Raw genomic sequence first — 72,089 nt, forward strand, 5'->3', positions numbered from 1 at the left:
TCACGGATGTGTGCATGGATGTGTTACAAGAAGTTTAGGCCTACATGCTGGAGTGTCCCAATACTTTTGTCCTAATATAACTAAGCAAATAAAACTAAAGGGATGTTTTTTAAAGATCATGTGCAAAATATAATGAATAGAAAGGAAGTTTTCTTGTGAGGGACAAGTTTGGACACGCCCATATTTATGACTTTATGTATTATTTATGCAGGAACTGGAATCTTGACTGTGTGACCGACGTCATGGATTCACTGAAGTGCTCGTCAGCAAGACCACAATCCCAAGCAGACTTCCAAGTCAACCAAAGCTTAGTTAAGGAATCTGGTCCGGAAAGTCTCCAGATTTAAACCCCTTAGAAAGTCTGGGGTGGGATTTAAACGGCTGGAGTACAAAACAAATACCCCCCCCCTTCCAGTTCTCCTTCAGAGGCTCTGAAGACCCCACAAAAATGAATGCACGCACATTGCCAATGTGACAACACTGGGCTTGCAGGCCAACAGACAGCAGGCTTCTAAAACACACTGGCTCCTGGATGAGGCCGTTAGCTGGCGTGCTAACACTGCAGTAGCGATGTTGGACAAGGCTGCTAACTGGAAGCTTTTGCATGAGAAGAATGGGCAAGACTTCCATGGGAGGTGCCAGAAGCTTGTCGGCCCCGAAATAGTTTATTAGGGGTTATCAAGGCAAGAGGATGCTCCACCAAGGCTGAATCATAATACACATGGACATTTAGTAAGATAACCTGGAACCTGGAGAGTAATGACACCCAACCCAGTTGCATACACTATAAGGACAAAAGTATTTGGACACCTTCTCATTCCTTGCTTGGCTATATTAAAAAAGAGTGTATCCTGCTTTTGTTGGAGTTACTGTCTCTACTGTCCAGGGAAGAGGTCTTTCTATTAGATTTTGGAGGAGCATTGCTGTGAGGATTTGGTTGTATTCAACGACAAAGAGCATCAGTGAGGTCAGGATGTTGGATGATCACCACCCACCTCATCATCCCCAACTCCCCAACTCATCCCAAAAGTATTGGATGAGGCACCATCCCATCCATCATTCTAGAGAACACAGTAGTTCCACTGCTCCACAGCTCAATGCTGGGGGGCTTCATACCCCTCTAGCCCACACCTGGCATTAGCTGGCATGGTGCCAATAGGTTCAAGTTTATCTGCTCCAGAGAGTCCTATTCTATTGGCAGTATTTCTGCCCTACAGGGACTAGACAAGCCGTGTGTGTGTGCATTTGCACATCAGTGTCAGCAATGGGTGCAACTTAAAGTAGCTGTATGCTTTCATAAGAAGGGGTGTCCACAAACATTTGGACATGTAGTGTAGTTCTTTGTAATAGAGTTTATTGAGTGAGAATGTGCAGTTCATTAAACACAGGGCATCTGTTTACCCACTCAGCAATTAACAGTACGGCTCCCTCTGTGAAGGAAACCAAATAGACAAATTAGATCTTGTGGGTGAAAACTGGGCACCAGGCTCTCACTCCAAGCGCCAGACCTGGAGCAGACTGGGAGCCTGAATGGTGGGCATGTGGCGAGCAGGCGGGCGTCCCTGTAAACCACGTAATCTGGAGCTGCTGTGACTGACCATGTCCCAACGGTCCACCTGCTGATGTTCGACTTATGCAAATCTTCCATTCCTTGATCAGTTCGCCTCAGTGCGAATGTATGGGTCTGTGAAACACACACACACACACACACACACACACACACAAACATATCTGCACTATGTTCTGTTTGGAGGTTCCCTGTAGTGAGTTAATTTAACACTTACCCCGTTTAGATATTCTAAAAACAGAGGAAAGGGAGAGACCAGGATACAGAAGTGTGTGTGTGTGTGTAATCTCATTAGCCTGGCTGACGTTGAGGTAAGGTTGGATTCAAATCCACACGTGAGCAAGAGCCCAGACATGCTAAATACCAACACAGGATGAGAGAGAGAGAGAGAGAGAGAGAGAGAGAGAGAGAGAGAGAGAGAGAGAGAGAGGACAGACAACACCCCCCCCATCAAACCCCTGTAAACATATAATGTAAAAATATCATTGTAGATTATTTGTTATAATAAATTATTAATATATAAAAAGTACAATCAAGATGCACTGTGTAAAACATTTAGTAAAATATGTAATAAATGAAACTTATGTATCTGTTTATTTATCTATTTATTTATATTTAGCCGTCCATTATATATACAGTGGATATAAAAAGTCTACACACCCCTGTTCAAATGCCATGTTTTTGTGATGTAAAAAAATGACAGCAAGACAAATAATTTCACAACTTTTTCCACCTTTAATGTGACCTATAACCTTTACAGTGCAATAGAAAAACAAACAGAAATCTTTACAGCGGAAAAATATAAAATTAAAACTTAAAATAACCTGGTTGCATAAATATGCACACCCTTAAACTAATACTTTGTTGCAGCACCTTCGGCTTTTATTACAGCACTCAGTCTTTTTGGGTAGGAGCCCATCAGCGTGGCACATCTTGATGTGGCAATATTTGCCCACTCTTCTTTGCAAAACCGCTCCAAATCCGACAGATTGCGAGGGCATCTCCTGTGCACAGCCCTCTTCAGATCACCCCACAGATGTTCGATGGGATTCAGGTCTGGACTCTGGCTGGGCCATTCCAAAGCCTTAATCTTATTCCAGTGAAGCCTTTCTTTTGTTGATTTAGATGTGTGCTTTGGGTCATTGTCGTGCTGAAAGATGAAGTTCCTCTTCATCTTCAGCTTTCTAACAGAAGGCTGGAGGTTTTGTGCCAACACTGACTGGTATTTGGAACTGTTCATAATTCCGTCCACCCTGACTAAGGCCCCAGTTCCAGCTGAAGAAAAACAGCCCCAAAGAATGATGCTGCCACCACCATGCTTCACTGTAGGTATGATGTTCTTTTGGTGATGAGCAGTGTTGTTTCTGCACCAAATATACCTTTTAAAATTATGTCCAAAAAGTTCAACCTTGGTTTCATCAGACCATAACACATTTTCCCACATGTGTTTGGAAGATTTCGGATGTCTTTTTTGCAAAATTAAGCCGGGCTTGGATGTTTTGCCACCCTACCCCATAGCCCAGACATATGAAGAAGACAGGAGATTGTTGTCACATGTACAGCACAGCCAGTACTTGCCAGAAATTCTTGCAGCTCCTTCAGTGTTGCTGCTGGCCTCCTGACAGCCTCCCTGACCAGTTTTCTTCTTGTCTTATCATCAAATTTGGACGGACATCCTGTTCTTGGTAATGTCACTGTTGTGCCATGTGTTCTCCACTTGATGATGACAGTCTTTACGGTGTTCCATGGTATATTTAATGACTTGGAAATTCTTTTGTAGCCTTCACCTGACTGATATCTTTGAATAATGGGACCCCTCTGATGCGCTGGCAGCTCTTTGCGGACCATGGCTTGTGCTGGAAGATGTGGCTACAAAAAAGACTAGAGCCTAAAGCCTACTAGAACAGCTGAACTTTATTTGGGGTTGATCAGAGGCACTTTAATTGGTGACAGGTGTGTGCTGACTCCAATTAAACATGAGTTAGAATGTAATTGGTTAAATCTGAACACAGCCACACCCCCAGTTATAAAAGGGTGTGCACACTTATGCACATTATCTCAGTTGTTTATTTTTACTTCACCTTCCTGAAAGATTTCTGTTTGTTTTTTAATTGCATTGTAAAGGTTATAGGTCACATTAAAGGTAGAAAAAGTTGTGAAATTATTTGTCTTGCTGTCATTTTTTACATTACAAAAACCTGGGAACAGGGGTGTGTAGACTTATATATATTTATATATATATATATATATATATATATATATGTATATAATAAAAAACTATTACAATTGTATTATTATTATTATTATTATTATTATTATTGTTGTTGTTGTTGTTGTTGTTGTTGTTGTTGTTGTGTTTCTGTATTTCCATAGACATAGACTGCCCTAGACCCCTCAGACTAGCACTCGGGAGGCTGTGGTCCAGCTTCTCCTGTTTTCTTTGGGTCTTGTGTTTGGGATCACTGTAGATCCTGCAGAACGGTGAAGCTCCTCCCAGGCTTTATTTCTGAAGCAGACTGTGTAGCAGTATCTCCCTGTACTTTGCTCCATCCAGTAATTCCTCAGTTTTAACACGATGGCCAGTCCTCATTGTGAGTGGTAGACAGTTGGCAGTGGTAGATTTGGGGCTAACTGTGCGCTGAGGTTTGGTCTCATCTGACCCCAAATCTCTCTGACTCTCTGCTTGTCTGTCTTGCCCCCTCTCTCTCTCTCTCTCTCTGCTTGTCCCTTTCTCTCTGCTTATGTCTCTTTCTCTCTGTTTGTCTCTCTCGCCCCCTTTCTCTCTGCTTGTCTCTCTCTCTCTGCTTGTCTCTCTTGCCCTCTCTCTCTCTGTTTGTCCCCCTTTGTCTCTGCTTGTCTCGCTTCCCCTTCTCTCTCTCTGCTTGTCCCTTTCTCTCTACTTATGCTTCTTTTTCTCAGTTTGCCTCTCTCGCCCCCCATTTTGCTTATGTCTCTCTCTCTGCTTATGTTTCTCTGCTTATGTGCTTATGTCTCTCTCTCTGCTTGTCTCTCTTGCCATATCTCTCTCTGCTTGTCCCCCTTTGTCTCTGCTTGTCTCTCTTGCCCCCTCTCTCTGCTTGTCCCCCTTTGTCTCTGCTTGTCTCTCTTGCCCCCTCTCTCTTCTTATCTCTGCTTATGTCTCTTTCTCTCTGTTTGTCTCTCTTGCCCTCTCTCTCTCTGCTTGTCTCTCTCTCTCGCTGCTTGTGTCCCTCTCTCTGCTTGTCTTTGTCTCTGCTTGTCTTGCTTGCCCTCTCTCTCTCTGCTTGTCTCTCTCCATGCTAGCCTCTGTGTCTTTCTCTCTGCTTGTGTCCCTCTCTCTGCTTGTCTTTGTCTCTGCTTGTCTCTCTATCTCCCTCTCTCTCTTTCTGTTCCTCTGTACGTGTGTGTGTGTAAGTTCCACTCTACCTCTCATCCTGTCTTAAAAGGACAGCTGAGCAGCCTTGTGGAGGTATGTGTGTGTGTGTGTGTGTGTGTGTGTTTGTGTGTTTGGCAGATTGACAAGATGGGGCACCTGTGGCCCTTCCCTTTAACTCCAGTCCACAGAGCATTCCAGAGAGGACAGCCCGGCATCCGTGTGTGTGATTATGTGGTGTGTGTGTGTGTGTGTGTGTGTGTGTGTGTGTGTGTGTGTGTTTGTGTGTGTGTGTGTGTGAGAGAGAGACAGCCGGAGTGTGTGTAAGGGACAGAACACATTCGGCCTGCTAATGTAATCAGACGCATTCACACGCCTGCATGACGTCCGTGTGTTCCAGTATGTGAGCATGTTGTTGTTGTTGTTGTTTACTGTTTATGAACAGCAGACGACAGAGAGAGTGATTTCAGTTCAGTAAGTCTGTATTAGAGACATGAGCCCTAACACTATAAACATGATCATAATTCATATTTTGATGCCAAGATGCCATATCAGAAGACATAGAGTTTAATGTAAAGTCACAGGTCATTCATACTGTCCATACATTCAACCTAAGCAGTTAATCTGAATTTCTATGATACATATTTGTATCATTCATTTATAAATTATATATGTAGCTATCATATATATCATTTTTTTATGTGTGTGTGTGTGGGGGGGGGGTTATTACATGTTGTACAAATACTGGCTTTTGATACAACAAAATATTGATATGACCATTCAAATATTGAATGGGATTATGAAATATATATTTTTCCTTTCATTTTTTATTTTATTTTTATAGAAAACACAGCTTGTTAATTAATTAATTAATTAATTAATTAATTAATTAAGTTACTTTTTCAGGAAAGCCCTGCACTTTTATTGTATTTATTAATTCATTTATTAATTTGCTCCTCACCACCCCCCCCTCTCTTTGGAGGATTTTATTTATTTTTTAAATAATAATCAAAATGTATTATTGGTGGTATACATTTCTTTTAGTAAATGCACTCGGCGTACAGAGGGAGGACATATATTATACATATATGTATACATACATATAATAACAACAACAACAAAGAATAATAACAATAACAATAATAAAAAGGGGTATCACATGACCTGACAGTTTTCACCTGTTGCTGCTATTCACATAGGAATTGTGATGAGCTACCCAGGTTTGAGTGCGGGGAGGTGGGGGGTCGTATAATTCTAATGGGACGTCTTGTGACATAGGAAGAAGAGCCAAATCTGAAAGCTATGTTGAATGCACTGCTTTCTCTCCTGAGCAGCCCACAAAAAACAGCAGGCTTGTCTGATTTCATGGTTTGCAGGTCGGTAGGTGCTCCAGATACTCAGGTTTGTGGGCAAGCGCTGAAAACTGTAGAGAAAACTGGAGTGGTTTTATTACATGCTGTTGTGAATTAAATACAATAAAAATGTCCGATTTGGCAGCTTTAAGAGTGACTGTTTGTCACCGAGTGAGAAATGATGACCACTCTTAAATGATGATCATTAATGGATTCTAAGGTTCAGCTGGTTTTATTCTGCAGGGCTTCATTTCATTACATCTACAGAACTTTCCACTGCTCCCTCTGCTCTCCATTAGGACCCATTCATTTTTAATGGACATTCTCCCTGTCCGGCTGTCAATTATTCACACTGCGATGTGTCAGTGTGTCTGCGGTTGTGTGGATGTGTGTGTGTGTGTGTGTGTGTGTGTGTGTGTGTGTGTGTGTGTGTGTGTGTGTGTGTGTGTGACGTGAAATGAAGGTGAATAATAAATAATTCTGTGGGCTATCAGATATCAGGGGTTTTATCCTGCGTTTTTCATCCCAAACAAAGGACAGTTACATAATGAACCAGTGTCTGACCTCTCTCTCTCTCTCTCTCTCTCTCTCTCTCTCTCTCCCTCTCTCTCTCTCTCTCTCTCTCTCTCTGTGTCTGTCCTCTCTCTCTCTCACTCTCTCTCTTTCACTCTCTCTCTCTCTATTTCTTTCTTTCACTCTCTCTCTCCACCTTTTACTGCCCTATCTCTCGCTGCCTTATCTTACTCTAACCTCTACCCCCCCTCTCTCTACCATATATCTATCTCTCTCTCTCTCTCTCTCTCTCTCTCTCTCTCTCTCTGTCCTCTCTCTCTTTTTCTGCCCTGTCTCTCTTCCCTATCTCACTCTTGCCTCTATCCTCTCCCTCTCTCTACCCTGTCTCCCTCTCTCTCCCACGCTCTCTATTTCTTTCTCTCACTCTCTCTCCACCTTTTACTGCTCTATCTCTCTCTGCCTTATCTTACTCTAACCTCTATTTCTCTGCCCCCTTTCTCTCTCTGCCTCTCTCTCTACCATATATCTATCTCTCTTTGTGTCTCTTCCTATCTCTCTCTCTCTCTTTCTGCATCCCCTTTCTCTCTCTCTCACTCTCTATCTCTGCCTCTCTCACCCTCTCTACCTAATCCTTCACTGCCTATCCTCTTCTTTCTCTCTTTCTGCCTTCCTCTCTTTCTGCCTACTCTCTCTCTCTCTCTCTCTCTCTCTCTCTCTCTTTCTCGCCCTCACCCTCCCCCTGCCCCCCTCAAGGGACAAAGTACTGGCTACCACTGATGACGCACATGGGGCTTTTCTGCAGACAGTTTTCAACAAACATATTTTGTGTTTGTGTGAGTGAGAGAGTGAGAGAGAGAGAGAGAGAGAGAGAGAGAGAGAATGCATGTTTGTGTATGAGAGTAAGGTAGACACCCTACCCGCCCCAGTGTAAGAGGACACACTCTTTCTCCTGTAATTTTTCAGGTCTTTTGTGTGTGTGTGTGTGTGTGTGTGTGTGTGTGTGAAAGAAGGTACAGGTGTGAACTGTTCTCTATCTGCACACACAGTGTAAAGGCTGAGCTGCAGCACCACCTCATTATCTGATATGAAGTCTGTCACATCCTGAGTCTCAGTTTGGGCTCTGTATTCTTGCACCCTGGCCTAATAACAGTGTGTGAGTGTTCCCAGTGTCGCGTCACAAAGCTTTCAGGATGTCTTCACTGTAAACATCAAAGTCAGAACGTAAACAACTGGCCAGCAACGAGTTTCCTTCATCACACTCTTCAAAAGAAAAGCCTCCTCAGTGACTCCTCGGCTGAATGAACTTGAACTGGTACAGAATCTTTTCCAGTCGGCCACCAACATCGACAGACGCTGTAAATTCGGTTGAATGTAGGTCATGATAAAAAAAAGCGTTGCAGAAATCTGCTGTGATGTAAAATACCAACATTCAGTTATTTAGAGGCGTCTTCTAAACTTCACAACGTTAACCTTTTCTCAGTGTGACATTCATATTACACACTGAAATATTGTTGTGTTAGGTTGTGGTGTTAAGTAGTCAGAATTCAATGTCTGTCTAATGTTAGAGCTTGATCTCAACCCAATGTTGGTTTTTGACGGAGATGTGATTTGTATTTCCAACCAGAAATCATCACCTGTTCAATGTTTAAGCTTGATCTTAACCTTTTTATCATATTTTAACTAAAAATAACCATCTACCCAACATCAAATTTCTAAAGTCAAATTGCTGGGTTATGTTATGTGGAGATTCTTTAAACTTTGTTAAGGTCCTCACAAGCAGACGCCTTATTGACAATTTGCTTAAGGGTCCTACAATGCCAAACTGTTTATCTCAGCAGAGCTGAACAATAAGAGTTCAGTACACAGAGGTGACAAACCATGAACCTCAAACACTCTCAAAAGAACATCCTCCATAACCAAAACAGGACTGGAAAACAGGCCGATTCCTAAATCCCAAAACTGTTACATCACAGTCTTAACTCATTTTATTGATGACCCCATATACAGGGTTGGCCATTTATATGGATACACCTAAATAAAACGGGAATGGTTGGTAATATTAACTTCCAGTTTGTGGCACATTAGTATATGGGAGGGGGAAAACTTTTTAAGATGGGTGGTGACCATGGCAGCCATTTTGAAGTTTTTTTGGATCCAACTTTAGTTTTTTCAATGGGATCATGTGACACATCAAACCTATTAAGAATTTCACAAGAAAAACAACAGTGTGCTTGGTTTTAACATAACTTTATTCTTTCATGAGTTATTTACAAGCTTCTCTTTGTTTACAGCCATTGACATGTCACAGAGGTTAACACATGAGGAGCGGATAGAAATTGTGTTGATGTCTGGTGAACGCAGTACCCGGGTCATTGCAGCAGATTTCTACGAGACCACCCATCTCCCATGCTACAGTTAGCAAAGTGCTTGCCAAGTTTCGTGAAACTGGTTCAGTGTTGGATTTGATTGTTGTACAAATTTAAACGTTTAAACTGTACATTAGACTGAAGGTGAATTACCTTGCATTCTTTTAATGGTTATGTCCTTCATTCCTTAATTGACTATTACTAATCTGCCCATATAACTGACTTAGCCAGCACAGAGTCACACTCAGTGGTATAGAAACTGGTAACTTGCTCTTACAGCCTGCAACACTGGCCTACAGCATGGGAGCCAGCCATTACAAATATAACTGTGCACCTATGAGAAGGTAGCGTGTGGGGTATGACTACACATTGAAGGTGAGTGAGTGGGCAAAGACACTGCCAGTAAGAACATTGTACATAGCAGTGGTCTCCAGTGGCTTATTTTCACTACATTTACTACAGCTTGTGCATCCAGTGTTCTGTAAATCTTCCAGATATGAAAGGATCTGTATCATTTCTATTAATTACAAATGACAAAGGTTTTCATGGGCATCCTAACATTATTTTATGTGACAGTATAGTAAACGTGTCCAATAAACAGCTGAAAATGAACAGATGTGCTTCTTGCCATGGAGGTCCCCCTCGTCAGGTTTGGGCCATACACAACTCGTATAGTTTGCTTATTATAAGAGTTATTATCAGCGGCACTGCGCTCATCTGACTCCTGCCGAAAGTAGCTGAGTGGCTCTGCAGTAGGTTCTGCTCAGTATGTGCGGGTGGGGGATGTATGACAGCCCGGGAGTTCTGGGTAATATCGAAAGGCCAAACAAAAGGCTAAACTCTGCCAGGTTGATGTCATGACAGGACAAATGGAGAAGATCTCATTGCTGCTGAGGGGTTCGCATCAGTCACAGCTTTTCTAAGAACAGCTGCTGGAGAAGGTTAAGGCAGGAGACTTCAAAGGGACTTTTAGCGCTGAGGGGAAGCGAGGTCGGCACGCATGCGCAGAGCCGCAACCATCGACTGGAAGCCCTGCTTACTGAGTTTCCTGTAAATTGCGCAGCACCATGTGAGAGCGGCAAAGATGATCTAGAACGTCCTGCCCACAAACACAGGCGAGTTATCCACAAACACGTGACATCACCAGATAGTGCTGCTTCATTGGGTCACAAGACAGAGCGGGGGTCAGGCGTGACTTTGGTTTGTGTCATCACTTCAGATCATGAGGGAGTAAGAAGAAGATCAACCCTGAAAGCCTTGCCCTCACTGTGCTATCTGAATGCTGCCACAGTACTTCTGTAGTCTACTAGACAGAGGTTTTAGTGCCTTATAGGTTCTTCTGAGCCAATTTTGGTTCCCTAAGTGACTTGTTTAGAGAGCCGTTGTTGTAAACAGGATGTGTGAGTGTGGAACCGTTTGATCATGAAAAACGTAATCTGGTAAAATATCCAGGGGATATTACTGCCTTGTGGCTAATGATTCTGGGTAGGCTCTCTCCACTGAGGAGACCCTGACCAAAAAGAAATGGATCAGAAGATGGATGGATTGATAGCTTGGTTTATGGATGGATGGATGGAAAGATGGATAGTTGGATGGATGGATGGATGGATGGATGGATGGATGGATGGATAGTTAGATGGATGGATGGATGGATGGATGGATGGATGGATAGTTAGATGGATGGATGGATGGATGGATGGACTGATGGATAGTTGGATGGATGGATGGATGGATGGATGGATAGTTGGATGGATGGATGGATGCATGGATGGGTGGATGGATGGATGGATGGATGAATGGATGAATGGATGGATGGATGGATAGATGGATGGATGGATGGATGGATGGATGGATGGATGGATGGATAGATAGATAGATGGATGGATGAATGGATGGATGGATGAATGGATGAATGGATGGATAGATGGATGGAGTGGATGGATGGATGGATGGATGGATGGATTGATTGATGGATAGATGGATGGAATGGATAGATAGATAGATATATGGATGGATGGATGGATAGGTGGATGGATAGATGGACTGATGGATACATAGATGCATGGATGTATAGATGGATGGATAGTGTACCCCATTAGGTCTAAGCATTTTGTGATTCTCTCCAATCAACAGTAGGCCATTGGGGCGTAATATGGCTGTAGTAGCAGCAGGTGTGACAGGATGGCTTTAAAGCACCATTTCTCATTGAGGTTGGAGAACGTTAAATTGTACTGCTGATGGTGTGATGAGACAACAAGATGCAGGCAGCGTTCGTGTATGTTATCATTATGGTCTCTGGCCTCATTGAAGTGTGACTTAGTGACAAAATGTTTGAAAGGACAGAAGCTACCTACTTTTTTTTTTTTTTTTTTTTATAACCGGGGGAATCTGTAATGACTCCATACTCTCTACATACACTCTTATAAATAATGCTTCTTTGAGCAATGTCATAGGAGACCACTTTTGGTTTAAGATAAGACGGATGGGTAGAAGTTGAGTTAAGTCCAACACAGCAAAAAATGGACTTTTAAAACATTTTGACACAATAAATAATACATTTAATACCTAAATGTTTTTATTTCATAATACAGTATTTTCTATCTTTTTGTAATTTTTACCCAATTCAATGCCTTGTCATTGGCCAACCGGCTACCCAGCTCTAAAGCATTGGCTAACAGACGCCAATGCCGGCCAGCATCATTCTGAAGTGATGTGGGGAGAGAGAGCTATCTACCCACTTGGAGAGAGCAAGGGAAATTGTGCTCTCCCAGGCTCTGGCTGCTGATGGCAGGCAGCATGACCCGGTATTGAAACCGTGTGATCCTTGGGACACAGTGGCGTAATAACGAATTTCTACCATTAATTTATATCGTAGGGACATCAACGTTACCATAATTAAAGAGTAATCCATCTACACAAGCTGTCCTACTGTAATCCACCTCTAACAGTGTTTACATTGTTGTGGCCTGTTTAATTAGTGTAACCTCACAATTCTTACAGACGCTTATTGCACTTTGGGACAGGAAACCGGTTCAGTTAGAGTTTCTGTGATGCAAGTCACACTTTGCACTGCTGGTCAATACTGTAGATTGTCCATAATAATCAGACGTAATTCAGTGCTGCATGGCTGTGCAGAGCATTCAGATGTATTGGCGCTCATTACGGGGGGAAATTATTCCATAGTTTTTGAGAAGGGTCTTGAAAGTGTAATCTATAAATATGTGGAGCAGGGTGTCATTTAGCTGATGGGTTATTGATTGATGCTGTCTGAGCGATTCTCCTGGAGTGAGTGAGTGATGACAGGCTGACGTCGATGGAGCTCGGCCTTACATAACGCAGAACAAAGTCTGACCCACTGGCTGGAAAACAGCCCTGCAACAGCGGACAGTGCGTTCAAACAGAGACGTCCCTGGTGTGTGTGTGTGTGTCTGTGTGTGTGGGGGTAAATAACGGAGTGCACTTCTGCAAATACAGTGTATGTTTATGTGGAATGTGTGTGTGTGTGTGTGTTTCTGTCTGTGTGTACATACTACCATGAGCATACAGTCATGTGAGAAAATTAGGACACTGCATAAAAAACCTCATATGAACATTTGATCTTTTTTCTGAAGGCCCAGAAAGCTCTTTGGGCCTTGTCATGGTGGCATCACTCACGCCAACAGTCAGTAAATGTCTGAGGTCTAAATAAGACAGGGTTATGGGAAGAATGTGAGGCTTCAGGTAGGTATGGGCATCACATGGGTGTGATTGTGGTGTTACTGGGACCCAGTTGGGCTACTCATTACAGCCAAGGCCCTGAATGCAGTGTACAACCCAGATGGAGCACATATTTAGCCTCTCTTGGTCCCATTGCTGACCCTGGTGGGCATCCATATGTTTGGCCAACATAAAACCCATAGATGAAGCTTATTGGTTTCCAATTGGTCTGGTTGACTGTGCAATATATGGACAAAATTATTGGGACACCCAATCGTTCATTGTTTCTTCCAAAATCAAGAGTAATAATTATTGGTGCTGTGGTAGGAGTCTCTAATGTCCTAAAAAGGTTTTCTACTAGATTTTGGGGCATTGCTGTGAAGATTTGATTGCATTCAGTGATGAGCATTAGTAAGGTCGGATGTTGGATGAACACCACCCCACCTCATTCCCAACTCTCCAGCTTGTCCCAAAAGTACTGGATGGAGCACAATCCATCATTCCAGAGCGCACAGTTCCACTGCTCCACAGCTCAATGCTGGGGGGCTTTATTCTCCTCTAGCCCACACCTGGCATTAGGCAGCATGGTGCCAATAGAGTCCTATCTTATTGGATGCACTTCTCTACAGGGACTAGACAAGCTGTGTGTGTGCATGTGCACATCTGTGTCAGCAAATTTCATTAGAAGGGGTGTCCACAAACATTTGGGCATTTAGTTTGTGTGTCTCTCTCTCTCTCTCTCTCTCTCTCTCTCTCTATGTATGTATGCATGGGTGTTTGAGTGTTGCATAGTTTGCACACACACACACACGCACACACACATGCTGATTTGCAAATGATAGCTTGACGTATGAACCCACGAGGAGCAGCAGCTGCCAAAACCAACAGAAAGCGTCAAAACAGCAGCAATTGTCCAAGAGGCAAGAATGGACTCACTGTCTCTCTCTCTCTCCCTCGCCTCCATGCCTCCTTCTGTCCAGCACAAAGGAGTCCTCAGAGCTGAGTGTCTGAGGTTTAGAGGTTCTCTCAGTGTTGTTTCTCCTTAATCAAGTGCTGAAATCTTTACCCACAGGGACAACACACAGTTAAGATGACCAAAAATGTTTTTTGAGGAACGTGTTCAGTGCCATTAGATAAACCTGCAGTGGTAAAACATTTAACCATAAACTGACAAGAAAAATACTCGCGAGGACTGTGTAACGCTGCGTAACCATCATTTTAGTCATTTTAGTGTAAAATCCTGTAGTGTTACTCTACCACCTCAGTCCACACATTCCTATACCTTTCAGTGATGGTTCCATATCTCTCAGCTTGTCCAGAAATGCACGTGTAAAGTGTGTCCTTTAGTGGCGACTCAAAGCGTGAATTACACTACCTGACTGTAGGGGGAGCCCAGGAGAGAGAATACCATACCAATTCTCGCATAATGATGCTTTAATATTGGACTGTTCTGCAAAAAGCAGTCAGACATTATTAGCTATGAAAGCAAGCGCACCAGTGATTGGAAATTAGCCTGACTATGACTGAGGATGCTTTTACACCTAGCTTGTTTGGTCTGAACCAAAATAACAGGTGCCGCGGACCACAGGCAGGATAAAAAGGACCAACATTTGACCCAACCAAAATAGGTGGTCTCAGTCCGAATCAAACTGAACCGAGATTTGGTTCGTTTGCAGCGTGAAAACACTTTTTTGGAGGGTTCAGGCTTTGATGACCAATCACAGGAAGTGGAGGCAGGCCTTTGTCACCCAGTAATCCATAGAAGAAAGAAAAGAAGTGTAAAGAAGTAACAATTGGCAGCAGGAGAGCATTATATCTGATGGTGATGTTCACTTGCTCACTTAGCAAACTTGTCTGGAGTTCTGCGCGTAGACGCTGGTGCTCCTGGTAGCAATGCCGTCATATCTGCAGCATAGTGGAACCAAATGAATCTGGGGAAAAGCATCCTGCAGAATTGACAACACACCAACGTCAGATGCAAGCCCTTCTACAAACCAGTTAATGTCAACTGGGCTGGGTTTGTTTTTGGGCTGCCTGAAAATGAACCAGCAGTATTTTTAGGGTAGTTAGACAGGCAATAAAGAGCCTTCGAAATGGGACAGCCTGGTTGCACTGTTGCGACAGCCTCCGAAGGATGCAGCCCCTGAATTGGGACACAGCTTCAGTGTCAGGAGCTGAAGACCTCTGACATCTATTAGATGTTCCACGGTTTTCTGAGTCAACAGTGTAGGTGCGTAATAAAAGTCTAAATAGGGCCAACTCTGACAGCGGTGTTACTGACCCTACATGACCTCACAAGACCGTAAGGTCAAGAGAGGTAATGCTCAAATATTAAAACCCAGAGGCTGTTACCAAAAATATACAATGATGGCATTCTTAGCTTTTTTCCTCACCCACAGTCTTATTTATATCTTTAATTATATAATATCAAGTTGGCAAGTTCTCACTGTGTCTCCAACCTGATGCCCTCAGCCTTCTGAAGAGGCGGTGTCAGCACTGTTGGAGTTGTGCTCTTACTCAGGACATATTTATTTAGACCAGCCCCGGCACTTTTGGTTGATGTTGGGTATTGTCTAATGTGGTCTGACTCATTGAGAAAGTCTCACAAGCATAACGATCCTTCTGAGCAAAATCCCCTGAAGTCAAATTCACTCTTGGAGCGTTCATTTGAGTCCGGGTGCAGCTACATAAATAGTGTGGGTGGAAATTCAACAGTGTAGGTGTTAGGTTGTGGCCTCCTGCATGAGTTGTTGATGTGCTCTTGGTGAAATTTTGGTAGGAAGGTTCACCACGATTCCAAGCTTTTTCTATTAGTAGATTATGGCTCTTACTGTGAGTCCCGGAGCCTTAGCAATGGCTCTGTAAGCTTTTCCAGACTTTTGAGACCGTCTAGCCTGCTTCACACTGCCAGACAGGTTCTGCTTAAGTGCCGTTTAGATTCAACAGGCCGTAGTAGTCAGTAGTCATGCCTGGGTGTGGTTGGTGAAATTGATCTGTCAGTTTGGTTAACTGTTTAGTAGCTAAGAGGACAGTGTAATTTGGGTTATACACTATATGGACAAAAGTATTGGGACACCTGCTCAAATATTGTTCCTTCCAAAATCAAGGCAAAGCGTTTATCCTGCTTTTGTTGGAATAACTGTATAGGGAAGGGATTCTACTAGATTTTGGAAGAGCATGGCTGTGAGGATTTGATTGCATACAGCCATGAGAGTGTTAGTAAGAGCAGGATGTTAAATGGATGATCAGCACACCACCTTATCTCCAACTCACCAGCTTATCCCAAAAGTATTGGATGGAGCACCATCAAAGAACACAGTTCCACTGCTCCACAGCTCAATGCTGGAGGGATTTATGCCCCTCTAGCCCACACCTGGCATTAGACATATATGCCAATATCATCATCATCATCATCATCATCATCAAGTCAGGGTTGTGGTGGCCCTGTCCCCAGCAGTTTCTACCAGCTCCTGCAGGGGGACCCCCAAGCGCTCCCCGGCCAGCCGGAAAATATGATCCCTCTAGCGGGTCTGGGTCTTCCCCTGGGGGTCTCCGTCCAGTTGGTCGTGCCTGGTACACATCCTTTTAAGATGACTGGACAACCACATCTGACTCCTCTCAATGTGGAGGAGCAGCGGTTCTACTCTGAGCCTCCCCCCAGATAGCTGTGCTCCTCACTGTATCACAAATCATCAGCACAGAATTTAAATAATCGTTTAAAAGAAAAAACACCTGAGAGCGAAGACTAAGGTTGTGATGACGATGATAAAGATATGTGATCTCCTGCAGTGCTCACTGAGAAAGGAGGTGTGTGTGTGTGTGTATAGATTGAATAAGGGAGTGTTTCAGTGGTATGTGACCCACTCTTTGTGATGAATGCACTGACGACAGGAGTGACTATTCATACTACTCCAAACAAACTAAAGCGGACGAGGCACTGCCCTGACAGTGAGCGATCTTTAGTGGGTGACTGAGTTAATACATCACTCCATGACCTTGTTTCTCCCTAATGTACACAGTTTAAGTGGAGCTCATAAAACCACACACGCATTTGGCCGCAGGCCTTGTTTAAATATCACAGAGCATTTGTCAAACTGCCAAGACATCTGACACACAAAAGAGGAGATTTCATCAACTACAGGGCGGCAGAACTACACTGAAAAGACCTTTGTGTTGGGGGTTTTGAAAAGACGTCCTGTGTGACATTACAGCGTAAGCTAGGCAAACAAAACCCATTAACAGGCTTCTGCAAACATGCCACACATATTTCTGAGACAGAAATCCTGAAAGACAAACATTACAGAGAAGAGGTCTTTGGCAACAGTCAAAACAGTCGGCTGCAAGGGACAGATTAGCCAAAAAGGCTGAGGGTGGCAGCAATGAATGCAAGGAAAGAAGCAGCCAGTCATTCCAGGCAGCAAAAGTGTGTAAAAACATCATGCTAATAGATGAATACTAGCCTGTTTTTAAACAGCTACCAACTGACAAAGTCTGGGAAATGACGTCATGCTACTTTGTGAATACTACAGCTTCTGTTCAATCAGCCAGCAGTTAGCAAAATGTGTAAAATGACATTGACATGCGAAATAGTAAATATTATCCTCCGATCAATCAGCCACCTGTTAGCAAATTAAGCAAACAGACTTTCGAAAAGCATTGCTGTGAGGATTTGATTGCATATAGCCACGAGAGTGTTAGTAAGGGCAGGATGTTGAATGGATGATTAGCACACCACTTCATCTCCAACTCCCCAACTCATCCCAAAAGTATTGGATGGAGCACCACCAGAGAACACAGTTCCACTGCTCCACAGCTCAATGCTGGAGGGATTTATGCCCCTCTAGCCCACACCTGGCATTAGACATATACAGTGGGGAGAACAAGTATTTGATACACTGCTGATTTTTCAGGTTTTCCCACTTGCAAAGCATGTAGAAGACTGTAATTTTTGTCATAGGTACTCTTCAACTGTGAGTGATGGAATCTAAAACAAAAATCCAGAAAAATACATTGTATGATTTTTAAATAATTAATTTCCATTTTATTGTGGGAAATAAGTATTTGATACACCAGAAAAAGAAACTTAATATTTGGTACAGAAACCTTTGTTTGCAATTACAGAGATGAGACGTTTCCTGTAGTTCTTGACAAGGTTTGCACACACTGCAGCAGGGATTTTGGCCCACTCCTCCATACAGATCTCCTCCAGAGCCTTCAGGTTTCATGGCTGTCGCTGGGCCACACGGACTTTAAGCTCCCTCCAAAGATTTTCTATTGGATTCAGGTCTGGAGACTGGCTAGGCCACTCCAGGACCTTAAGATGTTTCCTACGGAGCCACTCTTTAGTTGCCCTGGCTGTGTGTTTTGGGTCGTTATCATGCTGGAAGACCCAGCCACGACCCATCTTCAGTGCTCTTACTGAGGGAAGGAGGTTGTTGGCCAAAATCTCACGATACATGGCCCTTCCCACAATACGGTGCAGTCGTCCTGTCCCCTTTGCAGAAAAGCATCCCCAAAGAATGATGTTTCCACCGCCATGCTTCACGGTTGGGATGGTGTTCTTGGGGTTGTACTCATCATTCTTCTTCCTCCAAACATGACGAGTGGAGTTTAAACCAAAAAGTTCTATTTTTGTCTCATCAGACCACATGACCTTCTCCCATTCCTCCTCTGGATCATTCAGATGGTCATTTTCAAACTTCAGACGGGCTTTGACATGCGTTGGCTTGAGGAAGGGCACCTTGCGTGCACTGCAGGATTTTAATCCTTGACGGCGTAGAGTGTTACTGATTGTTTTCTTTGAGACTGTGGTCCCAGCTCTATTCAGGTCATTGACCAGGTCCTGCCGTGTAATTCTGGGCTCATTCCTCACCTTCCTCAAGATCATTGATGCTCCACGAGGTGAGATCTTGCATGGCTCCCCAGCCCGAGGGAGATTATCCGTTATTTTGCGTTTCTTCCATTTTCTAATAATTGCACCAACAGTTGTTGCCTTCTCACCAAGCTGCTTGCCTATTGTCCTGTAGCCCATCCCAGCCTTGTGCAGGTCTACAATTTTATCCCTGATGTCCTTACAAAGCTCTCTGGTCTTGGGCATTGTGGAGATGCTGGAGTCTGACTGATTGAGTGTGTGGACAGGTGTCTTTTATACAGGTAACGAGTTCAAACAGGTGCAGTTAATACAGGTAATGAGTGGAGAACAGGAGGGCTTCTTAAAGAAGAAGTAACATGTCTGTGAGAGCCAAAATTCTTACTGGTTGATAGATGATCAAATACTTATTTCCCACAATAAAATGGAAATTAATTATTTAAAAATCATACAATGTATTTTTCTGGATTTTTGTTTTAGATTCCATCACTCACAGTTGAAGAGTACCTATGATAAAAATTACAGTCTTCTACATGCTTTGCAAGTGGGAAAACCTGAAAAATCAGCAGTGTATCAAATACTTGTTCTCCCCACTGTATGCCAATATCATCATCATCATCATCATCATCAAGTCAGGGTTGTGGTGGCCCTGTCCCTAGCAATTGTCCCCATGTCCCTCCATGTCCCCATGTCACTGCTGCTGCCCGCATCAGATTCAGAACCCTGACGCTGGCCTACAAAGCCAAGACTGGACCAGCCAGCCCCTCCGTACTTGATGGCAATGGTCAAAAGCCGATCTGCACCAGAAGCCCTTCCAGCTTCAAGTACGGCTCGGCTTGACCTGCCATCCCTCATAATCTTAAGAAGACGAGCGTCCAGGCTTTTTTCTGTCCTGCACCGAAGTGGTGGAACGAGCTTCCCCTGGGTGTCCGAACAGCAGAGTCCAACACTCGCTGTCTTCAATCGCAGACTGAAGACCCTCCTCTTCTGAGAGTACTTGGGCGAATAGCAGAGTACTATGGTCACCTTACTGACTTGTGTTTAGTAATGTCTAAAGCTTAGAGGATCTTTGAACTACTAGTCTATTCTAACTAGCTGAGGTTTTTCTTGGGTAAATAGCAAAGCACTTTTGTAAGTCACTCTGGATAAGAGCGTCTGCTAAATGCCTTAAATGTAAATTTCTAACATCTCCTACTGGGGGATCCCCAAGCGCTCCCCGGCCAGCCGGAAAATACGATCCCTCTAGCGGGTCTGGGTCTTCCCCTGGGGGTCTCCGTCCAGGAAAAGTGTGTAAAAACATCATGCTAATAGATGAATACTAGCCTGTTTTTAAACAGCTACCAACTGACAAAGTCTGGGAAATGACATCATGCTACTTTGTGAATACTACAGCTTCTGTTCAATCAGCCAGCAGTTAGCAAAATGTGTAAAATGACATCATGCGAAATAGTAAATATTATCCTCTGATCAATCAGCCACCTGTTAGCAAATTAAGCAAACGGACACCATGCTAAGTAGTGAATGCTATCTTCTGTTCAGCCAAGAGTTAGCAAAATGTGCAATCGAGTAATAAGTGACACTAGCTTCTTTTATATCCACCGGTTAGTGAAGTGTGCAAACTTCAAATCATAGCAGTTACTGAATACTAGCCTCTGTTCAATCAGCCACCAGTTAGCAAAATGCATAAAATGACCTCATACTAATTAGTGAAAAGCTTCAGCTTCTAATTAGCGACACAGCATGATGACATCATCCTGATTTAGTGAACACTAGCTTCTGTTCAATCAGCCACCAGTTAGTTAAATGTGCAACTTGATGTCATGCCAATTGTTAAACACTAGCTGCGGTTCAGTCAGCCACCTGTCAGCCAGGTGTGCAAACTGACATCGTGTTATTTTAGTGGATGTTAGCTTCTGTTTAATCAGACAACAATTACCCAAAATGTGAAATGTGAAAAAAGCTTCAGTTCAATTAATTACCTGTTAGCAAAATGTGTGAAATGACATGCTGCTAATTTGTAAAATCTAAGCTTCTGTATAATGAGTCAGCAATTAGCAAAACATGTGTAACAACACTATGCTAATAGGTAAAAAGCTTTTGTTCAATTAGCTACTTGGGAACAAAATTAGGAGGTTGATGTCATGCTAATTTTTGAACGCTAGCTTCTGTTTAATCAGCCACTAGAAAAATGTGCAGTGACATGCTAATGGGTGAAAAGTGTCTGTTCACCAGTTAGTTAAATGTGTAAAATGACATCATGCTAATTAGTAAATATTAGCGTTTGATCAAACAGCCGCCAGTTGTGTGCAGACTGATGGCATATTAATTACTGAATACTAACATTTCTCTTAAATTAGCCTCCAGTGAGTAAATAGATTTTTGATGTTATGCAAACTGACATTATGCTAATAAGTAAATAATAGCTAATAGTTTAAATAGTTTAAATAGTTTAAATAGTTTAAACAGCCACTGGTTAGTAAAGTGTGCAAAATGATAATGCTAATTAGTGAATACTAGCTTCCCACCAATCAGACAGTACTAAGCAAAATGGGCGAAAATGACATCATGCTAATTACATTTACATTTACATTTATGGCATTTAGCTGACGCTCTTATCCAGAGCGACTTACAAGGTAGCTCGTATTACAGAGGAGGGTCAGTGTAGTGTGAGGAGTCTGGCCCAAGGACTCTTATTGGTGTAGCGCAGCACAGTCACCCAGACCGGGAATCGAACCCCAGTCTCCCACATGGTGTGGTAGCTCAGTGGCAGGTAGTGGTGTTATCTGTTGCGCCACACCAACCACACTAATCAATACTAATTAGTGAATACTAGCTTCCCTCCAATCAGACACCACTAAGCAAAATGAGTGAAAATGACGTCATGCTAATTAGTGAATACTAGCTTCCCACCAATCAGACACCACTAAGCAAAATGAGCGAAAATGACGTCATGCTAATTAGTGAATACTAGCTTCCCACCAATCAGAAACCACTAAGCAAAATGAGCGAAAATGACGTCATACTAATTAGTGAATACTAGCTTCCCACCAATCAGACACCACTAAGCAAAATGAGTGAAAATGACATCATACTAATTAGTGAATACTAGCTTCCCACCAATCAGACACCACTAAGCAAAATGAGTGAAAATGACATCATACTAATTAGTGAATACTAGCTTCCCACCAATCAGACACCACTAAGCAAAATGAGTGAAAATGACATCATACTAATTAGTGAATACTAGCTTCCCTCCAATCAGACACCACTAAGCAAAATGAGTGAAAATGACGTCATGCTAATTAGTGAATACTAGCTTTTGTACATTGGTTGCGATGTTAGCATGTTGTCTGAGCTACTCTACATTCTGGTATTTCCTGGAGCTGAAGAAATGCTAGCAGCCTTTAGCATCAGCAGTAGTGTTAGTAATGGCTCGCTCACGTCAGCCTTGTTTGATAATAATGATCTGCGTTAATAATTTACAGACCAGAAGCAAAACGCCAAACAGCGAGACTGTTTACTGAAGCTCACCATTAATACAGGTGAAACTCTTCATCTCCCACGTCCTGACGCTCTCACACCATGGTCACACACATATGCATACAAAACAAACACACACCGACGCATGTTGGTCACATGTGGCCTATAACACTGACGGCATGTCAAAGGAAGATCAGCCCGAGATCATGAACCATTGCCTACCCTATTGCCCTCTTAGTCAGTGGTTATAATGTGCCATTGGTCAATAAAGTTATTCATACACTATATGTCCAAATGTTTGTGGACAGCCCTTCTAATGAATGCATTCGGCTACTTTAAGTTGGACTCTTTGCTGACACTGATGTGCGAATGCACATACACAAACACAGCTTGTCTAGTTCCTGTAGAGAAGTATTGCCAATAGAATAGGACTAATTGTGAAAATGTGAACCTATTGGCACCAGCATTGAGCTGTGCAGCAGTGGAACTGTGTTCTCTGGAATGATGGTGTGCTCCATACATTATTTTAGGACGATGTTGGGGAGTTCAGGTTGGGGTGAGATGGTGTTGCAGAATGCAATCAAATGCTCACAGCAGAAGAAACACTAAATGAGCAGGTGTCCATAGAACGGTATGTTGGTTTGAAGGCCACAGGTTTGGTTGCTTCTCTGTGAACTCCAGGTACTGGAGCTCATTTATAGAACCCTTTTAGTCTTTTGTTTGCAGTGTAGGTGCTGGATGGGAACTGTAAATAATGGGCTTCTTCTTTGGGCCCTATCTTACACCCTGCGCAAGGTGTGCTGCCATACTAATTACTAATGCGATACTAACTGCTATCTTATCTCCGCCAACAGTTTACTTTCACACCTTCCGCCTGCGTTGTTTAAATAGCGACGGTGCTTGTGAATATATCTACGCTGATGGGCGCGGTGGTCTCAAAATTGTGTGTTCAATTTCTGCCATATTGCTGAAAAAAACCTAGGCAGATGTCAGCAGTCAGACGTATGTTGCTGTCTTGGTGGTGAGTTGTCAACACAGGTGCATGCAGCCCAACACTTGTACCCCCCCCCCCACGCTTTACACCACTGAAATAGCAATCCACCAAAGTCAGGCCGCACCTAGCTCTTAAAGGGAATGGCGAGAGACAAGCTGATTTGTTTAATAGTGCACGTTACACCCCCAAAAAACACACCCATGATTCATTAAGAGACATAGTACATGACTTTACGCATTTTGAATATTTTTCCCATCTTTACAATAGCAAAGACACACTGACACGCCCGAAATCAAGTGCGCAGTGCACGGTTGATGGTTCACCTGAAGATCGCTAATATAGAGCCCATTATCTTGTTGAAAAAACCCAAATCTGTTGTGTTGGAGGTTTTTTGACTGTGAGTTTAATTGCCAGACTGAAGGTTCTGTTTAAGGGATGTTTTGATTCAACAGGTCTGGCAGTAATCCTGCCTGGTTGTGGGTAATTAATGGGAACCCACCTGTAACCAAATGGAATTTGGTTAACTGATTGATCAGCCCCTTAAAAAGCCAATGGCCCGCCGGTGGGCCAAAATTATTATTACAACCTTCTATTACCAAAGAATAGCCCGTTCAGTTTGTATAGAAGTCCCTGTAGATACCTAGTAATACATTTTAGAGTGTAATAAGACTTTCTGCGTTAAGGGGGTTAAGTAGTTAGGAGAGAGATCACTTTTCCCATATGTGATACAGCATCTGAATGAATTCTTATCTTCAATAAATGGTTCATCATCTAAAAATTGTATGTTTACTCCTGTTGTCTTAAAATAATCTGAATAACTAAAATGTGAAGAATATGCAAACATCTAAGAAATTGAATACTTTTGCACAGCACTATCAAATTTGACCCCTTTATTGTTCGTACTCGACCAACGCTGACGCACTGCGGCCTGCTTGTGCACAGAATATCACAATATTTGTTTTCTCCCCTTTCATATAATTTTGTTTCCTAATCTGTTGTTTTTGTGGCTGCTGTAGTTTGCACTGGTGACTTCAATGGAAAGGAAGTGTACTGTAGAGGACCAACGATTGCGTGCATTCTTGTGATTTACGCTCCATATGTATTTCTCATCATGTTCAGTATGTGGGCTTAGAAGGTCAAACCCCACCTCCACCTAGTTTTGATCTTTATTGTGTTAGTGCAGGCGAATGCAGGCTGGAGGTTACCCTGGTGCATTCACACGAGGTTAATGTAAAAGGTCAAATACTCAAAAACAGTCAACAGTCACTCTGCTGCACTGCTCCACTCATGTTTGCATAAAAGCAGAGCCTTTCATGCAGTTTAGCTGTGTTACGGGTAAAGTCAGCTGTTTTTAGTGAAGTAGTCACTACAGTAGTTCACTCAGGCCGAGGGCTATGTATGTCAAAATGCTCCCTAAATATGAAGAATGAATAACTAAATGATTATTCTGTTAATTAAATTAATACTGCCCAAACTAAGGTTTTTAAAAGATGTGGTATTCAATAATTCATAGAAATGCTTATATTTGTAGTTAAGTGGTTTACATAAGGCTGTAAAGTAGCAGCTACTGTACAGCAGTTTACTGATCTACAGCCTCATTTCCAGGGCTCAGAAAAGAAGAAGAAATTAATATTTGAAGGTTTCTGTTTATGTGGTCCAATCCCATCATACAGCCAGTATGTTCATTAACATTTATTAATGAATTTATTTATTCATTTAGCAGATGTTTATGAGACATACAGAATGTTGTTTGTACATATCCTGAGATACAAGACTGATAGCACATGCAGGGCGTCTAAATATATAAACAGGAGATTGAGTTAAGTGCAGTTGTTTAAGAGAAGAGGTACAGAGAACAGACGGCCCAAAGACGGCCCAAAGTGTGTCTATGTGTCTAAAAGTTGGTCAATAGGGATGAAGATTTGATTGACTAGAAGCTAAAGTATATAACAATAACTATATACTATATTTAAATATTATATAGATCTATATATATATGTGTGTGTGTGTGTGTAAATAGTTACTTATAGCATTTTTACTCACTGCAGTTTCCCTCAGGATCAATAAAGTACTTTCTATTGTTTGTTTACTTATTTGTTTATTATTCTATTTTATTGTTTGTATTATTTTGTTTTACTAACAAAATAGTCACGCATAAACAATACCAAAAAAACCAACAACATAATGTTATAAAATACATGAGAAATCTACTTTCTTCTCTAATGCTATTTGTATTTAATCCCTGTTGAAATAAAAGCTTGCATTTCTATAAGCAAAGGAACCAAGTTTCAGCGGATGTTAGAGAAACAAGACTTTATTTGAAGGTTTTGTAAGATTATGTAATTTTTCTATAATTATAATATAATTTGACAGTGTACAGGGCAGATGGTGTTTTTACAATCATGTCCAAAATAATAATAATAAGAAAAACATAAAAAATGGAGATATTAATTTTTGTTCTGATATTGTTGTGCTTTGGACCCCCAAGAGAAAAACTCTCTACACTCTAGAGACTGATAGTCTGACAATACTGAAGGAGATAATTACTGCCTTAAACCCTGGGCTTCCTTTAGATCTCATTTTAAAACGTATTACTGTTGTCCAGTAACTAGAAATATCCAGTATCTACTATTAATGATTAATTAACTGCTAGAAATGATTCAGTACCTACTATTAATGATTCATTAACTGCTATAAATGATTCAGTACCTACTATTATTGATTCATTAACTGCTACAAATGATTCAGTACCTACTATTAATGATTCATTAACTGCTACAAATGATTCAGTATTTACTATTAATGATTCATTAACTGCTACAAATGATTCAGCATCTACTAATAATGATTCATTAACTGCTTTAAATGATTCAGTACCTACTATTAATGATTCAATAACTGCTACAAATGATTCAGTACCTACTATTAATGATTCATTAACTACTATAAATGATTCAGTACCTACTATTAATAATTCATTAACTGCTATAAATGATTCAGTATCTACTATTAATGATTTAGTAACTACTATAAATGATTCAGTACCTACTATTAATAATTCATTAACTGCTATAAATGATTCAGTATCTACTATTAATGATTTAGTAACTGCTACAAATGATTCAGTACCTACTATTAATGATTCATTAACTGCTACAAATGATTCAGTATCTACTTTAAATGATTTAATAATTGCTATAAATGATTTAGTATCTAGTATTAATGATTCAGTAACTGCAACAAATGATTCAGTACCTACTATTAATGATTCATTAACTGCTACAAATGATTCAGTATCTACTTTAAATTATTTAATAATTGCTATAAATTATTTAGTATCTACTATTAATGATATGGTAACTGCTATAAATGATTTAGAATCTAATATTAAGTATTTGGTATCTGATGTAAATGTTTCAGAAACTGCTATAACTTATTTAATATCTACTATTTATGATTCAATAACTGCTGTAAATGATTATGTGTCTACTATTAATGATTTGATATCTGCTGTTAATGATTCAATAACAGGTATAAATGATTCAGTAGCTGCTATAAATGATGGAGTAACTTAAGTTGGGTGAGAAATGGAAGTTTGGGCCCACCTACAGGTCTTTGGGGTTTAAAGAAGCGTACATAGCTCTAAATTGAAGAGTTAAAGCCTCAGTCAGGAATCACTGCAACCAACAGGTTAGTTCCAGGTAATACAACTAAAAGAGCACTTCTGTAAAAAAAATAATGGGGCAGAATTTTACATATTTGTGAGATAAAGGCCTGTTTGCATGGAGTCATGCATTAGTGTAAGCGTGTTATCTGGGCCCAGGTTACATAAGTTACACAACCGCTGGGCTCCTGTCCTATCAGATTACATGCAAAGCATTGAGATATGCAAATAGGCCGGGACAAAAGCATCTACAATGCAAAAGGCTTGTGGTGTGTGGAGGCTGGGACAGGTGGGCTGTGGGCGTGGGCAGGTGAGACGTCGTAACCTTTGGGATGGGGATGCTGCTTTGCATGTCATTGCGCTCCTTCAGCGCCATCACCAGCGTGGGAGGACCTCTACTCTTCTCTTAGCTTTTTTACCCTGATGGAGCTCAAAAGTTCTGTCTTTTTTCCTCTCTAATGTCGTCCTGGCATTTACGCCGCATTTCGGCAGCTTGTTTGTTTGCTATCTTCCTCTTTCCTGCCTGTGCGGTGACTAAGACAACCTATCTGCACAACCAAACGCTGAGTGGAAAAGAGCATGGTTTCGCTGAGAGGCATGTGTGTCTAACCACCAGCCTTGAGAAAGTCCTCCGATGGCTTTCGCTCTTGCGTAGGCAGTGTGATGTGAGTGTGTGTGTGTGTATGTGTGTATTTCTGGCCTCCGAAAAGGGCTCCCGCTCTTCAGGGATAACCCTGGTGAATGTCACAGCTCTGCTGTGATGCTGCTGTGGCTTCCCTTCAGAGGTTAAAATAAAAACTCCACTCCCCGCAGAGTGTGCAGCCTGGGGACTGCAGCCCTGACGCTTCCTGGACTGTAAGTCATCTGTGCTCCGACAGTGAGAGAGCGCAGGCCCCCAAAAAGGGACTCCCACTCTCTCTCTCTCTCTCTCTCTCTCTCTCTCTCTCTCCAGATGTCAACTCAAGTGACTCACATCTGGAGTTGAACGGTTGCGCTTTGAATGCTATATACACTAAATGGACAGAAGTATTTGGACACCTACTCATTCATTGTTTTACATGAAAGTAAGAGTATTACATATCCTGCTTTTGTTGGAGTAACTGTCTCTGCTGTCCAGGGAAGAAGGCTTCCTACTAGATTTTGAAGGAACATTGTTGTTAGGATTTGATTGCATTCAGCGACAAGAGTCTTATTGAGGTCAGGATGTTGGATGATCACCACCCCAATTTATTTCCAACTCCCCAACACATCAAAATTCTTGCATAATGCTGCTTTAAAAGGAATAACTGAATAACAAGCATGCACTTGTTGAGAATTGGTATTTTTGTGCTCCTGGGCTCCCCCTACAGGTGGGGAGTGTGATTCACTTTTACTCTACTGCCGTAAATAAGCTCCCTAGACATGAACACTCTGTCACTTTGTGTTTAAGGTGGTGGTAACTTCAGGCTCCTGCAGATGGAGCTGCATAAGGATGATTGGGCTATAAACATCACTGACAGAATTGACAGAAATTCCCTGTAGACTGGGATTACTGGCACTGCTGGTAGACCAGTATGACTGTATGCTTCCATATACCTTCAGATTCAGCCACTTCCTTCACACTGTGGTCTTTGACACACCTAAATGCCAATCATGAACTGTATTTGCTTTGTGACCCATTTTCCACACACCCAACGAGACGCTCTGCACCTGTTCTCAATCGATGAATGAATTCCCTCACACACCACACTGGTATTTATAGCCAACGCCATCTGCAGGAGACTGAAGTTACTACCACCTTAAATGCATGATGTGACGTTTGAGCACAACTATAAACATGCATTTCTGGACAAGCTGAGAGCTCCAGAAGCAGCATCTGAAGGTAGAGAAGCATGTGGCTTGAGGTGGTGGAGTAATACTACAGGATTTTATACTAATGTGACTCAGTTCTGGAAAGAGGTCCCGTCATGCAGCTCCACCAAAGCTCTATAGTTCAGTAGCAGCGTTGCGGCCGGGTGTGACAATGACAGAGACGCCCTGTTTTCCCTGTTACAGTCAGTGGGGCCTCAGCATGATCCTGAAGCTGCTATTTTTAGGGTATAAATGCTACTCAATGCTGCTTTCAGGGGTTAAAACAATAAGCCATTGTTACAGATGTATGAACCAGCTTTGGGGTAGCCTGTGTGTTTTGCTGTCCAGGGGCGTAGGGCCGAGGAACAGTGGTGGATGGTTAGTTGGAAGCAGTGGTGCCTGATTTATGGCCTTGGCTGAGGTGAGCACTTAAGGTGAAACAGATTTCCTTAAAGGATAATCTCCCTTCTGTCAAACACTGCTCTGTCTGCTGAACACACACCCCTTATAATGATATTACACTATCGTTAAGAAAATCTCCAGTAGAATCTGTAGCATACAAGCAATTACATAGCTAAACTCTTAAAAATAAAGGTGCTACAAAGGGTTTCTTTGAGTGATGCCACAGAAGAACCACATTTGGTTTATGGACAAAAGTATTGGGACACCTGCTCATTCACTGTTTCTTCTGAAATCAAGGGTATTAAAAGAGTTGATCCTGCCTTTGTTGGAGAAACTGTCTCTACTGCCCAGGGAAGAAGGCATTCAAGAGTGTTAATGAGGCCAGGGTGTTGGATGATTACCAGCCCACCTCATCATCCCCAACTCCCCAACTCATCACAAAAATACTGAATAGAGCATCACCATCATTAGGGAGAACACCTAATGGGCTGGCATTAGGCATTGTGCCAATAGGTTCATGCTTAGGTGCTTCTGGGAGTCCTATTGTATTGGCAGTACGTGTATACAGGGACTAGACAAGCTGTGTGTGTGTGTGCATTTGCACATCTGTGTCAGCAATGGGTGCAACTTAAAGTAGCTGAATGCATTCATTAGAAGGGCTGTCCACAAACATTTGGACATATAGTGTATCTATTCGTCCCCCCTTCTGAAGTCAAGGGTATTATTTGTTTTTTTGCCCCAATTTGCTGCAGTAGAGCATTGCTGTGGGGATTTGATTGCATTCAACCACAAAATCATTAATTAGGTCAGGTACTGGATAGAGCATCATCCATCATTCCAGAGAACACAGTTCTTCCACTGCCCAACAGCTCAGTGCTGGGGGGCTTTATACCCATCTAGCCCACATTAGGCATGATCATACGCCTGTGTGAGACAACTCCAGCGTTTTCATTACAGATCTTTATTAAATCAAGGGTGTGTGTGTGTGTGTGTGTGTGTGTGTGTGTGCTACTGTGTGTGACCTGCAGCGTGCAGCAGTTTGAACTGGAAGAGAAGCGCTTTTGGCTTCAGGCACCTGTTACAGCAGCTGTGCACCAGTGCATGCACACACCCTCCTGCGTCATACTGAAATCTGACCTGGGCTCAGGGTGGCGGCTTCAAACAGCAGGTATGTGTGTGTGTGTGTTGGTGTGTCTGTGTGTGTGTGTGTGTGTGTGTGTGTGTGTGTGTGTGTGTGTCTGTGTGAGTATGTGTGTTTCATGCATGCATACCTAGCATACCTGTGGGTGTGTACTCATTTAATGTGGTGTGTTTGTGCTCTGGGCGTCGGACTGAGGCATGCAGTGCATAAAGAATGAGGAACACACCCCCGCTCTCTTCCCTTCACCCTCTCTCTCTCTCTCTCTCTCTCACCCTCTCTCTCTCTCTCTCTCTCTCTCTCTCTCACCCTCTCTCTCTCTCTCTCTTTCACCCTCTTTCTCTCTCTCTCTTAGCAATAGCATATAGCAGATTACTCACAACCTTGACTTTGAAAAGGAGAAGTGAGTCTTATGCAGCTCTGAATGTAAAAGGAGCAACTTCCATATAAACTGTGTGAAATATGTACTGTGAGTGTGTGTGTGTGTGTGTGTGTGTGTGTGTGTTGGGGGGGTGACGTGTGTGCTTCTATGGATAGGAGTGTGTGCAAGCATGTAAAAATATATGTGTTTGGGGAGGTGCATGTATGTAATATGTGGGTGCAATTATATAAAAGTGTGTGTGTGTGTGTGTGTGCAAATGTTGAAGGTGTGTGTCTATGTGTAGGGGTGCATGTATGATTGTGTGTGTGTGTGTGTGCATATGTATAATGTGTGTGTATTTGGGTATGACTGTGTGCAATCACATGTGTGTATGTGTGTGTGTGTGTGTGTGTGTGTGTACGGGTGCATGTGTGAAATACCTATGTGTGCAATTTGTACAAAGTAAAAAGTGTGTGTGTGTAAGAGTGCACGTAGTGCATGTGTGTGTGTGTGTCTATACATAGGTTAAAGTGTGTGTGTGTGTGTGCATACGTGTGTTCATGCATATATGAATTGTGTATGTGTGTGTACAGGTGTCTCAGCGCGAGTATTTGTGTTTGTGCACGTCACTTTTATGTACGCGCGCGCATGGACCTCTCTCTCTGTGTGTGTGTGTGTGTGTGTGTGTGTGTGTGTGTGTCAGTTCAAAGCACCGCCCGGTGCAAAAACTCTGCCCCCCCCCCCCTTAAACCATTAGAGAGAGAGAGAGAAAGGGTCACGTGGCTAGCAGGTCCCCGCCACTGACGTCATCCCTTCCGTCTCCCAGCAACGTCTCCATCAGCGCTCGCGTCACCGCCCTGCCGTTGGCCCAGCAACGCGGTGTCTCGCGCGCTCGCGCGGCCTTGCGCTCCGCTCGGGCGCTCTGACGCGCGCGGTGGCGTCAATGGGGCAGGGCCTCGGCGGGGCGGGGCTACAGAGAGACGGCGGAGCGTGTGTGTGTGAGTGAGTGGGTGAGTGAGAGAGAGAGAGGGGGAGGGAGAGAGGGAGGGAGGGGGAGGGAGAGCGCGTGAGAGTGTGGAAGCCCCGCAGACTCAGAGTAGAAGAGCTCGGCGGCGGTGCGGGAGTGTTTCTGCTGCCCTGAGAGTGGAATGAGTTTCCCATCCGAGTCAGACACACAGCTCAGCCGCGCCAGCAGGAGGAATGTGGTAGTGCTGTAGGGTGAGTAGCTTTCCCCAGCTTTCCCCACTGTACTGTACTGCTGTACTGCTGTAGTCCATTACACACACTTACTGCTGTAGCTCACTGTACACTGCTTTATTATAACTGGTCTAGCTCACTGTACACTCCTTTATTATAACTGGTCTAACTCACTGTACACTCCTTTATTATAACTGGTCTAACTCACTGTACACTGCTTTATTATAACTGGTCTAACTCACTGTACACTGCTTTATTATAACTGGTCTAACTCACTGTACACTGCTTTATTATAACTGCTGTAACTCACTGTACACTGCTTTATTATAACTGGTCTAACTCACTGTACTCTGCTTTATTATAACTTCATATACTTTAGACTCCATTATTCACTTCATATACTGCGACAGCTCAGCATGCACTGCTTCATTAGAACTTTGCTATAGTTACATCAGGCTATAACTCTCTATATACTGCTTTAATAGGACTCTGTTATAGCTATATACTGATATACTTCATTATACACTGCTTTATTATGACTTATGCTATACTTCATTATATACTGCTTATTATAACTCTGTTATAGCTATATACTGATATACCTTATTATACACTGCTTTATTATTACTATTATAATAAATACACTCTTTATTATGACTTCATTAGAAATACATACTGATAAACTCACTACATACTGTGTTATTATGGCTTTATTAGAAATACATACTGATAAACTCACTACATACTGTGTTATTATGGCTTTATTAGAAATACATACTGCTATACTTCATTATATACTGCTTATTATGACTTTATTAGAAATACAGACTACTATACTTCATTATATACTGCTTATTATGACTTATGCTATACTTCATTATATACTGCTTATTATGGCTTTATTAGAAATACATACTGCTATACATTATTATACACTGCTTATTATAACTCTGTTATAGCTATATACTGATATACTTCATTATACACTGCTTTATTATTACTATTATAATAAATACACTCTTTATTATGACTTCATTAGAAATACATACTGATAAACTCACTACATACTGTGTTATTATGGCTTTATTAGAAATACATACTGCTATACTTCATTATATACTGCTTATTATGACTTTATTAGAAATACAGACTACTATACTTCATTATATACTGCTTTATTATTACTATTATAATAAATACACTCTTTATTATGACTTTATTAGAAATACATACTGCTAAACCTCACTACAAAGTGCTTTTTATGACACTATTAGAAATACATATTGCTCTACTTCATTACATACTGCTTTATTATAGCTACATAATACATATATTATTCTACACTCTTTCATAATAATTGTGCTATAGTTACATACTAGTAACACCATATACACTTGACTTAGTGCAGCTTTAAGAGACATACCTAATGCTGAAATCATAAACTGCTTTATTATAACTTAATAATAACTGCATCATATAACTCTTCATGCTCTGCTTTATAAAATGATACATTTATCATATCTACAAACTGCTGGACCTCACTGTACACTGCTCTGTTCTAGCTTTATGATAAGCACATACTGATATATCTCTCTATACACTGCTCTGTTCTAGCTTACTGCTCCAGTCTGCCTGTGCTGATACAGATTTATTATAACGGCTGGTTTATGATTCTCATGGTTTTACTTTAATTCAGAGCAGAATTTCATTCTAACTCACCTCACACAGCTGTAGCTCAGTGCACACTGTGTGCTGCCGCTCTGCTGTGCTCTGTCCCATATGGGAGCTCTTGTGAAGCGCTACAACTTTTGTTATTAGTCTAAATTTGTTTATTTTAGTGTAAATAATAAAATAATAATAATAACAACAACAACAACAACAATAATAATAAGAATAATAATAACAATGCATTTCTGCTTTATCAGTGTGTATGCACCTGTAGCATTGGACTGCTGTAAAAATCTTACGTTTCACTGACAGACTGTATTCCATTGCAGGCATCATTACCAAATAAACAAATCACTTTGCTGCATAAAAACCCACAAAAGCCTCCGTCATGGTGATCATGAGAGAGAGCAGTGCGGGGTGTGAGCCCAGCGCCGCCCAGGGAAGGCCCCTCCAGGTGGGCTTTTATGAAATCCTCCGCACTCTGGGCAAAGGAAACTTCGCTGTGGTCAAACTGGCCAGGCACAAAGTGACTAAAACACAGGTACGGCCCACCTGACAGCCCAAATCCACTGTAAAAGTTCACAGCTGTGTCGTTAACATAAGAAATCTGTAGTCAAATACACGCACTAAACTAATGAGTGCCTTCATTTCAACACAGGTTGCCATTAAAATAATAGACAAGACCCGGCTGAACTCCTCCAATCTGGAGAAAATCTACAGGGAGGTTCAGATCATGAAGCTGCTGAATCACCCGCACATCATCAAGCTTTATCAGGTACGTCCGTGCTGTATGTCAGTACTCCTACACGGTAGCGTTCTGTCACCGGAATACAGAGTACAGAGAAACAGTTACATCATTTAGAGGCATTATGATAAATGCATGACATGATAATGCACTCTTCTGTGCTGTGGGTTCTGACAGTGGTTGTAGTGGAACTGCTTGAACAACAGCATGTAGTCTAGAAACGATAGCCAGTGCCTGGATGTCAGCACATCGTACCTGTATCGGTTTTATTAGTTTTTTTTTTTGCAGTTGTTTGGTCGATTGTCCATCCTGATCCTTACTAAATACCTTTTTTTTTTTTTTTTAAGATTTTTATTAATTATACACTTATTTATTATAATTGTATCATAACTGCTTACTGTAATATACTTTCTTTGTTAGAACAGTGAACAACTGTATGAATTCTAAAACCAACATGATTACAGACAGTTTACAGCAATGTTCCCCATTATACCCTTATCTTATTTACTTTCTAAATAGCTCATTTTTGCAATTAGAAAAAACAGTTGCTGCATTGGCTGCAAAAAAGTGATGGTTTATTTATTTATTTATTTATTTATTTATTTATTTATTTGTAGTGCCGGGGTACCCACTCTTAATTCACTGCAGTTTCTGGTGCACTATGTCACTGTATCTTGACTGAAGGCTGTTGGACATTGAGACATTGAGACATTGAGTGTCTCGTTGCCTGTGAAGGCCAGGGCTGTAGTCGAGCTCCTCCACTGAGCAGATGTATCTGGGCAAAATGAACTTTATAAATAGTCGAGAGGACAGGGTTATCACATCTCACTGCTGCATCCAGCTACTGTGTTGCTATAATTTATCACACAACAGCACGTCAATGCGAGCCGCTTTATGCTGGTCGCCTGCTTTCGCTTGCACAGCGCTGTGATTTGATGATGAAGGACTGTAGGACTATATGTTAGAGGTCTGCACTGCTGTGATTTGACGCCAGACTGCTTGTGCACTTTGCTGCTAAACTTAAGAACCGTGTGTGTGTGTGTGTGTGTGTGTGTGTGTGTGAGAAGGGAGAAGGAGTGAGGGGTGTGAGCGGGCAGATTAATTAGCATTGGTCAAAGTCAAGTGCAATGTGTCGGCTCTGTCACGTGAAGCTATCTGTCTATAATGAGGGAAAAATCTTTAAGACGGCCAATCCGATTTGGCCGCTGGAACAGGCCTTGACGCACACACACACAAACACAAACACACAGGCACACACACTCACTGCTGTGGCTGGCAAATGCCTGTATTCTGTCAGCACATTTTTGTCCTTATTATTCCCCTCCAGCCTGAGCTCTTTGCGTTTGTTTTGCTCCTTCCACGGATTACCAGCTTGTGGATTGGAATTGCGAAAGCGTTCCCGACAAGCAAAATCCCTGGAAATGAGCTCAGTGTAGGGGTGAGGGGACGCTATGGCAGCCCAAAAGGGGCAGTTGGCAGGGTTCTGGGAAAGGAATCCTCTTTCACATTGAGTGTGATATGCATGGGATGTACCAGACGCAGCATATTAATCCAAATAATCTCACTGTCATCTGATGACACACTGACCTGCTTATAGCTGGACGAGAGAGAGGCTAGCTGCTTCTCGGAGGGTCTGAGGTGGTAGCATTAGCGTGCTGTGTAAGAGGCCTGCTCAGAAATTCCGCTCAGGCCGGGATTCATCCACTCAGACGGAGAATAACCCATCGCTTCAGCTGCTGATGGGTTTTCCCTGTAGTTTTAGCCCTTAGATTTGCTTGGGTGCACTCTTAAGAGTAAAGGTGCTTTAAACGGTTCTTTGAGGGATGCCATAGAAGAGCCACTTTTAAGGAACAGTAAAAGGAGCCATGCTTATAATAGAGATAATAGGGAGGGGGAGTGTATAGAACCTCCTTAGACCTTTAAAACACACTTATATATGGTTCTTTATGGAACCAAAAGTGGTTCTTCCAATTCACATGGAATTACACCTCGCCTTTGCTTTATTAGTACTGCTGTGGCAATGAGTGGTAGGCAGTGCTTCAGTGCTAAAGACTTTGTGCTTTGTGCCCACATTCACCGCCCCCCGCAATCGAGCCGAAACTGGCGACCTTGAGATCATGAGGTCAATTCCTGTATGCCTGCGTTCTCCTTTCATAGGCAGTGGTCCTCCTCAGAGTTTATTTAAAGGCGGAGTGGACGAGAGGGGGGAAAACGGCCACTTCAGAAGAAATATGTGGAACTAAGGATCTTTGACCCCCACTGATAAGCTGCAGTTTCCGCTCTCTCACTGCTTGTGTAAACACAGGGCCTCTAAGGCCTTTCCCCTGCTACGTCTCTGTCTCGCTTCAGACGTGACGACAGTCAGATCTTTTACACACACACACACACAGAGACACTTACACTCACACACAGTCTCAGTTAACCCCTTAAACTGCAGGCGTATTATTTAATTATTAACCCCTTAACAATATCTTAAGTGGTCAGGACCTGCTGGAAGGTCTGACCGTCTATTTCGAACAGGAATTCCTGAAGAACCAGGTCAGGTGGTTTGCACTGTGGGCACTGTAGTAAGACTTGCAGTTAGAACTAGGAAATTACTGGATATTTGGAATGGGATTAATGCTTGACCTCTGTCTGTCTTCATCTCTGACCTCTCGCATATGATATAACCACAGCAGGGCCTTGTGTATGTGTGTGTGTGTGTCTGTATGTGTGTGTCTTACATCACTGGCACCTCTGGGCTGACGCAAAAGGCTGCATTGAGTAGAAGTGGAGCTTATCTGTAAACACAAAGGCCTGTTTCCCTCTCGGCTTCTATCAAACAGCCAGAACGTGTGTGTGTATGCGTGTGTGTGTCCACATGTGTGTCCTGCTGGGCCCACAGCGCTCAGGGAGCTGGGTAATTTTGTGAGAGGAAAAGGAAAAAGGGAGTGTATCTCAGGAGGTGTTGTGCAACAGCTTGGTCCATCACGAGTGCTTCTGTAGCTTTAGCCGCCGTCTTCCCTCTGGCTCTCCCGGGAACATTCGGGACGTTCCGGGAAGGGGGCGAGGACAGGATGGTTTCTTGTTGCGGTTTCTTTTTTTTTCTGATTTGCATGTGGCATTCAGCCATTCAGCTCCCTGTGACACAAACCGCTAACTCCACATGCTGAGACTTGTGGACTGGTGTGAAATTCTCAGCTCTTTAAGCTGTTAGTTTGATCCCATAATTAGTGGTGATGAGACAGAGAGACAGTAAAAGAGAAAAGAGAGAGAGAGAAAGAGAGGGGGGGGTTCTAACTGGTGACATTGATGGCATAGACTGGAGCTTGCTGGAAAAATTGTGTGGTTTGTGTGCAGGCATAGTCTACTATAAATAAGGGCAAATTCAGGAAGTCCCCCTATGTCCTATGTCTTATGCAATGGTGTGTGTCGTGGAAAAGCAAAAACATGAGTGGCTGAGCTGAATAATCAGGAGAGATTGGATCAGGGCACTGATAGAGTGTGTGCTGACAGGATACCTATTATTATTAAGGAAGAGTCTTAATCATGAGGTCCTATAAGAGGTTCCATTACATGTTCCTCAAAGGCCAGCTGCATATAGACTTCATAGCACATGCATAAGCTCTGAGTAAACTGTTTCAAATGCATTACTTTATTCAGGACAGCGATCCTCCACATTGTCGTCCTATAAAATGTTCAGTAGCCCCTTCCTTGTAGGCCGTCTGCATATAGACTTCATAACACATGCATAAACATCGAATAAGTGGCTTATGTCAGTAATCACAAGATGGCATAAGATGTTTTATAAAGTAAATTACATTGCATTGCATGTGCATAGCCCTTAAACTAAAGTGACAGGCATTTGTTCTTATTATAAAACTGTTATGAGGCATCATAGCCAAGTCATAGAAGGCAGAGGCCTGGTCATGAAGACTACATATCAGTTGTAACACAGATTTGAATACCCTCAAAGAAAAGCTATCAGTTTCATTCATGTAAATACCACGGGTAAACCAACTGTACTTTTGCACGCACATAATATTAACATATTTCTATGTATTACTTGGATACAATGCTTCATAACAGTCTCATAAATTGAACAAAGGCCTGTCACTTTAGTTTAAGAGCATTTATGTCAATGAAATGTAATTTACTTCATAAACATTGTCTGTGAATATTGACATAAGCCACTTATAAGTGCTCATAAAGTACTCATACACAGGTAATAAAAAGCAGAGACCTAGTTACGAACACCATATGTCAGTTATATATATGTGTAATGGACAAAGTGGTGGTCCACCAGTGGTTTTTACATGAATACAACTAATGTATGTCTTCTATTACTTGAGTATGAAGCCCCATAACAGTGTTATAATGGGAGGATTTATAAAAATATTACTTTTATATATGGAATTCAGTCTGAATATGTGTTATGAATACTCTATGCAGCCTTCAGACAAAGTGTTGCGAAATTTTCTCTTGCTGACACTGCATGTGTTTCAAATGTGGACCTCAATAAAGTGGACCTCAATTCAAGTGTGTGTGTGTATCGCTCTCAGTCAGCACACACTCGAGCACAAGCCCTCTTCACAAGTGCTGCTAATGCCAGCATTAAAGTTTAATGAGGCAGTAAAAGGAGATTTATTAGCCCCTTAAAAAAAACCAACAGCGGCGTCTCTGATCTCCTCTCTTTTGTGTCTTCGCAGGTCATGGAGACCAAAGACATGCTGTACATCGTAACAGAGTATGCAAAAAACGGAGAGATGTTCGGTAAGTGCCGCAGCCGTTTATCACACCACTGATGAGTCAGGAATTGTGCTCATAGAGAACATTGACTGGCGGGGATCCACTGGCACTGAGGTTGCCGTGGGTAACAGGGTCTGATGGAGGGATGGAGGGAGAGGGAGTATTTAGCTCAGCAGGGCAGGTGGGGACGGGAGGGATGGGGAGGAGAAAAGAGGAGAGCGGAGCTTTGAGCCTCCAGGCCGGAGAACAGGTGTGGGATTTGCGGCTTTTATGTAAGCGTGTAAGAGTGTAAGCTTCTGTACTTCTGCTTCACTAACACCCCCCTCCCACACACACACACACACACACCTGGGATTTCAAACACGACACCACGTCTGGCACCTCACCTGTTTCTCCATCAGTCCTGTTAAAAGCAAAATGTCAGAGGGCTTCTGAGTCATGTTCTATCACTGTCTCTCTCTCTCTCCCTCTTTCTCCCTCACATGGGTCCTTTCTACAGCGTGAGGGTGTGGGGTCATATAGAGGATACTGGATTTGTAGTGTATAAAATCCGTATCCTATATGTCCTATATGTAATATTATATACACATACATACAGTACCTAAACGTGGCATATGGATATTTATGAGGTGTTTGTGTAAGCCCCCCGGCCCCATCCTAACTCCTCCACTTCCTCTCCAGACTATCTGACGTCCAATGGACGGATGACTGAAGCTGAGGCACGTAAAAAGTTCTGGCAGATCCTGACGGCTGTAGATTACTGCCACCGGCACCACATCGTCCATCGGGACCTCAAGACTGAGAACCTGCTGCTGGATGCCAACATGAACATCAAACTGGCAGGTGGGCATTGAGGGCCAGTGTTACACCAAAACCCTTAGAAATCCACACCACATTCACTACACTGGGGCCAGAAAGGCCTCAGAAAGACCTGACCGATTGAGCCATATCAGACGAAAATGATAAAGCCCTCTTACCCTCGCTGGGGTATCTCCACAACACTAACTTTAAGAAAAGAAAAAGATCAGTCATGGGAGCAGTGATATGCCTCAGGCTTTCTGAGGGGAGTGTAAGAGTCAGTTTCTCTGTAACTACATAAATCCTTCTGTTTATGTAACATCGCAGTGAGTGTTATGAGGTAATTACACTCTTCCTGAAGCGAAGCAGAGCCGAGCTGACAAGCTGGGATAACAAATGGCTCATTTAACATCTCACCCTTATTCTTTCTCTCTCTTGTATTGTCCTACAGACTTTGGGTTTGGAAATTTCTATAAGGCCGGCGAGCCTCTCTCCACGTGGTGTGGCAGCCCTCCATATGCAGCCCCCGAAGTCTTTGAGGGTAAAGAGTACGAGGGCCCACAGCTGGACATTTGGGTATGAGCCATTTAACACAGCTATTCAGTCCCTTTACTGTACTGTGAAGACTATGGGATGTAATGCATTGTGACGTGATGTATTGGGAGGTAATTATTTGTATATGTGTGTTTATTTCTCAGAGTCTGGGTGTTGTATTATATGTGCTGGTGTGTGGCTCCCTACCGTTTGATGGAGACAGCCTACCTGCATTGCGACAGAGGGTGACCGAGGGACGATTTAGAATACCCTTCTTCATGTCAGAAGGTACAGTCCTTAAAAAACCTTATTATTGGTCTAAAGTAACTTGGAATAAAATCTCGACTAGTTATGTTAGCAACAGTTCAGCGTAGTAGCAACAACATTAGCTCTCATTATTAGCCCTTAAGCATGTTCCTCGAACCACTCCCACATCTGCTTTGGATAGCATGTAGCACTGTTTGGTCACCTGCTCCTCTAACCACTTCCACAAAAGTGTGATGGCATCACCACTTACCTACAATGCTCTTCTTCGTGTCTTATAACGCTGCCTTTTGTCTCCCCGTTCACAGACTGTGAGAATCTGATCCGGAAGATGTTGGTGGTTGACCCGGCCAAGCGCATCACCGTAGCTCAGATCAAGCAGCACCGGTGGATGCTGGCTGACCCCACTGCTCCCCACCAGACACTCTCGCACTCTCTCAGCGACTACAACTCCAACCTGGGTGACTACAGTGAGCCTGTGCTCGGCATCATGCAGACACTGGGCATCGACAGGCAGAGGACCGTGGAGGTGAGGTCAAGGACAGGGCGGATAGAGTAGTGGAGTAGAGTTACAGATGTAAATAAAGGGCTTCAATAGCCATAAAGCATGAGGGTTTACAGAGAGTTTAGAGAAGTGTAAGGGTGGTGGTGGTGGTGGTGGGGATATGTGAGTAATTTGGTTAGATTACTGTAGCTGTGGGACTGGGGGTCAGCAATGAAGGTTAATAGCTGTTGCTTGAGGGATTTGAGCTGTCAGTTTGTCACATTTAGGCGCCACAATGAAAAACTGCTGTTTATCCCAGCCTCTTGCCATGCCTTTAAATATACACCCCTGCTGGCACCCGAAGGATAAACACACAAGCATCTGTGCCTAAAAGCTGTCACACTAAATTTTTTGGCCTTAAGCTCATGCTGCAATCCTTTAAGATGTTAAGCCTTAAAACAGACTTGCTTGCTTGCTCGTAAACAGGCGTGTAAATAGCAGCTTCTTGGTTTTGGGGTTTTGGAGTTATTTATTACTAATTAAAATGTCTATAATTAGAATCAGGTGCAGAACATCAGCTGCAGATGATCAGGACATGGTTAGAGAGGATTCTGGAGGAGTTTAGTCTGGTCTGCTCTTAATGGTTGAAGTGAGTGGTGAAGAAGATCACCATGGCCAGATCCAAAGAGCTCTCTGAGGCCTTCGGAAAGAAGCTTGTAGATGCAGATGAAATCTCAGAATCTCAGATGATCTGGGGTCGTAATATGCCCAGAGGTTCTTAAACTGTCGTTTCTTCCCTTCACAGTCTCTTCAGAGCAGTAGCTACAATCACTTCTCTGCCATCTACTACCTTCTGCTGGAACGAGTGAAGGAGCACCGCAGCCAGCAGCTGAACCGGCAGTGCGGCGCGTGGAACCAGAGAAGCAGGAGCACGTCCGATTCCTCTGGCCCAGAGGTGAGTGTGTGGACTGGGCCACTGCTCCAGCCGTCCTTCCCACTGCCTCCGGTGTGACATTACATCCCCCTCTGTGCTTCCTGGCTCATCTGGCTGACTCAGCTGTTCCTCTGTCCTCTCCTCCTCCTCCTCCTTCTTCTCAAGGTGATCATGGAGTCATCCGACAGCTTTCGCCCAACCTTCCCCGTCACCGCTAAGATGAACCCACCAGTCCATTCGCAAATGGAGTGTGACCAGGGAGGTCTATTTCAGGTGAGGATCGCTCACTGCCACTTTCCCCCTCTCCAGCTCCTCATTTTAGCAGTACTGCATTAATCCATCTCTGCTTTATTAAATAAAACCAATGAACAATTAGCATACGCAAGTGCATGCCTTAATTATAAGATTGACTTAATTATGAGAATGACTAACAAAGTATCTCCCTCCCTCCATGCAGCGGGTGGTGTGCCCAGTAGAGGCTAGTCTGAACGGGCTGCTGTGGAACCGCTCCATTTCCCCCAACAGCCTGCTGGAGACCACCATCAGTGAGGAGGTGCGACCAGGGGACTTGGAGGAGGAAGAAGGAGCCCTGCATGCCCCGCCCCCGCCACTCCCAAGCACCGCCTCACGCAGACACACCCTCGCTGAGGTCTCCACTCGCTTCCATCAGTGCAGCCCACCCTGTGAGTAATGTGTGATGTCACAGCAGCACACATCCACCACCACAGTCATCATTACACAGCGTTCAACAACAGCACATAGTGACCTGGAGTCTTGTGACAGTGCTGACTCACAATTGCATGGCCAGTTAATCACACACATTGAAACATACACTGAGACACACCACTGCTAACCACCACTCCTAATGTTGAGGTAATACAGTGGTTCATAAATGATGGTAATATTGAGCTTGAGTAAATACAATAACATTGGCTTTGGCTTTATACACTATGTCCAAATGTTTGTGGACACCCATTCAGCTTCAAGAGCATTGCTGAGGCCAGGAGTGTTGGATCCCACTTCATCCCCAACTTCCAAGCTTAACTCAAAAGTGTTGGATGGAGCACCAATCATCATTCCAGTTTCACTGCTTAACAAAAAAATGCATTCAGCTATTTTAGGTGGCACCCCTTGCTGATGCAGATGTGCAAATGCACACACGCAGCTTGTCTAGTCCCTGTAGAGAGCTGTAAAGCAGTGAACCTGTGTTCTCTGGAATGATGGATGGTTCTCCGTTAAATACTTTTGTTGGAGATGATTTGGGTGGTGATCATCCATAATCCTGACTTCACTAATGCTTACGCTTGTCGCTGAATGCAATCAAATCTTCACATCAATGCTTCAGAATCTAGGAAAAAGCCTTCCCTTGGCAATTGAGACAGTTACTCCAACAAAAAGCAGGGAAACCTATAAATAATGAATGTGCAGGTGTCCCAATACTTTTGTCCACATATTGTATATTAGTTAGCTGCTTAACATGTTAATCTCTCACGCTGCTCTGGCAAAAAAATGTAAAATGTCAGCGGTAAATCCTCCTAAAGAACCCCCTAACCCCTTATTGTCTCTCCTCTCAGGTATCGTCATCAGTCCCTCAGATGGTGCCTCTTCTGACAGCTGTCTGAAGTCTTCTTCTAACCCAGCCCCAGCCTTGTCCGCCGCTGCTGTAGCAGACCTATCGGCTTTGTTATCCTCTGGGATCGGCCCTGGAGCTTCTGGGCCTGTTGGGGCCCCTCTCGCTCTTTCCTCCAACCGGCTCCTGCAGAACCAGGGCAGCCTGCATGCGGTCAGCTTTCAGGAGGGACGACGGGCCTCCGATACATCCCTCACACAAGGTCAGTGTGCAAACGAGAGAGAAGGAGTAACACACTGTGTAGCTAATAGACTAGACTAGTGCATTTCAAGTGGGTATGACTGAGAGGCTAAAATATGTGAGTGTGTGCTTGCTGGTATGTGCAGGACTGAAGGCATTCCGTCAGCAGCTGAGGAAGAACACCCGAGCCAAGGGCCTCCTGGGCCTGAATAAGATCAAGGGTCTGGCCAGACAGGTGTGCCCTCCGGCCTCATGCCCCAGAGGCAGCCGCGGGTCACTGGGACCGACCCTGTGCCCCCCATCGAGCATGCAGGGCTCCAGTGGCCCGCGAGAACGCCGCAGCATGCTGGAGGAGGTGTTGCATCAGCAGAGGTGAGAGATCTTTACTAGACACTCGCGATGGTCCTGGGGGGTCTTGGACTGTTTTTTTCTGCTATACTCAGGGTATTGTTTTAACTCTAAGGTTTTTGTGGTCTCTCTGTTTGCAGGTTGCTGCAGATCCAGCATCAGCCACACGTCCAGCCCCAGCCCCAGCAGCAGGCGGCACTCTTCCTGTCCCAGTCCCACCAACTTCCCCCCTCCCCTCCCTCCAACAACCTCTTTGCTCCAGCCGCCCTGTTCTCCAACCCCCCCAGCCAGACACCCAACCAGCCCCTAATTCCAGTGTGCCAGCAGACCTCACTGCCACTCCAGCACAGCCTTTGGCAGCAGCAGCAGCAACAACAACAGCAACAACAGCAGCAGCAGCAGCAGATACAGCCTCTGGACTCCTCCTCTTCTTCAACATCTTCCTCATCCTCCTCCCTTTCCCCGGTGGCATCCACAGCCCACCTCCTGGAGGCCCGCTTGCATATCAGCCAGCAGCCCCACTTCCAGCCTCACCCTCAGGCCCAGCAGCACCTCCAGCACCTCCAGAGCCAAACCCAGGGCCACTTCCAGCTCCTGCCCCAGCAGATAGGGTGGAGTCTGGGATCCAGTGGCAGCCCCCAGGCTTCTGAGCTCCAGGAGCAGCTGGTCTGCACTGGACAACAGCTAAGCAGCTGCGTGATGGTCAAGTAACGGAATCTCCAGAATGATGCGGAGGGAATCAGAGGTAGGACTTGGAAGATGCAGAGCTGTGCATTGGAAAAAGCCCAGAATGCACAAACAGACTTCACAAATGGAGAAAAAGGACTCAAAGGAAAGATGAGAAAGCAAAGCAGCAATTCCATATCAGTGTCTATGTGCATGTCTGACGGAGCGGTTTATAGGAAATGAGCAGAAGAAGAAGAAGAAGCAATAACCAAACCAAACTCTTTTTTGCAAAGGTCCTTACCCAACATCCTGCTAATGAGTAGTCTCAGAAAGCAATAAAAGACTGAACGTCCTGCTGTGAAACGTGGGCTCTCACCGGGGTGTCTTCAGCGAACACAAAAAGGACTGACCTCCACAGGCTATAATTATGTCTGAGACAACTGACTTTCTCCATATTTTACATTTACGTATGAGAATAGGACGGTTACGTCTTCCTTAAGGTCGTTGTTGTTCTTCTTTTATCGTCTAGGTTGGCTTCAGTTTAGAGCTACGAGCTTACCTCTGTTGCTGTTACTTTCTTCACTTCACTGGAAAAGACCAAAGTTTTTCTTTTTCTTTTTTGCCTTTTTACGTTATTTTATATCAGTCCTTTAAAGAAATGCAGTATCCGAGTGATCCTAAACTTCCAAACGGAGAAAAAAAACCTGCAGTTTCACGGACTGCAATGTGAAACGAGCCGAGCGCAATACAGATGAACTAGAGCTGCTTTATTCGAGGCGAGGCAAGCCTTCCGTGGTACTTTTTTCTCATTGGACGGGAATGTGGAAAGCAATGCTAGCTTAACAAAAAGCACAAATCAGTAGGTACTGCCCCGACGTTCCGTTAGACCCGCTGACCACAAGACGCTTTCGTCTGTATGTGTGTGTTTGTCTTGTGTGTGTAGACGTGTGCGTGTGCATGTGTGACCATGACCTCGTTCGCTGCTCAGTGCTGTGTCATGCCTAGGCTTAGACACTTAGACAGTAATGCTGAGCACCGGACTAGCTTTTGGCTTGATTTGTTTGGCTGATCAGTTCAGCTTTTTTTTGGTCCCATGTTTTAAGCGAAAAAATAGAAAAGCTGAAGGAACAGTCACTTCTGTAATCATATCACTACCTCCTCCTTCACCGGTGACTCCCTTCACACTGCGCTACGTAGACTCTTATAAACGTAGAGGTCCCTCAGTGGATAGATGGTTCTGGGAAGCATCTTTAATTGGAATAGGTTCTGAATAGGTTCCTTTTAAAAGAGGTTCTCTACACTTCAACCCATCTCTCTAACAATGAAGCATGTGCTGATGGGTTCTTTAGACACCTAAAAGTGTTCTATGCTCTCCATAGAAGCCACTTTTATTTTGAAGTGTGGTGAACTTTTCCTTTCCCGGAATGGTTTTTCTCACGTAACCATGCCCTCTGCACAAAAGAGAGACAGAACAAAGCATATGGGATTAGTGCAATATTTCACACTGAAATGTAGTACCAGGTAAGGAAGCTGATTTAGGAAACCATGAGGTGCTGCGCTCGGCCCCTGATGGTGGTTTTCTGTTTTTGTTTTTGTTTGTTTGTTTGTTTGTTTTCCATCTCGTTTGTATGATTGTATGAGCTTCTCTGACTTCTTCTGGTTTTGGGAAACGGCGTGCAGAAATGTGCGAAGACAGAGCCCCTCTGGTGACATCCAGCATAAATCAAATTTCCACAAATTCAACTTAAAAAGGTGTGGGTATGAGATCTTAAATTGTGGGCATGACTTAGCTAGACGTGGGAATGAGATCCTAAGTTATGGCCACAATTAAAATCATGGCCACGACTTAGTAAGGTGTGGGAACAAGATAATTAAATCATGGCTACTACTTAGGATCTCATTCCCATGCCTTACTAAGTCATGGCCACAACAACACAGAATCACGTTCCCACATTTACTAAAGTTGTGGCTATGATTTAGTTAGCTGTGGGAATGAGATCCTAAGTTGTGGCCACAATTTAATAAGGTGTGGGAATGAGATGATTAAGTCATGGCCACTACTTAGTAAGGCATTAGAACACAATCTCGTAAGTTGTGGCCACATTCCCATGCCTTCCCATCCCATCTTGTTCCCAAGCCTTACTAAGTTGTGGCATATCACCAGCAGGGCTCTGTATTGCTAGAGAACGAAAAACGCAAATGCTGCCATTACGTAATGCTCGTCACGCTTCTTTATGACACAGGTTGCCTTCGCATCCCAATAGCGTCTGGCTAGCTTTGTACAAACGCCACAACTAGAGCAAGCCATAAAGAGAGCCGAGGAAAGAGCAGGGAGCTGATCCTGGGCCTGATGGTAGGAAGCTCTCGAGTGCACAAAGTGTAGCATATACAGTCATTTACAGTAGCTGCAACTGCGAGTAGATCCATACAGAGATGGTTAAGCAATCTATCACCCCCCCCTCGCCACCCCCTCCGCCCCGTCTCTGAGGGACCATGGCTGTACTCATAAACAAATATTCATATAATGATTTTTTTCTCTTTGTAGCAATATAGGAAGTTGACGTACATAGGCAGAACTTACATGTGCTTGAGAGACATTAGGTGCTAGAAGTAGATCTCAGACAGTGTTTCTCTATGTGTGTGAGGGTGTATGTGTGTGTGGGTGTTTGGTATTGGTGATTGATGCATTTAACAGTGGTTAAAAGCATGCCATTTCTACCCCGCAAAATTATTCTGTTGCATGTCTGTCTATTTGGTGAATATGAGCAGTTTAATACGGTAGTTAAATTCAACTGAAGCTGTGGGAGTGGCGAAACAGGCAGGGTTTAAATCCAGTGACTGAAAAAGATAAGCTGATGGTGAAGCGATGGTGAGAACCAGTGTTAATTCCTTTTTTATTCATTTCATTTTTTTTTTCTCTTTTTTTTTGTAAACCTTTTGCACTCACCGCCGACACTTGTGCCTTTTTTCTGAACAAATGGTGAGGAATGCAAAGCTGTGGTCTGGTCTGATTTTTAGGACGTTGAAAAAACAAAAACAAAAAAACAAACACATTGAGAAATGTGGTCCTTTTGCTTTCAGTAGATCAGAAGCCCCCTTTTTATACTTTCATTTACTTTTGCTGTTTCAAAGTGATGCACTTTATGATGAACTTCTCATTTTCAAAATAGTGTTGGTTTCCACTGCTGGGTTAGAAACGTCTGTAGTGTAACTTCAGCTATGTTACTATTGAAACACTATTTTCTGGATGCAGAACTGTAAAAAAAAGAAAAGTAAAAAAACAACAACAAAATAATCGTCTTTTGTTAACATTTTGGATATACTTACCTGATTTGCTTGCCGACTGTATGTGTATGTGTGTGTGTGTATCTTGGATGTGTGAAAAAATTGTGTGGGAAGGGAGAGAAAGCGATTGTTTTATTTATGTGGCTATTTATTTGAATAAAAATCAAATTCCTAAGATTTACTGCGCTGTCCTTGCTGTCTTTTTCTTGACACTTACCATAACAATGAAAAATTAGGAAGTGTTTTAATTAACATGAACACATCAGCACATCAGATCAAAACCCTGCACGGCAGGAAGGAGAATTGATTCAATGTGATTCAATGTTATTCAGTGTGATTCAGTGCTCTTGCAGCAGGTACTTCGCCTAAATTACCTGCAGTGCATTGACATTTCCTCTGCATGCAAGCCCTGGTGTTTTGGTGGTTTCATGTGAATGTTGAGAACTTCAGTGCATTGCTCTGAATTGAAATGAACCACATGCATATCAAAACACCATGTGGTTTGAGACCAGCGTCCTGATGGGGACAAGACAAGACGAGACAACCATATTTACATTTACATTTAAGGCATTTAGCAGATGCTCTTATCCAGAGCGATTTACAAAAGTGCTTTGCTATTTACCCAAGAAAAACCTCAGCTAGTTAGAATAGACTAATAGTTCAAAGATACCTCTAAGCTTTAGACATTACTAAACACAAGACAACAAGGTGACCATTCTAGTATTCCGAAGAGGAGGGTCTTCAGTCTGCGATTGAAGACAGCGAGTGACTCTGCCGTTCGGACACCCAGGGGAAGCTCGTTCCACCACTTCGGTGCAGGACAGAAAAAGGCCTGGATGCTTGTCTTCTGAGAATTTTGAGGGATGGCGGGTTCGAGCCGAGCCGTACTTGATGCTCGATGGGCTCCTGGTGCAGATCGGCTTTTGACCATTGCCATCAAGTACAGAGGGGCTGGTCCATTCTTGCCTTTGTAGGCCAGCGTCAGGGTTTTGAATCTGATGCGAGAAGCAGCTACAGGAAGCCATATACCCCATTTGTGTTGGGACACAGATGGAATTTGGCCCCAGACTTCTACCCATCCATTGCGGCACTCAGGGAGCAAAAAAGGTCGAGGGCTCAAGGTCCTTACAGAGCCCAGGTATCAAAAGCACAACCTTGTCATCAATAGCCCGGTGCTTTAACTGCTAAGCTACCACTGCCCAGTACAGAAGAGCAACAGCCAGGTAAAACTGGCTTTCACCTCTGTGAAAGACAAATGCGCCACATGTTTACCGTTAACTGAGCATGAGAGAGAAAAGACAGTGCCCGCTTTCACAGTCCTGATATACAGGGCTCATTTACAGCCGCAGGGAAGCCTGGCGGCCTTTAGATTCAGCGCAGGTTGTGTGTAAATGAAAAGTGAGTCAATAATAATCAGTAAATCATAAAGTAATAATGTGGTAACAGTTACAGAACAGAACACCACGTCCACTGTAAAGCCTGATGAGTAATGTGAACTCCAATGCTTTGAGAAAACTGATTGCCTGGCATAACTCACATTCGCAATTAAGGAGTAGTTGCGTCCACTTAGGACACGTCGGGGGTTTGTGAGGCTTTCAGGCAAGACATTAGTCTAAGAGCCTCACAAGCACCCAATGTGTCAGTGTGACCGGAGCTTCGTAACCAAGCCATTTCTCCAAGTAAGGACGTTCTGGTGTTGGTTTCCATTCCACAGAATGGTAAGGGCAGACGTATGCGTTATTGGGTGAGTGTTTTTTTTAGGTCCTTCAACTACAGCTGCTTGTAGCTCTAGCAAAAGTTCTAGCAGGAGACTCTAATGCAGCATCACTGTCCTTTAGCCAATCACCAGCCACCACCTGTTTTAAAAGACCTCTAATAACATGCTTTTTGCTGCTTTCAGAAGTGACGTCACATTTCTCCCTCCTTCCTTTCCCACCGGCACCAGTTTTGTCCCCATGAATACCCGGGGGACGCCCTGCCGAGTTCTGTGCTGACGACGGGGCCTACGCCAAAGACAACCAACAGTTCTAACTTCTTCCATCTCATTAATTGTCCTCCTTTCTCCAGAGTCTTCTCTGAGCACCGCTGGAGTGTGTGGCGACTGTGGAAGCAAACACAGACACAAAGACACTGGCGTTGTAGAACTAACCTCACTTTCCTAGGTTTGGCTTCCTGACACAACACTCAAGTTTCCCATCTGACGTGTTGTGAGCTCCAGTCTGGGACAGTCCATGCTTAGTTTTGGACAGTAGAGACATCAGATACTCCAACAAAAGCCTGTGATTTCAGAAACAGAAACAGTGAATGAGCTGTGTCCCAATACTTTTGTCAACATAGTAAAATAAGTCGAGACTGTTTTGGTTCTGCTGGATTTTCTTTTCAATGAAGACACAGCAGTGTTTGAGGTTCGCGAGGGCCAGGTCCATGTACTCAGCTATCCAACTATGCCAAGGTAAACGTAGGTCTTCATACTAAGGCGTCTTAAAAGTGAACTCCAGCACCCAGGGTGCAGAGAGGGTAAAGGGCCTTGCTCAAGAACCCAACAGTGGCAGCTTGCCGAGCCTGGGAATCGAACCCACAACCCTGTTATCGATAACCCGACACTCTAACCGCACTATTACTGCAAGTTACACAGCCCTGTCTTCAGTACTGCTATATTTAGAACTGGTTAGTGTGTAGTTCTGGGAATGCGGTAATGGTGAACATTAGAGCTATGCATCAGACAATAAACCCCCATCCTAACACACACACACACACACACATTGAAACTAACTAACTACTACTCCAGCTCAAAATAATAGACTGAAGCAGGTGTGTTGGGTCAGTTGAAGTGCTTCCTCCAGGACAGTTGCTGAAAGCAGCAGTGTGTGTTCTGGTAAAACACTGCACTGTTCGGTGTGGGGGTCCTACAGGCCCGCCACTGAGAGCCAGTGATCTGATCGGTGAGGCCTGGAGCTTTACAGGTATACAGCAAGATGTAAACACATTCCAGCATGTGTCCTGATCCCGCTGAGTGTGAGCTGACAGGAGGCACAGAGCCAGCTGTACTGCCACTGATGCATGCTGGGAAATGTTTTGCTGTATAGCCAGCAGCTAGTGCCAGTCACTCTGCTAGCCCACTGCAGACTCCAGTTTACAGGCCCTACTGCACTGCCTGTCATACACACCAGTGCACCCCAATCCATCCCTCTGACGCTCACCTAAAGCAGTGGTTCAGTCAAAAATGTTGTTAGGGTGTTGCTTTGGTATTCCAGGCGGTTGCTATGGTGTTGCTAAGCAAGGATGTTGCTTATCATGTGCGTTAGTGTGTTGCTAACGGGTTGCAATAGCTCCACAGTTGACTGTGAGGGTGCTGTTAGAGTTTTGCTAGGGTGTTGCCATGTGGTTAGTAAGGTATTTTAAGCGGTTGCTAGGGTGTTGCTAAACATTGGTATTTTAGGCTGTTGCAAGTATGTTGCATATCATGTATGCTAATGTGTTGCTAACTGGGTGCAATAGCTCCCCAGGTGACTCTGAGGGTTCTGTTAGAGTGTTGCTTTGGTATTCCAGATGGTTGCTAGGGTTTTGCCAAGCGATTAGTAAGGTATTTTAAGTGGTTTCTTGGGTGTTGCTAAGCATTTCCTATGTTATCACATACTATATGTTGCTGGCGTGTTGCTAGTTGTTTGCAATGGTATCTCTTGTGATTTTGAGTGTGTTGTCAGGGTGTTGCTTTTGCATTCCAGATGGTTGCTATAGAGTGTTGCCATGTGGTTTGTATGGTATTTTAAGCTGTCGCAAGGATGCTGCTTAGCCATTAAATATGGCATCACATGTGTGCTTGTGTGTTGCTAATTGGTTGCAATAGCTCCACAGTGAGGGTGTTGTTACTTTTGTATTCCAGGTGGTTGCTAGGGTGTTGCCATGTGGTTAGTAAGGTATTTTATGCGGTTGCTATGGTGTTGCTAAGCAAGGATGTTCATGATCATGATCATGTGTGTTAGTGTGTTGTTAATGGGTTGCAATAGCTCCACAGTCGACTGTGAGGGTGTTGTTAGAGTGTTGCTTTGGTATTCCAGGTGGTTGCTAGGGTGTTGTAATGCGGTTAGTAAGGTATTTTAAGAGGTTTCTTGGGTGTTGCTAAGCATTTCCTATGTTATCACATACTACATGTTTGCTGGTGTGTTGCTAGTTATTTGCAATGACATCCCAGATGATTTGAAATCTGTTGTTAGAGTGTTGATTTGTATTCCCGCTGGTTGCTAGGATGTTGTCATGCAGTTATTAAGGTATTTTAACTGGTTTACTGGGTGTTCCTAAGCATTTCTTATGTTATCACATTCTATATAACTGGTTGCAATAGTTCTCCAGGTGACTGTGAGGGTGTTGTTACTTTGGTATTCCAGGTGGTTGCTAGTGTGTTGCCATGTGATTAGTAGGTATATTAAGCAGCTGCCATGGTGTTGCTAAGCATTTACTATGTCATCACATTCTACATGTCTGCTAGTGTGTTGCTAGCGTATTGTTGCAGTATTGATTTTGTATTCTGGGTGGTTGCTAGGGTGTCGCCATGTGTTTAGTGTGGCATTTTAAGCGCTTGGGCGTTGCTAAGCATTTCATATGTTACCATGTGTGTTAGTGTGTTGCTATGTGGTTGCAAGGGTGTTATTGTGGTATTCCAGATGGTTGCAAGGGTGTTACTGTGGTATTCCAGGTGGTTGCTAGGATGTTTCTAGGTTATTTCTATGATGTTCAATGTGGGTGGTTGGATGTTTCTACATATTGTGTATAGGCAGATGTATGGGTGTACAGTTAAGCTTGGGAACATGCACTGTGTGTGTGTGTGTGTGTGTGTGTCTTGTGAATGTTCGTAATGACAGTATGAGAAATGGAGAGGGGTATGAGAGTGTATGCTCTGGCTGTGTGTATTGTGACTCTGTCTCTGAGATATTTTGGCTCTGAGAAGCTGACTCCCTATCTCAGGGACATGCTGTAGCTACTGGAGTAAGCTGATCTGAGCTCTGCCTAATGTGGACAGGTCACTGAGTGCAGCACCACCAGCTTCAGCCAGGACAGCACTGATACCACTGAGACCCAGGTCAGAGTCTCAAAACACTTAGGACCATCAAAACTCAATATCCTAAGCCTCCTATGATCAGAACACTTCAAGACCACCTGAGCAACCTTAGCACCATCTGAGAGCGGTTCAAGCTCACTCTCATTTGTTGTAAACTGTGCTGAACTTCGCTGAAAGTGCTTATTGTTAAAAACAATAAAAGTATTGGGACACCTGCTCATTTATTGTTTCTTCCAAAATTAAGGGTATTAAAATGAGCTTTTGTTGGAGCTTTTGTTGGAGTATCTGTCTCTACTGTCCAGGGAAGAAGGCATTCTACTACATTTTGGAGGAGCATTGCTGTGAGGATTTGATTGCATTCAGCAACAAGAGCATTAGTAAGTTCAGAATGTAGGAAGATCAGCATACCACCTCATCATCCCCAGCTCCCCAGCTCATCCCAAAAGTATTGAATAGAGCACCAGCCATCATTCCAGAGAACACAGTACTTCCACTACTTCCCTGGACATGAGAGCCAGGTAGAGACAGTTCCTCCAACAAAAGCAGGATACACTCTTTTAAATTCCCCTGATTTCAGAATAAACAATGAATGAGTGGGTGTCCCAATACTTTTGTCCATATAGTGTATGTCATAACACCAAAAATACGTACAAAAACAGCCCCTCCACTGACTGCAGTCACTGTTGCTGTCCTGTATTTGTTGTAGGTAGCTGGTGCTGACACTCTGCCCACACTGGAGGATGGCGACAGTGATGTGTGCATGTGCAGGGAAGTACGATAAAAAAAGAAGTGCATGAATTCTGATCACATGACCTTTTATTTGTCTCCATTTCCAATCCAGAAGCACTGAAAGATTAGATTGTTGAGTTCCCACAGCTGAGGAAACCTGCACTCCATTCACTTCAACCTTGTAAGGTAAATTCTGTCTATGACCACACTGATATCAGGAAAGCAGGGGGTAAGGGAGGGAGGGCTGGGGTCTTCGAACTTACCAGAACAGCATGGAGACCAGTACAAGAGAAAGAAACAGGGCAGATACCGAGACAGTGCATGACAGCTCAGATACTGGAACCAGGACTAGAATAGCACAGACACGGGAGCAGAGAGACTGAGACAAGATAGATACAGAGCCAGCGGACCACCCTGCTCTCAAATTCCACAGCAGACAAGCACTGAGAAGGCCAGAGTGTGTTATAAAGTATATGAGCAAATGTAGGTCTTGGCATTTCATGATTGGTATTCCATGGTTCAACTGAGGTCATATTGTGTGTATGTGTGTCAGAAAACCAAAGGCTGCTATCTATCTGTCTATCTATCTATCTATCTATCCGTCTATCCGTCTGTCTGTCTATCTGTCTATCTATCTATCTATCTATCTATCTATCTATCTATCTATCTATCTATCTATCTATCTGTCTGTCTGTCTGTCTGTCTGTCTATCTATCTATCTATCTCTCTCTCTCTCTCTCTCTCTCTCTCTCTCTCTCTCTCTCTATCTATCTATCTATCTATCTGTCTGTTTGTCTGTCTGTCTGTCTGTCTATCTATCTATATATCTAGCTATCTATCTGCCTGTCTGTATATTTATCCTCAGGGTGAATCTTGAGAAATATCTGTCCAGAATTCACAGATGATATTAGTGATTAGTATGTGAATAGCAGGAGGTGACCAGAAGCATGTTTTACTATAATCTATTGAACTATACTTTGCTCTATGATCATTTGATTCTATTTTAGGGTCTATGAAACTGATGTTAGCAGAAGAGGACAGCACCTGTTTCAGGCTCTTTTGGAAGATGTACCAGCCATAACCTTCCATCAAATTTTCATCTGTCCTTAATAAATAAAGAGTTTCCTCAAAACACTTTCATCTCATTACAGGTTAAAATGAAAGCCGTATCCACGTCTGCTTCTTGGAGAATTCACAAGCAGTAAAGCTCACACAGCCCAGATATATGGAGGGTGCAAATGAGAGGTGCCAAAATGGTTCCTTGGAGTGTTTCCATACAATATTTTGTTCAATTTTTTTTCAATTCTGTTTTCTCCAGCCATTGAAAAGCAGGAAGCCAAAAGTAGTTCTTCTTCAGCATCCATCCATAGAACCAATGATCTGATTATTATTTTAAGTGATTTAATGAAATAACAAAACTTTTAGGAGATGCCTTGAAACCCCTCCTCCCAAACGAATGTCCCAGCAAACATGTCCATGTGGGACCTGTATGGGTAGCCCAAAACTGGGAACCACAATGTTTTGGCCTCGGGTTCCACATTGGCCCAACAATCAGATTCCCCCCAGTGTCAGTAATGGGACCAGGAGGGCTCAAACAATGTCTCCGTTTGAGTTGTACACTGCATAAGGGGCCTAGAAGGGACCCATGTAAAATTAGGTGGGCCGTAACCATGGGCCCCTTTCACAAAGTCCAACTCTGGCCCAGTAATTACATGTAATTACACATGTACAAACTCACTCAGAGCCCATGCCCACCTGGAACCCACCTAGCCATGAGCATGTTGGCTGGGGTCCTATAAATATCATCTTCACCTTGTTCAAGTGTTCATTACAAGTCTTTGCAACCCTCCAGTATCCTGTCACCACCCTTTAACTCTGTCAAATCTCTCAGTCCTGGCTCCACTTATCAAAGAGAGGGGACTGGCATCCCACCACTAGCAGAAACCACCTGAACTCCAGCCCAAAGTTCTCTGAGTTCTCTGAGTTCTCTCCCCCCTCTACAGTCTCCCAAATCATCATATGCTAAGGGCATGGTCTGAACTTGCACACTGAGTGTTGAGAAATTCCCCTGCATTTTAACCTGTGTGGGTGAATCACACTGGTGATGTCTTAAAACTTATTAAACTTACATGAGAGTCTCTGAGCTCATGAGGCGTGAATTGATATTGTGATGACACTGGAAATAGCTGAGAGGTGGTGTCACTCCCTCACCCCAGTGTAGGTGGGGTAGGTGTAACTCTGTCATTGCAAAGTTTTGGGTTTCATAATAGGCAACTATCTGGAAGTTGGTATTAAACAGAATACTAATAATAATGATCATATTTAAAATGTAATAAATTAATTGCTTGTGCCAAGAGCAACAACACAGGCCAAGTCTTCTGACAGTCTCTGCTTTGAGCTAGCATCTTCTTATAGCCAGCTGAAGACCCATAGTCGTTGGTGTGAAAAGTAACGCTGCTACATAATGTTGCTTTTAAAGCAGTATTTTGAATAGTGTGATTTTTTTTTATTTGCTTCTGGGCTTAATATGGGAGTGTAATTAATATTCACTCCACTGCAGTAAATATAATCGTGCTATGAGCGCCCCCTTGAGGACAGCGGTGCACAGGCATTTGTTGACATGCTTACAGATGCTTGCAGAACCGTAATCTGAAGCAAAAGAAGCTCAGTGTAGTGCCACCAAAGTTACCTATCAGGGTTCCAGGCCCGGAGTGGCAATGACAGAGACGCCATTTTCCCCATTGCAGTCAGCGGAGCATCAACTGGATCCTGAAGCTGTTGTGTCCAAAAGTGTGTAGACACCTGCTCCTCCAAAGTTGCTGTTGAAATCAAGGGTAATACAAGGGCGTTTATTTTCCCTTTACTGCAGTAAAAGACGCTACTCTTCTGCAAAGGCCTTACACTACATTTTGGAACATCATCTGATGGCGTTCGACCATGAGAGCATTAGTGGGATCAGGTACTGATAGTTGATGATTAGTTATTGATCAGAAATGTTGCAGAAGTCATGTCCACTGCTTCACAGGTCAGTGCTGCTGGGCTTTATACCCCTCTGTCTGCTGGATGGCATTTGTGGACACCCCTTCTAATGAATGCATTCAGCCACTTTTCCATTACATCCATTGCTGGCACAGATTCTCACACACAGAAGTACTGCCAATACATTAGGACTCTCTAGAGCAGATCAAAGATGAACCTATTGACACCATGTCTAATGCCAGGCATGGGCTAGAAGGGTATAAAGAAGGATTTAAAGCCCCCAGCATTGAGCTGTGGAGCAGTGGAACTGTGTTTTCTAGAATGAAGGTGGCGCTCCAGACAATACCCCGGGACACTAATGCTCTTGTCACTGAAAGCAATCAAATCCTCACAGAAATGCTCCAAAATTCCAAAATCTGGAAGAAAGCCTGGACAGCAGATATATTTATATTCACAAACTCAAAAAAATGACCCCAGCCTTCATGACTGGCCATACAGAATAAACATCACACAATGGAAGAGGTGGGCCAATGCCATCGTTTCAGCACACTAGCATTATTGTAGTCTAGTATTGCTAATTGGCCGCTGTTTCCTCTGAGCACAGCTGTGTGCCAGTGCCAGTCACCAATTCAAGGCCAGCCAACTGCGAGCGATTTAATGAACCTTCATGCTAATGGAGTCATTAGGAAACCTTGTTCGGTCTGGCTTGTGTTACATAACCCCTTCCAACAGCACAATGCGGCGCAGCCTGGCCGGTTATGTGAAGGCTACGTGTGGTCTGCAGGTTGACAAATGCTTGGCGTCATTACCCTCTAACTGCCAAAAGCTGAGGTGGTGGTCAGAGCAGGCTTCTTCTAAGCGCTGCTTTTCTTTTAAACTGTCTTACACAACTGTGGTAACCTTTATTTCGTAAAGCTGACTAGTGTTTCAGAGAAGTGGCATTCTTTAGTGGGTGTTGTCATGATTCTATTGTTGCGCTGCCGTTCGCCCAACTGCCTCAGCGTTAGGTTACAGTTCTGTGGAATAAACTTTCGACATGCGGAGTGTTTTCACTGAGCGTTGTGCCGCTTAATCAGGTGAACTCCAAATAACTCTGGAGTCCTGGCCTGCCTCTCCTTGGTAAAGATGGTAAATGAGAGAGAGAGAGAGAGAGAGAGAGAGAGAGAGAGATAGACAGAGGCCAAATCAGCACACAGCTGCTGAGTGAACTCAGCATGAAGGGCTTGTAATGGAATGCTCAGTCAGACGCCAGCGCCTCCTGTACAATATTAACTGGGGCTCAATGTGCGTCATCCAGTAAACAGCTGACCCTGGGAGGGTTGGGGGAAGAGAGAACTCGTCCCTTGCTCCCTCCCTCTCTCTCTCTCTCTCTCTCTCTCTCTCTCTCTCTCTTTATCTCTCTCTCTCTCTCTCGCCCTTCTAAACCTCTGCTAGGCCGCACACATTCTGCACCCTAAAAGTTAACTTTCATGCTTCATTATAATCCCCAGCCATATTCGAAAGCTAATTTTAAAGAGCCCATAGCATGGAAAAACAAACATGTCCAAATGTTTGTGGACACCCCTTCCAATGAATGCATTGAGCTACTGTAAGTTGCATCCATTGCTGAACACAGATAGGCTAATGCACACTTACAACTTGTCTAGTCCATGTATAGAAGGACTGCCATTAGAATAGGACTCTCTGGATTAGATGTCAACATGAATCTAGGTGCCAGGCGTGGGCAGCATTGAGCTGTGGAGCAGTGGAAAATTGGGTTCTCTGAAAGGATGGTTGGTGCTCCATCCAGTACTTTTGGGATGAGTTGGGCAGTTGGGGATGAGGTGGCGGTGGTGATCATCCAACATCCTGACCTTACTAATCCTCTTATCACTGAATGCAATCATATCCTCACGGTGGTGCTCCTCCAAAATCTAGCAGAAAGCAGTTACTAGCAGTTGCTCCAACAAAAGGAGGATGAGCTCTGTTTTAATACCCTTCGTAAAAAAACAATGGATGAGCAGGTGTCCCAATACTTTTGTCCATATAATGTATAAGTAAATGCTGACACTTTGAGCTGTTCAATTGTGGTGTTGCTGTGTTCAAAATTGTGTGACAAGCCTGACCAAGCTGCCCTAAACCACAGTGTTGAAAGAGTCTTTTGTAGAACTAATTTGTGCTCATAAATCTGTATACTAGAACTGCCAGGAGAATCAGTAAAGCAGTACACACAGTCCTCTACTGTCCACGTGTTTATAGACTCTCTGATTTGTCCTCGACTGCACCAACCACAGTAACATCAGAACATGCGTTGAGTTTGTCCAGAAGGGCCGTGTGTTGGCAATGCACTACCCAAGTCTTGTGTGTTTCTGGCCTTGCATACATGCACCAACTCAGTCTACAGCAATTTAGCTCCCAGCTTCTTTTCTGCTTCTTCCTGGTCATTATTGGTGGTGGGTCTAAAGATTATGCAGAATTATTGGGCACAATGCAGAAATAACCCCTAGATGGGACGCCAGACCGTCAAAGACTAGCAAGCACCATACGGCAATTTGACATCAGAAAGATGTTGGACAGATGTTGAATTCTTTGTTGAAAATCATGTTGACTTCAAAACCCAACATTGGTATGACATCAATCTCCAGCGTTGGACGTTGAATTTTAGTTGAAAATAAAACCCACACTGTGTTAACGTTAACCTACATCACTCAATTTTAATTGAAAATGAATGTGAAGTTAACATCCGACCCAATTGGCTTGACTTCAACCTCCAATGTTGGAAAAACACAACATTTATGTTACAAATAAAAAACAGGTTAATGTCAAAACCCAACATCAGATTAACATCAAGCACCAACGTTGGACAGATGTTGAATTTTAGTTGAAAATGAAAATCAGGTTCATGTCAAAACCCAACATCAGGTTGACATCAATCTTCATTGTTGGACAGATATTTAATTTTAGTTGAAAATGAAAATCAGGTTGGCGTCAAAACCCAACATTGGGTGGATGTTAACCTTAAAGTCAGACAGATGTTACATTTTAGTTAAGAATGAAAGTCAAGTTGATGGCAAAACCCAACATCAGCTTGACATCAAACTCCAAAGGTTGGACAGATGTTAAATTTTAGTTGAAAATGAAAATCAAGTTGATGTCTAAATCCAACATCGGATTAACATCAGCCTCCAACGTTGGACAGACATTGACTTTTAGTTGGAAGCTCCAAGCTCCAAAGTTAGATGCGTTAGATGTTGAATTTTTGTTATCAAACCTCATGACGGTCTGGAAGGCACTGGATTTTCATTATTTAACGTCAACTTAAAACCAACAAAATATCAACGGCAGCTGTCATCACTATTCTTCATTCACTAGATGTTGGCATTAGACGTTGTCCTGATATTGAATTTGTTCACCTGACATCATAACCTACATTCAACCAGATAACAACGTCTATCGACGTTGGTGGCCAGCTGGGAGGCTACAACACATTTCGGGGCAGTTCACCTACCATGTGCTACCACCTACCAGGAAATCCACATGGATACAGGGGTAGCACACCAAACTCCTAACAGACAGAGGCCAGAGTGAGAATTAAACCCACAACCCCACTGCCGTTAGCCACCCATTCATGCTGAAGTTATAGGGGGTGTTTAAGTGCAGTGCAGTACAGTACATCCAAGCAGACCAGGGGTCTTTCTTAAAGGAGCAGTAACTTCTGAGGGACAAAGAGAGGTTGGATAATGAATATGTGAATGATATCAAAGTAAAGTCATAAGAGAGTCAAAATGACATATATTAATAACGTATAATGTATTAATAATGCATTTTATGGCTCAGATTTTTTTATTTTTTATCATTTACAACAAACTCTATGCTGTAGGAACATATTACACTTATTAACACACATGTGTTTGAAACATGGAAGTACCCCATTGAGGAAAAGGAAGAGGGCCCAATGGAGAGACTCGCCTCTATTTGTTACAGGGGGTGATTGGGTTTCCTGTCACGTTTCACAGCTGCTCCGAAAGCGTCACACACACACGTACACAAGGTCTACGAGTTCAGAGGGCAGACTTTTCCATCCTTTTTTTCGAGTCTTCAACTCCTTTTGTCCTGGGCTTTGGTCAGTGGCACAGCAGGACAATGGCCTTAACACCCATTCAACATGTCACTCCTCGAGCTCATGAGGTGAACATGTACCACTTCCTTTTCAGGCTGTTGTAGGCCTGTAAGCGATACTTCATGAAGAACATATGGAGAACTGCAGGAAATGCTAACAAAGGCCATTGAGTTGTTAATCATCATACCGTGAAAATATACACAGATAGGCCAGAACATTAAAACCACCTGCCTAATATTGAACAGGTCCTCCTCGTTCCACCAAAACCGCTCTGTACCGTTGAGGCGTGGATTCCACAAGGCCTCTGAAGGTGTCCTGAGCTATGCCACGGGTTGCATCACTTTGTCGCAGGTACTGATCACTGCGTACCAGTGGGGTGATCAGTACCTGCGACAAAGTGATGCAATCCGTGGAGGCTCCATCTCACAACTTGATGTTTTGGAGGTGTTTTGATCCATCACAAGGTATTAAAGTATCTCAGATCCTTATGCTTGCCCATTTTTCCTTCTTCCAACACACCACCTTCAAGAACTTACTGTTCACTTGGTGCCTAAAATGTAGAGCCCACCCTCCCAACAGGTGCCACTGTCAGCAGATTATCAATGTTAGATTATTAATGTTAGTACTTCAGCTGTTTAATGTGCTTTTAATGTTATGGGTGGTCAGTGTATTCACTAATGGGAATAGGCCTTGCAATATGCTAATATACAACTCACTAAGTGTGGGCTGTGTATACCATAATTCTGTGATATTCAATCAATCCTATTCCATTTAATGCCCATAAATAACAGCGATCATGTAGCAAAACTGTTTGTTTTGAGTGTAAAGTCTATTTTATCTGCTTTACTCCTGGTATACAGAACCTGGCAAGCTTAGGCCAGTGTGTGTCCTTTGCTGAGTGCCCTCAGACTCCATTCAAACTAAATAAATAGTAAGCTTCCTTTCTGGAAATGTGCTCTCTGTCTTCATGTTTACAGTCTCTACAGAAGAAATGGAGCAAAGCAGTTCAGTCTAAATAAACTATCAGGTTTCTAAGACAGTACAGAGCAACAGCACTCCGCAATCACCGGGTTCATTAACTTCATTAAAGGGCCAATGTCTCACATTTTCTTGTATTTTATGTTTGTCACGTATGATGCCTTTTTATATACAAAAATGTACGGTGTGATCCATAATCGAACCTTTCTTTTGCCCTTATATCTTCACTAAACAGACTGATGTATGTAAATGACCTATGTTCTGGTTGGCTGTGCTGTATTAGGCCTCATTCAAATTCAGTTGAGGCATTAATAACTCTGCAGCCCCCATTATAAATCCCCCATGTTGAATGTCTTTACTTGCACCCTTATGTCCTATGTGTTAGATCAGGGCTGGAACGCAGTGCAAGGCAAAGTTTCAGGTATTCCCAAACAAGCTTCAGGAATAATGTTAAAAAATGGAAGTGTGCATCTTTATAATAATGTGCCTTTATTGTCATTTATAATTGTACAGTATAATGGAAGTCTTGTCTTTGCATATCCGAGCTTAGAAAGTCAAGTCAAGTCAGATTTATTTGTAAAGCTTTGCACAAAGAAGGTAGTGTTAGTGCCTGAGAGTTTGAGTCTGCATTGGTGGTGTTGCTTTCCTTGCCATCTCCTTGTTGACTAGCAGGCTAATGCTAGCACTTTCTAGCCAAGTAATCATGTTTAGCTAGCACAGGTATGGCAGTAAGTGTGTGCCTTTGAGTAGCCGGCCTTGAGCATATATATATATATATATATATGTTATATTATATTATATGTTATATTATATATAACATAAGCTAATCTACACTGAACCACCCTCCTGCCTAACAGGACACAGCTGCCACATTCAACTTACCCTCTTTATGGTTTTGTGATCATATGTGGGCAGCGCAGATTGCTACTGGCTACCCGATTCACTGAACAGTGACAGTTTAGTGGACCCCGCTATCAAACCCACAACTTTGTGATCAATAACTTAGCACTCTAACAACTGAGCCACCATTGCCTCATCTCACCCTGAAAGGCTCAGAGATGCAGAGATGACCTTCCAGAATTAAGGTTGATAATCCTTTGTTTCATTGGACTGACTGAAGAGATAGACAGAGCGAGGAAAATTGTGCAGCAAACCTGTGAGAGGATCTTTGAAGGCATGTTAGCCCCTTATAGCAGTTATGCAACCCCTAAAGTGCCGCTCTAATGTACTGTAAAGATCCTTTTTAATTTAGACCAAAAGGAACCAAAAAAGAGAAGCACACAGTCTAACAACCTCCGCTTCCTATGCTGATAGATGCTGGATACAGTCTTAACAATTAAGGTGCTATAAAGGGTTCTTAAACCTCCTAAGGGTTCTTCTTCACACAGATACACAGTCATATCAGAATATCAGGCCACCTACCTAATTGGATGACACTAGCGAGACGTCGTGGCATGGACTGTACTAGGTGACAGAAGGTGTTCATTATAGAGGTTAACTGCTCCACAGTGAGTCGTCAATTGCTCTGTACCACTCGCCGGAGCGAGCACACCAGTCAGTTATAGCGGAGTGCAAAACAGTTGTCAAGGGCATGTTACTCCCTGGCATCAATGGCCTGTGGGGCACCACTGGTATACCATTGGGGAGCACTCAATTTGCGAGAAGTCCACACTCAGTACACATTCACTACGGCGGCTCTAGAATTACAAATTACAAAAGGACAAATTACGTCCTTTGTCCATGATGATCGTCTTGCACTCCAACTTGCTCCAACTGACTGGTGTGCTAGCTTATTTATACATGCAGCAAAACCTGTTATGTGAAATTCTGAGATGACTGTGACAGTGGGTGAAGGGTAGCATCTCAGAAACCACTAACTTCGTGGGACATTCTAGAGCCATTATAATGAAGCTGTACTCTCGCACATTGAGTGCCTCTCAATGGCATAACAGTGGTGCCCCATAGGCCATTGGTGCCAGAGGGGAACAATGACTCTGGCGAGTGGAACAGAGCAATCAACGGGCCACTGTGGAGCAGTTAACTTCTGTAATGAACTCCGTTCATCACCTAATACAGTCCGTGCAATGATGTCTCGCTTTTGTCATCCAAGCCAAGGGTGGTTATTCCCAGTTTTGAGATATGACTGTGTACAAAAATGATTCTTTATGAAACCAAAACTTCTTGTAGGACTACAGTTCTACATGGCCCTCACTACTTGAAGAGCTGTTGGACTTGTAGCTGACTCCTCTTGAGTCATTATTTTGTCAATGTAACAACACTGTTACGTAAACATGAGTTTAGGTTACTCTCTCCACCTCATCAGCTTGTCATCAAAGCCTTCATGAACTGGATGAGGCGTGTTTAGGGAAGCGAATGCATGGAAATATGCAGGAAAGTGGGTCTCCAGGACTGGAGCTGAAAACCCTTTCCCAGCTCCAGGGCAGAACAGAATGTTGATGGAGGAAGCAAAACCCAGTCTGACCTGGACATGACATTAGCTCAGTGGCCAGCTAAGGGGGAAAGTGGAGACTAGTGCTGCCTCACGTAGGTCTCTGCCGGATCCACGCCTTCCTAGGAAAGCTGGCACCTGTCCAAAAGCTGGGCCTAGTTTGCTGTTGCATAAAGGGAGTTGCAAAGTCGCGCTGCTTTCGAGAAGATTGCGGTGCTAACGGAGTGATGATGAGTGCCTCCGCTTACGTCACCCAAGATATGGGTTTGGGGGCGACGGCTGAGGCCACAGAATAGAATCCGCATCCCCACAGGGCTTATTACACATCATCATCATCATCATCATCACTAATGTCACTTCAGTTTGCTGTCCGAGAAGGCTGGGGCGTCATAGATGTCCGTGTGCTCTGAAAGCCACTGTAAGCAGCGCTATGCCAACACAAAATACCAGTATTGACAGTGGCATTGTGTAATATAGCAGTGCTGGGAAGAGGTCACAGTTAGAGTGATCCTAATGGTCATTCTCTCTCAGTCTCTCTTTATCTCTCTCTCTCTTTCGTATCTCTTCTTCTCTACCATAGTTATAAGCCAAAGCTAATAAACCTGAACCTCTCATTGAGATGCAGAAAGTTCATATATGTATTTATCTAGCCCCTCAATGCAAATATATAATCATATTTACAAATATATATATTTATGTATATAAACAGGGCAAGCTGATTCCATTCGGTGGCCTCAGCCATTGGGCCCCAAACCCATGTCTGAGATGACATAAAAACAGAGGTAATCATCATCACCCCATTAGCACCGTAATCTGCTCGGAAGTAGCTCTGAGACTCTGTGGCTCGCTTTATGCAACAACACAGCAGGCCTAGCTTTTGGTCCGCTGCCAGCTTTGCTAGGCAGGCATGGATCCGGTCGAGGCCTACGTGAGGCAGCACTAGTCTCCACTCTCCCCCGCAGCAGGCCACTGAGCTAATGTCATGCCTTTGCTAGTGGATATCGGCCAAAACAATGAATAGAAGCATGCTTTCGAATAGGAAATGGTGAGAGTGAGATACATTAACATTGAATAGTCTGTTCAATGATGAGTCATTTAGTCATTGTTCATAGCATGCAAATTAGCAGGCCTTTAATCCCTAATCTAATCTCTCTGCGTGGGCTATACAGTGCCCTCCATAATTCTGTGATATATACGAAGGTTATCTGGTGGAACACCCCACAAGACCTGCCTGATGTTTTGGAGATGTTCGGACCCAGACGTCTGTAAGATGCTTATGCTTGCCCATTTTTCCTTTCGCTTTTAACACATCATCACCTTCAAGAACTGACTGTTCACTTGCTGCCCAATAGATTCACCCCTTGACAGATGGAGCCACTGTAGATGAAGATAGTCAATGTTTTTCACTTCACCTGTCACCTGCTTGCTCATCTGGTACTGAGTATCGTCTCTGGTGATGCTCTGCCCGGTTTCCACTGAAGCCATTTTTAGTCCCTGTTTCAGGTTGCTAGTCCCCTTAAAGCAGCATTATGTGATAATTGCCATTTCTCGCTCCTGAGCACCCCCTGCAGTTCAGAACCGTCTCTGAAAATTAAAGAATCATGTGGACTGAGGCAGTACAGTAATATTACAGGATTTTACACAAATACATAGCGTTACACAGTTCACTTGAGCGGTATCTTTCTGAATTATTTAGTGCAGTATCTGATGAATAGCAATGACAGCTCTACTCTTGCTATCACAGTACAGTGGAGAATTAATGTCAGTGTTTTTAAAGTCGTTATGTAATGCTGCTGTATGTTTCTTCTTCAGCATATGAAAGGCATGTTCAGTGGGATTCAGATCAAGTGACCAGATGAGAACCAGTCAAACATTTTCTTTTGTTTGTTAGCTTTGAAAAACTGTTGCTTTGACAGTATTTTAGGATTGTTGTCTTGCTGCAGAATGAAGCACCGTCCAATATGTTTGGAGGTATTTTCCTAAATTCACTGTGCTACTGCCATCAGCAGTTGTATCATCAATGAAGATAAGTAATCTAGTATCCAGTTCTGGCAGCCATACAGGCCAAGGCCATAACACTCCCACCACCATGTTTTACAGATGAGGTGGCATGCTTTGGATTGTGGATTGTGTGTAGGTTATTTTCACGTAAACACTTTACGCCGAGCTTCCAGTGGCTTTGAATGCGGTACCACTATGGGCCAAGAGAATCCTCGTCATGCTCAAGCAACGTTGGCCGGCACTGTGCTGGCGTCAGTTACCAGGTGCAGGGGAGCTGGGGACCAAGCGTGCATGTATCGGAGGACCTTACCCTCCTTGTGTCGAGAGCATTGCTAGCTCTAGGGGAAGTTATGAATGGATGGGTTCATTTGGCAGTACAGAACTGGGAGAAGCAATGGTCGTCTCTGTATTTCTGTTTGTAAAGTCTTCTACACTTCAATAAAATCAGAGAAGTGCAGTTTAACCATGTATGAATTTTGAGTTGAGTTTAAGTACAAGCATTGTGGAGGGCACTATATACTGCTGTGACCTAATGGCAAGTGTCACACCTGTATATCCTGTCGGGAAACGTCCCCTACTTTTGGCCTTTTGTGTGCTGGATGTTTTCTAGGAACTGTTTTCATCCTGACATCCTCATGAGAGCCAGGCAGCACAGACACATGACCGGGGCCTCAAAATCACGGGCTGTTTCACACTCCGGCCCTTGTGTGAGGGATTTTGGGAACATGGAGTCTCTGAGACAGCGGGGAGTGAACAAACAGAGCCTATTTCTCCCTGAATAATGCCAGTGTAACACAGTTATCCTGCCCCTGCACTCAAGGCGAAACTCCTGATAATCCTTTTGCGTCAGCAAACTTTGGAGTGTTGTTGTTAAGGTGATTCACAGGCATGGAGCGATGCTGAAGGAGAAGGCTGCCCCCTATAGACTGGAATGAGCATTACTCACTGCATTCATCTTGGGCTGCAATTCATACTGATTTTGCTGTTGTATAGCTGAGCAGTTAAAAGGAAAGGGGGCTCTGAAGCTGCAGTTTATGTGGAGAACTGTGCTATACGTAGGTTACTGCCTCTGTCTCTGGGATGTTTCCTTACCCCATCCTTTTCACCATCAGAGTATGAACAATAGGTACCTAGATAATATGCCCATGTGGGGCCTGTATGGTTTGCTCAACTGGGAACCAGAACGTTTTGCCCATGGGTTCCCATATGGATGCCCAACAAGGTCTCACTAAGGTCAGTGATGGAATAGGAGAGGGTAAACATGGGCCTCATTTGGGTGGTACACTGCACATGGGGCCTAGATAGGACCCATGTCAGATTACAGTGGGCTGTCATGATAAGGCCCAATTGGAAAGCGCAACTGGGTCCCAGTAATAACAGATATACAAACCCACTCAGAGCCCATGCCTACCTGGAAGCCACCTGGCCCATGTTCCATCCATGTAAGGCCCACATGAGCATGCTGGCTGGGTAGGTATCTATCTAGCAAGCTAGCTTCAAGTGAAATAACTTTGGTTTTACAGTTAGTCAAGTAAGTCATATCTCCTGAAGGGGAATTCAGAAATAAATATTTTGTATATTTTGGGTGCTTGAGAAGTTAAGCTTCAGAGTCTGTCAATCAACTGTATTTTAATTAATTTAACCACTGAAACATTTTCAGTTTTTTTACATTTGAAAAACTCCTTTGTTGCTTTGCCAGTATTTTTGTTGGATTGTTGTCTTACTGTAGTATAAAGCAACACTCAATGAGGTTGGAGGTATTTTCCTGAACTTAACTTGATAGGATGTTTGTATGTACTTCAGAATTAATTCTGCTACTGAAGTGCATTTATGTTATTGTAACAGGTGTCTTCATTTTGCCCTTGTGTTTTCCCTTTCTGGTCTCTGTCGCCGTTCTATCCTCTCTGTTTGTGTTTTGTCCTTGCCTCCTCCCTAGTCTCCGTCTTTTCCCACCGTGTCATTTTGTCTCCTAGGTATTCTCCATTGTAGTCCTGGCCCTCTGTTAACTCTTCTCAGGTGTTTCTTGTTTGTTTTAGTGTATGTGTAGCACCTTTGTTTCGCATGGTTCTTGTTGGTTATTGTGTTTGTGGGTGCAGGTTTTTTGTGATTCTCACTGGCCTCATGTTTGGTTTCCAGTTAGTTTATACTGTCTTGCTTCTTTTGGTTTAGTTTAGTTTAGTCTGTTTACTTTGGTTATTTCCTGATTTAGTTTTTTTGTGTTTGGCTGTCTGTATTAGATACCATTACCCTGGACTATACATCCTCCTCATCCCTGCCTGCCTCCCAATCGTGACATTTATTACTGAAGATGAGTCAGTACTTAAGCCAGTGGCAGTCATTCAATCCCAGTCCATAACAGTCCCACCACCATGTTTAACAGATATTTCATTTCCTTAATGCCTCCACACTTTACTTGCCTTCGCTCTTATACAGTTTAATCTAGGTTTCATCTGACCACAAAATCTTCTTCCAGAACATTGCAGGCTCTTTAAAAGACCTTTTAGCAAATCCGGTAACATGAGGATTATGGGCTGTTTTGGTAAAGCAACAATTGAGCTCCAGAATCTGTCAATCAACCAATGTATTTTGGCCAAACTTGGTATGCAGACAAAATATTTTAGTTATTACAACTATTATTCAGCCCAGTTTCAGTTCACCGCTCACCATATAATTTAAATGGTCCCATCGTTCCCTTCTAAATTACTATTTTAATTAAACACTCAGAAACACTCTGAATGTCTGGCCTGCTGCAGGAGGGAAGGCAGGGACACTATACAGACCAGAACAGAAGGGACATGAAAGCTTGAAGCCGATTGCACCATCTGTACGTAAGTCCAAACGTAGGCTAATTGTAATGTAGGAATCTACTAAGTACAGCTTTATGCATTACTAAACCAAAACGGGTTGCACCACACAAACTAGTTTTTACTGAGAACTTAATGATGACTCCTCCTGAGAAGGTGTACGTGTACATAAGCCAACAGAAATCCCACAGAAAGCACAAACGGGACTAATGCACTGCTTAAAAAGCCAATGCTAAACACTTAAGACTGTGAATTACTTCTACTTAACTGATGAAAACACTAAATGCTGGGTTCTGTGGTTTTACCTTGAGCTTTAATCATTAAGCTGGTTTTAGTTTTCTGTTTAAAAGATGAAGCTACATCCACAGCTCCACTTTAGTGAGATCACTGGGGTCAGCAGAGGCAGAAACCTCTAGATGTTGTTTGGTCAAAAACAATAAATAAAAGCACAAACTCTATCTATAGAATTTCAATTTGATTCTGTTCAAATGTAAAAACCATAACATCGTTCTCCTCTACACTGGATTAATCCCCATTGAATTAATTGGAGCAAAGTTGTCATGTTTCTGTGGCTGTGTGCTTATTGATTGGTTCCACATTATTGTCAATCTACTTGTCAAGCATTGCTAGCCTATGCATTTGTTTATTGTTGCTAGCTAAAACAGGACTTACGGCTGGGTAATGCAACTGAAGTTTGAAACTAGTCCTCATATGAGGCCCAAGGTGTAAAGTTTAAAAAAAAAGCATGTGTAATCTTACTTCTGCAACCCAGTCAAGGTGAGCTGATCAGTAACCAACGCTAACAAGAATCTGTCTTTTACGAGTTTCACTGTGTAAGTGTATTAGCTTTGACTTTCATGCCTATATAATGCAATCAAGTGAAGACTGAAAGTACTGCTGGATGCTGTTGACAGACCTGTTGTTTGGTATTCTGATATATATTATTATCTGATATATATTATATATTCTGATCTCATTAAAGCAGGCTGACTAGGTCAGCAGAGCTAAAAACTCATTTTAAAGGCTGTGTGAGAGCTAAACTGACCATCTTCCCTCTTCTCACTTTACTTACTCTACATCATGTCATGTATTTTGACAGTATGTTATTTTTATAGCTAAGGCAATTCATTCAACTGCAAATTATATTTTATTTGACTTCTTAAATCGATATATTAATCACTTAAATTGATACAAATGAAATGAAAGAGACATTTGATGTTGATATCTTATGCTGATGATGAATTTGATCTTGGATGGATTTTTTGTGACTGTATATAAACAACAAATTCCTAAAAATACATAATGCCACTCCTGGCTGGCCTGTGGACATGAGTATATTATATTTTTTGCTTCTATTTTGTAGCAGTGCTCTAGTAAGTCTAAGGAATACTGTCCAAAATAAACTGTGAAGTCTGTGTTGTTTCACCTCCCACCACTATGAGCCTAAGTGCTGGTTCGAGTCCTGAGTCATGCTGCCTGCAATCAGCAGCCGGAGCCCGAGGGAGCACAATTGGCCTTGCTCTCTCCAGGTGGGTAGATGTCTCTCTCTCTCTCTCTCATCCCAGTTTAGAGTGATGCACAGGTGTCTTCTAGCCAGTGCATCAGAGTTGTGTACCCTGCACTTTCATACAAGTGCACTGATTGCTCACTGACGTTGCATTTGCAGCAGTTCCAAAAGAGGTGGTGGCTGCTTGCGCATATGTCGGAGGAGGCTCACTCTCCCAGTGTCAGGAGCATTTCATAGGTCAGAGTACTAACAAGTGCATTGGGTAATCTAAAAAAAAAAACAGGGAAGGAAAAACCCAATACCGTGTTCCCCATGGTCCAGCCTGGCCCGGCCCACTGCAATCTCACCCCAGGAAAACTGCGAAAGTTGGCAGCCCTATGACTATATCCGAACTGCAGGATGACCTGTAGAGAATAGTATGTTATTATAGGCGTCAATTAGATGCTTTCCGGAGAAAATGTTAAATTACAGTCATTTAGTGAATATTAAGCAGTAATAATAGCTCCTGAGTCGCCTGATAGTCTTCCAAGTAAATCAGGAAGAGGGTTTATTAAGTGGCCTCTTGAGTGGCCTCCACCTTGAGGGGAGATGTGACTCATCAATGAACTAAAACTCATTAAAACACTTCACTTCAACACACACACACACACACACACACACACACACACTGTCTCTCTGCAGAACAGGGGGCCATTAGCTTTTTATAGCTTTTGGCTGAAAAGTAGGTTTCGTTACGGTGTCTTCTTAAATGTTTTATTGACAGGTCAGAGGTCAATTGCTTCCTTTATAATATTTGCATATAGAAGTACATACATTGATTAGCCATAACATTAGCACCACTGATAGGGTTATGGGTGCCCCCCACCCCTTCGAGGTCTTGTGGAGTCCATGCCTCTCTTGTGGCAGCTTGTGTGGGAACATACTTAGCATATCAGGCAGGTGGTATTAATGTAATGGCTGATGATATGTATATATACTGTATGTAAGCATGTATATGTATTTATAATGTGTGCCATATGTATCATTTATATAATTGCCTTCTCAGTGGTTGTAAATTAAGTGTGTGTCTTTTTCTTTGTGTGTTTCGGGTCATTGTCCATGTATATTGGACATTATAAAGTGCCGTCCAATCAGACTCAAACTGTGCAGGACGTATAGCTGTATACACTTCAGAATTCATCCTGCTACTTCTATCAGCAGTCAAATTATCAATAAACACCAGGAACCCAGTTCCACTTGCAGCCAAACATGCCCATCCTATAACAGTGCCTCTACCATGTTTGACAGATGATGTGGAATTGACCCGTTCTTTCCTTTTCCAACGGCATCTCATAATTGGCTAGGTTTGGTTTCATCTACATATCAGTGGCTGTAATTAATTATGTAATGTAAAAAAACCCTAAACGCAGCAAGGCTTATTACACCCTAAAGGTGTATTACTC

At 43.1% G+C, this 72,089-nt stretch overlaps 1 protein-coding gene across 1 annotated transcript; it reads left to right on the forward strand.

Annotated features, from left to right (window-relative positions):
• The first annotated feature begins 31,687 nt into the window (after positions 1-31,687).
• Positions 31,688-48,226, forward strand: sik1 (salt-inducible kinase 1). The gene is made up of 14 exons (XM_072685483.1): positions 31,688-31,802; positions 33,779-33,990; positions 34,108-34,224; positions 38,883-38,946; positions 39,604-39,765; positions 40,172-40,296; positions 40,419-40,542; positions 40,827-41,047; positions 41,808-41,957; positions 42,102-42,209; positions 42,394-42,619; positions 43,511-43,768; positions 43,893-44,118; positions 44,235-48,226. Exons 2-14 carry the CDS (start codon positions 33,838-33,840, stop codon positions 44,803-44,805), a joined length of 2,505 nt encoding a protein of 834 aa, XP_072541584.1. The 5' UTR covers positions 31,688-31,802; positions 33,779-33,837; the 3' UTR covers positions 44,806-48,226.
• Positions 48,227-72,089: the final 23,863 nt, after the last annotated feature.

The sequence above is a fragment of the Salminus brasiliensis genome, chromosome 8 (genome assembly GCF_030463535.1).
Source record: "Salminus brasiliensis chromosome 8, fSalBra1.hap2, whole genome shotgun sequence".
In the NCBI taxonomy this organism is placed as follows: Eukaryota; Metazoa; Chordata; class Actinopteri; order Characiformes; family Bryconidae; genus Salminus; species Salminus brasiliensis.

Bases quoted from the DNA above. Each gene is read 5' to 3' on its own strand.
- sik1 (XM_072685483.1), top strand. From the start codon at position 33,838: ATGGTGATCATGAGAGAGAGCAGTGCGGGGTGTGAGCCCAGCGCCGCC. The intron at 39,766-40,171 runs GTGGGCATTGAG...ATTGTCCTACAG, and splicing joins CATGAACATCAAACTGGCAG to ACTTTGGGTTTGGAAATTTC. The intron at 42,210-42,393 runs GTGAGGATCGCT...CCCTCCATGCAG, and splicing joins ACCAGGGAGGTCTATTTCAG to CGGGTGGTGTGCCCAGTAGA.